Source organism: Macaca nemestrina, chromosome 19 (genome assembly GCF_043159975.1).
Source record: "Macaca nemestrina isolate mMacNem1 chromosome 19, mMacNem.hap1, whole genome shotgun sequence".
Lineage (NCBI taxonomy): Eukaryota > Metazoa > Chordata > Mammalia > Primates > Cercopithecidae > Macaca > Macaca nemestrina.
Window position 1 is genome coordinate 67,179,849 of NC_092143.1, and position 72,089 is coordinate 67,251,937.

General features: G+C 40.3%; 2 long non-coding RNA genes across 2 annotated transcripts; both read right to left on the bottom strand.

Annotated features, from left to right (window-relative positions):
- Positions 1-1,489: 1,489 nt before the first annotated feature.
- LOC112423719 (uncharacterized) lies at positions 1,490-42,601 on the bottom strand. Its single transcript, XR_003014269.2, has 3 exons — positions 42,375-42,601; positions 41,622-41,704; positions 1,490-1,714 (listed from the first exon to the last, which is right to left on the bottom strand). It is a non-coding gene; the product is annotated as an uncharacterized lncRNA (long non-coding RNA).
- Positions 42,602-67,544: 24,943 nt separating this feature from the next.
- On the bottom strand, positions 67,545-70,866 carry LOC105465248 (uncharacterized). The gene is made up of 3 exons (XR_977439.3): positions 70,786-70,866; positions 69,278-69,354; positions 67,545-67,649 (listed from the first exon to the last, which is right to left on the bottom strand). It is a non-coding gene; the product is annotated as an uncharacterized lncRNA (long non-coding RNA).
- Between the last annotated feature and the right edge of the window lie 1,223 nt (positions 70,867-72,089).

Consider the following 72,089-nt stretch of genomic DNA (forward strand, 5'->3'; position numbering starts at 1 on the left):
ACATCTCTTTATCTTCTACCACCCAATGCACACCTCTTCCTGCATTCTCTAATTCAAAAAAGCTATCATCTTTCTCCCGGTAAACTATCTTTAATCAGGGGAATATCTCTCAATCTACAAGCAGTTGCTAAATCTTGTCTGGCCTTCTTTTGAGATATTTCATATGATTCTAAAGTCACTTTCTATTATAGCTCGCCTATCCCTGTTCTCTCCTCCTGCAATTGACTACCCACCTGCCTCACACTGCCAGTGGGGCTATTTTTCTTTGACACCAATGATGGAAACCCTCAGTGATAAGTCAGTTAAGCCTACAGACTCTGGAATCAGATAACCAGGGTTCAAATCCAGGTTTCCATATTTACTAACAATGTGACCTTCAGCAGTAACTGAAATTTCCTTGGTTTCAGTTCCTAAACACATTAAATTAAGATAATGATAGTACCTATCTCATAAAGTCATTGGAAAAATTAAATGAGACACTTTCGCTTGAGACACAGGAGAAGGCCCCTATGAAATGTCATTAAGATCGTTGAAGTTAATGACAGGGTTTCTTCCCTGATCAAAAGCCTCTGTTGACTCCATTTTGCTTACAAAGTGAAGTTGGAAGAAACGTTCATCATGATATTCAAATCCCAAAAGAAAATTGCCTTAATCTACCTTTCTAGACTTCTCTTGTATCCAAGCTCTCCTCCCCAGCTATGCTGTGCTCTAACCAGAGACCATTCACACCACCAGCACAAGGTGTTCCTTGTGCCTGGAACAGCCTTCACCCATATCAGCGATCAAATCTGACCCTTGGGCCTAAATATCACCTTCTCTGTGAGGCATTCAAGTATCCTCTTCTTCCAGACACCCCAGTGGTCTCTCATAGGGCCCTATTCTACCTGTGCCTGCATCGCTAGATTGCAGGTAGCCTTGTTGACTGCACTCTATCTCCCATGACCAGTTTTGTTTTTTTTTTTGTTTTGTTTTGTTTTGTTTTTGCGGTGTTATACTGTACTGGCTGTAAAGGAAACCTTCATTCTGCACCTTTCCATCCTCAACTCTCGTGTGCCAGGCACCTCTTACTCTATACCCATAGTCACTCCCACCACTATACTTTTCCCTATGAACAGCAGCACTGGGAGTGATTCTCTCACTTCCCACTAATGCCAACCATCTTCCTTCTCAAATACACCTGGTCAACACTGACCCATGCCTTGGAAGTTGGCACAGCCAGTACTAGCATAGGATGACAAATGACTTGCACCAGCCCTAATCAAGACTAAATTATCTAATAACTTAGGAGATTTTCTCCATCCACACAGTAGGTTCTTAAGAAATGAAATTAAAATACAGCAGTGGTTCTCAACCCTGTCTGCACATTGAAATCACTTGGGAAGCTGTATTAGTTTCCTAGGCTTCCATAACAACATACTATGAACTGGATGGCTTGAAACAACAGAAATTCAGTGTCCCACCATTCTGGAGGATAGAAGTCTGAAATCAAAATGTCAGCAAGGCCATGGCTCCCTCTGAAACCTTTAGGGGAGGATCCTTCCTTGCCTGCTCCTAGCTTCTGGTGGTTTACCAGCAATCTTGTGCATTTCTTGGCTTGCAGATGCATGACTCCAATCTCTGTCTTCATCATCCCATGGCATTCTCCCATGAAGCTTTAAGGAATTCTAATGCTTCGAGGGCATGCATGATGTGGCAAAGAAGATTGAGATGGAGACTAGAAAAACAGGAGAAAGCAGGAAAAGATGGGAAATTGGAAGCCAAAGAAAATTGCCTTCACCTACCATTCTGGACTTCTTTTCTTTTGCATACACTCTCTTCGCCAGCTATACTGTGCTCTGATTAGAGGCCACTCACAACTCACCAGGCCCCAACTTCACACGGCCATCTGTTTATAAGGACACCAGCCATATTGATTAAGGGCACACTCTACTGCAATATGACTTCATTTAACTTTAGCAGTTACATCCTTCAATTACCTATTTAGGAATAAGGTCACATTCAGAAGTATCAAGGTTTAGGGCATCAGCATATCTTTTTGGGGGGACCCAACTCAACCCATAAATGAAGTTTTTAAAAATGCTATAATGTTCCAACTGTAATGTTTCACACCCAGAGACTGCAATTTAATTGGTCTGGGGTGCAGCCTGGTCTTCTGAAATTTTCTAAATTTTTTAAATTCTTTAAGCAATTCTAATATGCAAACAAGTTTTAAAACCAAATGTCAGGGGTTCATATCAAGGGGTTTTGGAAATGTCAGGGGTTCATATCAAGGGATTTTGTGGCCAGGCTGCCTGGCATTGAATCATGCCTACACCACCTACAAGATGAGTGACCCTGGGAAATTTGTATAACCTCTCTGTGCCTCAGTTTCCACCATTTAAAATGGAGATAATAATATTTAATAGTACTTGCCCCATAGAGAGGGTATAGGAATTAAATTAGGTTATAAAGGAGAGCATTTAGAAATATGCCTGAAATCATATTGCCCCTATTATTACTATAGTTCAGGCATACTTGCACCCTACCTTTAAAAGCCTCAATGGTAATATTCAATGAAGACTGTTTAGTCTCTATTTTAGAGATGGGACAAAGAGAGCACACAGATATTCAATAATGTACTCAGAAGTCTGTGAGGAGCCCTAGAAAGAAATTCAGGTCTCCTGTGTACAGTTCACAGCCCAGAACCCCAGGAAGCCAGAGGTTTTCCATCCAGGTCCCAGGGGCCACCATGATGCGGGGTGAGGGTGAAGGACTGGGGTGGAACAGCTCAGTTTTATCTGCTTCGCATGTTGATACCCTAAAGGATTTTGTTGGAAAAGGGACCAGGGCTTCCCATGGCGTAAAAAGAAAAATTTAAAAATTTAAAAAAATTAGAAAGCACTGTGCCTGATTATGTCACCATAAACCTTCTAAACTGACAGTTTATCCTGGCTTCTGCCTCCTCCCTTTTCCCCGTGGAGCAGAAAAGCCCCAGAGAATTTCAGGTGGCTGAGGGCATTCTAAAAGAGGAGGTGAGCGGATGTCTCCACGTTCTGTAAGAGGAGGAATGCAGACAAACTCTGCAGCATTTCAAAATGTCTGCCCTCTGCTCATTACTAAAATTTGTGTAAGGGCGACCAAGAATTAAGACCTCCCAAAGCTCCAATCAGAGTCATCTCCACTGAGAAATGCAAGATGAAATGGACGGAGCACTCTCTTACAGCTTCTAATCACCGGGAAGTTCAGGAAATTGGAAACGCCCCAGAAACAACATGACATATCAAATACCAGAGCCTGGGTGATCCATCACCATCGTCATCACTGTGGTCATTACCATTCACTTCCACTCCGCGGACAGCCCGTAAATCAGCTTGTAGAGCTCTTTGGGATCGCTGAGTGAGAAGCACTGAATAAATGTCAGCTGGGATCATTGGAGATACCTTTCACTTCAGACAGATAAATGTTAGTGAGTCCGTGGTCAAGGAAGCACCAATAGGGACCTTAGCTATTTCCAGGGGCCCCAAGATACTAATAATGGTTTGCATAGTCAGAAAATTAAGATAGAAAAGGAAAGGCCCTTCTTATCCCACAATATTAAAAATACTCCACAAGCATAAAAACTCAATTACTGTACTTGGCTTGTGAAGGGACATATTTCTTGTTCAGTGAAGTTCCTCCATGATGGTGATCTGAAAATAGGCAGAGAGCCAAATAATTTTTAATATGCCAGTGCATCAGGACAAAACTTTGAAATTTTGACTAAGGACATTGGGACCAAGCCAAGGATGCTTATAGGAAAGGCCACTGCCTGTGTGCTCCATTCTACCACCGTGAGCCCTCTGGTATCTTTTTGCTTAGCCTTCTCAAGTGTTGGCTCTATGCAGTGTGTCCATTGTGTACATAACAGGCAGCTCTCCAACAGCAGCTCCAGAAGCGAAGGTTGGGTCTAGGGATTATGACTGCTCTATGGAAGATTGCCCAAGACTTCCCAGCATTGGGACACTGTGTTTTCTAGACCCGAACTGATCAGTCTCTTTGTTCAGAAAGACAAACCTTCATCTTCTAACATATTCCCTTGTGTGTTTGCATCTGTGTGTTACTTTGGCCTAGGTTATTGGTTTCCATTGAACTAAGTACGAGGCCCACATGGAGGAGGGGACTGTCTTTTTAGTAGGTTTTCTATTGTTCATTGTTTGCTGAGTGCATTCTGAGTACAGTATTGGACAGATCTTCAAGGTCCCTTGAGGCAGAAAGTCCAAAATAAGGAGACAGAAGTGACTCATACAGAAACTGCTCTGCTGCGAAGAAAAGCCAAGTTGTTCATGGCCTGTACATGAGCCAGGTGGGTGGGAGTATGTTTATGCTAGAACTTCCAAAGACTAACTTCCAGTGAGGCCCTCTGGGGACACGAGACTCTAGTCAAGTCTGTCTTTGGGGGAATGCTTCTTCCTGCCTAATACAAGGCAAGGCCACATGGGGATTCTGGAATTTCCCTTTTAACAATTACATGGATTATATTTGTCACTGGGACACAAACACCTTTTTCAATGCTATATTTATTTTATGCTTAGAAATGAGATAGAATTAAAAAGGCCAGAATGGAAAAAGTTTAGAATTCAGAAAAGAATATATCAGCATATTGGGCTCAATTCTGTTCTTCAAGGTTTCTCTTTAGACGGGATGGGGCTTTAAGCATTAAGAACCATTCTATCTTTCAAATTGCCTTCCAAGAGCCCCCATACAGCCACCACGGAGAGCCTACTGGAACCTGAGCTTCAGTGATACAGTTGTTTACCCATTGGAAGCAGAAATAGCAAAACCTAGTGAATTATTTTAGAATATAGGTAATTCGATGACATTGTGTTTACTTTTGACACAAACACAATGCAGGCTGGCCTCTTAGTGGGAAGGGAGGATTGGATCCTTCTTTTCTTTTTTTCCCCGACTCTTGTCCACATTATCTATTTGTTGTTACTAATTCAGTATAGGTTGGAGTGTGGGAAAAGGGGATGAAAAAAAGGAATAAGAAAACTCTTCCCTTATGTAAATCAGGACTGCCCTAAGATGGTTTTTTGCTCTTTGGGCCAAGCAGATGTTCAAAGCTGATTCTTTCTTTCTCATGGGCATTTTTGTGAATTTACCTGAGGCTCGCTTCCCAGGCTTCATCTAGCTGAAACTTCTGTAATTTTAGAAATTTTTCCTCTATTTGCCACTCAATCCTCCCCATCATCCCTGGGTTTTCTTGCAATCTACTCTACATAAACTCTTTCCTGTGGGAGTTCCATTATATCTTCCAAATGTCCCTCGATCTTGAAAGACCAAAATGCTGGAAAGAAGAAAAACAGACAGAAGTGAACACTACACTAGTTTCTACTTGCCACCCTTAGGGCATTTGCCAATTTGCTTTGTGGAACATAGATGCTGAACAAAGATCAGCAGCCAAGAGTTTCTAACAGTCTCATTGGCAGGGGAGTTGAAAATTGGTGGATAGGGCTACCAAGGATGCTACAACTTGAGAACTCATGATCTGAAAGAAAAGCTAACTGCAGAGATGTAAAGTGAGTATTATATGTGCAATTTTTCCTTGAGGTATTTTCCAGCTTCTAGCTGCACATGTGTGAGGCAAGTTGCCAAGAAAACAAGTAAAAAGCAGCTGCTAAGAAGCTAAAAATCTAAGCAGACATTTCAGTAGTCTCATGGTGCTAGAAAAAATTGAAGTTCATAGCCTGCCAAGAAAGAGAATCTCTAATAAACATACTAGGCTCGCCCTTGAGCTCCTTGAAGTGATAGGCTCTAGGAATAAAGATGAACCTAAAATAGACCAGTTCTCACAAACCCTAACATTGAATCTGAAATCTAAATCCAATAGATCAAGATAATCTTCCTGTGGTCTATATGCCTGTCAGAAGAAAATTAAATCCTCTCTACAGGGAGATGTCATCCACAGCATCTACATCTACAGTTTTTTGGCAGACATTATAATGTCTGCCATTTGGTCACATTTACCAAGCATGCCAGAATACAAGATCAAATGACCAAAAACAACAGTTTAAAAAAAAAAAAAAAAAAAAAAAAACTGACTTTAGAAACAGACTCAAAGGCAAATATTTAAGTTCAAATTATTGGACATAAAGTTTCAAATAACTATAAATAACATAATCAAAATAGACAAAAAGATGGAAAATTTCATCCAACTACTGAAATCCATTAACATCATCAGAAAATGCAGAGTTTAATAATACAACACTGAAATTAAAACCAACTGGATTGAAATTCAGTTGGATTTAAGAGCACATTAGATATAGCAGAAGAAAAAATTAGTGATCTGGATTGTAGATCAGTAGAAAATATTCAGGTTGATACTTTTCAGAGAAATAGAAAGAATAAACAACACAGAAAAAGAGTTTAAGAGACATACAAAACATGATGAAAATAACTTTCATAAGTGTAGTTGTAGTCTATAAAGGAGAGAGATAATTGAACAGAAGAAACACTGTGAGAACTTTCCAAAACAAGCAAAAGATATTAGTAAATTGAAACTCTACAAATTCTGAGCAAAATAAATACAGATAAAGCTAACCCACAAACACTAAAAAGAATATCTTATAAACAGACAGAAAACAAACACATGATGTTCAGAGAGACACAATATAACTATGGCTGAGTTTTCAATAGAAACAGTGAACAAAAATGTCTTTAAAGAGCTGAAAGAAAATTATTGCCAACCTAGAATTGTGTACACAAGGAAAATGGCTTTCAAAAATAAAGACTAAGCAGACAATTTCAAACAATTGTCTTGTTGTTCCTTAACAAGCAGGAACAACAACAACAATGGCACAAGAAAAATGACCGTAGATGAAAACATGTTATTGCAAGTAAAGACAGGCTAGAGGGAATTTTGTAGTCTTAAATGCATAAACTAGAAATGAAAAGAAAACTTACCATCTCTAACACAAGTATTCACATCAAGTTAGCAAAACTGCATATTAACCCAAGAGAAAGAAGGAGGTAGGTGGGAGAAAAATAGAAATAAGAACAAAAATTATTGAAATAGAAAGGAATCATCTAATAGAAAAAAGGCAACAAGTATTTGAAAATATTATTAAAATTAATAAATGCTTAGCAAGACTAATCAAGAAAAAAGAGAATGAGGAACATGTTACTAATACTAAAAACAAGAAAGAGGCTATCACTGCAGATTCTGGAAATATTTAAAAAGAGGTTAATACAAACTTATGATCCTAAATTTGACTAAATTTGTTGACTACACTTATGACTGTCACTTTGCAGAACTGTTTGGCAATATAGGCTAATGCTAAACATAAGCATGTTCCATAACCCAGCGATTTCTCTTCTAGCAACTCAACAGAAATGTATGCATATATTCACTAAGATATGTAAAAATATGTTCTAGCATCAATATTTCTTTTTTTAACTTTTATTTTAGGTTCAGGAGTACATGTGCAGGTTTGTTATATAGGTAAACTTGTGTCACAGGCATTTGTTGTACAGATTATTTCATCACCCAGGTACTAAGCTTAGTACTGAATAGTTATGTCTTCCGATTCCTCCCTCCTTCCACCCTCCACCCTCAAGTAGGCCCCAGTTTGTGCTGTTCCCCTCTTTGGGTTCTCATCATTTAGCTCTCTCTTATAAGTGAGAACATGCAGTATTGGTTTTCTATTCCTGTGTTAGTTTGCTAAGGATAATGGCCTCCATCTCCATCCATGTTCCTGCAAAGGACACAATCTTGTTCTTTGTTATGGTTGCATAGTATTCCATGGTGTACATATACCACATTTTTTTATCCTATCTGCCATTGATGGCCATTTAGGTTGATTCCTTGCCTTTGCTATTGTGAATACTGCTGCAACGAACATATGCGTGCATGTGTCTTTATGGTAGAACAATTTATGTTCCTTTGGGTATATATCCAGTAAGGGGATTGCTGGGTTGAATAGTAGTTCTGTTGTTAGCTGTTTGAGGAATTGCCACATTGCTTTCCACAATGGTTGAACTAATTTACACTCTCACCAATAGTGTATAAGCATTCCCTTTTCTCTGCAACCTTACCAGCATCTGTTATTTTTTGACTTTTTAATAATAGCCTTTATGATTGGTGTGAGATGGTATCTATTGTGGTTTTGATTTAGCAGCAATATTTCCAACAGCCTTAAAAATACCCAAATTTCTTATGAAAACAGAATATATACATAAATTAGGGTGTATTATTAAAAATTAATACTATTGTCAGCAATGCAAAAAACAAACTATGCTACATGTAATAATTAGGATGAATTTCAGAGCTGTCTTATCTCACAGACATCCAAGAGAATATTTTGCATGATTCCATTTGTATAAATTTCAAAAATAGACAAATATAATCTTTGATGTAGAAGTCAGAATTAATGTTTTCTATGGACAGAGGTGGGTAGTGAGCAGTGGAGAGGTAATAACTTACTGAGGGTATGAAATAGACTTTTGGGATGCTGATAATACACAGTGTTGATCTGGATGTAATTACATGAGATTTTCACTTTTCCAAAAGTTAAGCAAACTGTACACCTATGATCCATGTACTTATATAAAAAAGCAAAGTGACTAGAATAGCTAAAATAATTTTGAAAAAGAAGATCAAAGTTGGAGTACTCACACTAATCTGTTTTAAGACTTACTCTAAAGTGACAATCATCAAGACAGTGTTGTATTGGTGAAGAGCTAGACACATAAATCAATGGACAACAATAGAAGGTCTAGAAATAGATCCACACAAACATGGCCACATGACTTTAGACAACGGTGCAAAGACAATTCATTAAAGAAAGCATAATAGCTTTCATCAAATGATGCTGAAACAGTTGGAATCCATATGTTAGAAAATGAACCTTGATCTGTACCTCACAATTTAAACAAAAATCTAGATCATAGATCTCCATGTAAAATATAAAACTACAGAACTTCCAAAAAGAAAATCTTAGTAACCCTCAGGCTATGCAAACTTATTAAATAAGACGCCAGAAACACAACCTATTTTAAAAAAGAGACAAACGTGGCCTTATCAAATACAAAAATGCTTGCTCTGTAAAAAACGTTGTTAAGAGAATGAAAAGACAAGCTACAGATAATATTTACAAGTCATGTACCTTACAAAGGACTTGTATTCAGCAAATACAAAGAACTCTCAAAACTCCACCAAAGAAACAACACCACTTACACATACACAAACGGGCAAAATATTTAAATAGGCATTTCACTACAGAAGATACGTAGATGACAAAGACATGCTGTTCAACATCATTAGTTAACAGAGAAATGCAAAGTAAAACCACACTAGGACACCATTACACACCTACTAAAAATGACTAGAATAAAAAACAAACAAACAAAAAGACAGGACCAAGTGCTGGTAAGGATATAGAGAAACCAGGAGTCTCATACATTGCTGGTAGGAATGCAAAACAATACAGCCACCCTGAAAAACTATTTGTCAGTTTCTTATAAAGTTAAAATACACTTGCCATATAACCCAGCAATCCCATACCTAGGTATTTACCCTAGAGAAATGAAAACTTATGCTCACACAAAAACTCTTACAGTCTATTAATAATTGTCAAAAACTAGAAACAATCCAAATGTCCCTCAACAGGTGACTGAATGAACTGTGTACATCTACACAATGGAACACTACCCAGCAATAAAAAGGAATGAATTCTTGATGTACACAACATGGATAAATCTCAAAAGCATTATGCTAAGAGAAAGAAGCCAAACATAAAAGATTGCATGCTGTGTGATTCCACTTATATGACATTCTGGAAAAGACAAAACTACAGGGGCTGCAGAAAAGACCAGTGGTTACCAGGGGTCAGGAGTCGAGGAGGATTTCGAGCGGCAGGAGGGACATTTTTTGGGGTGATGGAGCTGCTCTGTGTCCAGATTATAGTGGTGGCTACATTAATATGTACGTATCCAGGCACAGAGCTATACATTTTTTAAAAGTTAATTTTATATATGCTAAAATTTTTGAATGTTTAATAATGTTTAGGGTAGAACATTCTGCTTTTTATTTGCATTGTTCAAAGCAAACTGAACACATTAGTGGAGCTTCAATGGCTATTGCTTTTAGACAATGGATATTTAAGGATACTAATTTACTTCATCTCATAGTCATTAAGAAATTCAAAAAATAAACCCATGGAACAAAGAAATAAAATGTCAAACTTTAAGCTTCAGCTCTCTCTGAGAACTGTGTTTTGGCATTGACCATATCATTACCTACCTAGCTATGAGGTTACACTTCTGCCCAGTTCATTAGAATTTACCTTTAATTCTGTAGCAAACCATAACTGCAAAGCCAACATGTTCTAGTCAACATTTATTGCACTGGCATATTTCTTTTAAGGGCACATATTAAAGAAAATTAAAGAGACAGAGTCTCTGCAAAGTTCTTTGGATTAAGACTCTTGGTGATACTTTAAAATGTTTCATTCAGAGTATTATTTTGGGAACTTCCTATAGCATTCTAATGATTCACAGATTTTGAGACCATTAAAATATTTTTCTCAATTTTCCTTTCCTTACTTATGCCACTTTGTTGTTGTTGTTTTATTTTTACTTTAATTTTTAATTCTTGTGCGTACGTGGTAGGTGTTAAATATTTAATAATTTAAAATTCCTATGTGCTTCATTGTATGGGTGTATATATGTTTATATGTATATGAATCGAATTGAATTTGATTCATATATATATGAATTTAATTCACTAAGACTAATGCACATTAATATATATGAGTTTATATGCATATTAGTCCTCAATTAAAAGTTTACAAAGAAAAAAACAAAGCAAACAGACAGCAACAACAAAAGCAGCACCAGATAGGCTCTCTCTGCAATGGCTTTGGGAAATGTACAAACATCAGGCTAATGGAAAACATAGGAACTTTGCCCCAACAAACTGGGGAAGTGCTGGCCCATCCCAGTGTACCACCTGCTCTTCGCACTTGCTGTCAGGAAGATAATGCTGTATGCTGGGCCCTCCCAGGTGCAGCCATCTCTCCTGCTCCCCAGCAATCCATCCTTCAGGTTAGCCAACTTCAGGAAACAGGTTCCACGCTCTCTAGGTCTCAGCAATGTCTCCTCACTTTTCTCGGGGTCAGGAGGCAGATGCACTCACCCACCCTTTTGAGGGAGGTCATAAGATGCACAGCACACCAGCAGCTCCATGTAAATCTGCCTCACAAAATCCCCTTCCTTTTCATTGTCCTACTTCTTTTCCTATTTCAGACCTGCTCAGAGATTCCAGGTGAGCGTTCCAAGAGTCTGGAAAAAAGGACTTGGCCTTGTGATTTGAGATTTGCATTATCAATGGATTGCTGGTTTAGTAATTATCTGTGAACTCATGTTAACAACCTGTGACACATAGCAATCATTTAGCAATTCAATTTTTTAAGTACTCACAAAAAAAGAAAAGAAAACAGAGGGGCACATTCTTTGTTGATTTATTTTCTGTTATTCTATTTTACGTATTTTGTTAAACCTGTTTCTTTCTGTTCGTTAGATTAGATTACTGTTGTAGGTCCATTAGGAAAAATGCATACCACACTGCAATGTGAAGGGCTGGCACATAGAGAAAGCCAGCTGGTCACCCAGACAATTCACCACAGAGCAGAAGAATTCACCAAGCCCCAGGATTTTATTGTCAGAAACAATGTTAATACCTAGAGAACAAATGGATGGCTCAGGGGCACACTCACATTAATCAAGCTCGCAGAGCCTGAGATAGACAGGTAGATAGGTAGATCAGATAAGACATTCATATATAGTATAAAAGCACATTAGCCAAGCTCAAAGATAGATTTATATACATAGCATACTATCAACTTATGAGCCGGATGTTTACTGTAAGCTTCCCACTACCTTCTCTACTTGTAATCAAAACAGATGGGAAACTAAGCCATCCAAATGTAAACGGATATCAATGAAGACAGAAGGAATTGAAGGGACCTAAAAAGTTTCTCTTAGAATAGGTGGTTTGCAGCACCATCCTTTCAAATAGGCACACCCTGGATAAGAAAACACGAAAACAGCCCCCCACCCCACACACCCTTTTTTCTTTTCTTTTCTTTTTCTTTTTTTTTTTTTTTTTTTTTTTTGAGACAGGGTCTCCTTCTGTTGCCCAGGCTGGAGTGCAGTGGCGTGATCTCAGCTCACTACAGCCTTCGCCTCTCGAGTTCAGGGGATTCTCCTGCCTCAGCCTCCTGAGTAGCTGGGATTACGGGCACACGCCACCACACCCGGCTAATTTTTGTATTTTTAGTAGAGACGGGGTTTCACCATGTTGGCCAGGCTGGTCTTGAACTCCTGACCTCAAGTGATCTGCCCACCTCGGCCTCCCAATGTGCTGGGATTACAGGCGTGAGCCACTGTGCCCGACCAAAAAACCCATATTTTTGAGACTGCCTCACCAACATTCCCTCTCATCTGTATCAGGTCACTGCCTCTACAATTTCTTTTTGGGCTGAGTTCTGAAAGACAAGTAGAAAAGTTACAGAGCTACCTATGGGGAATGCAGCATTACGGGTAGACAGAAGAACATAAGCAAAGAACCAGGGGCATAAAACAAGGTAAGTAGCTGTGCAGACCTTTTGCAAAAGCAATGTGAATGGCAAAAGCAAGAAGGTGGTCAGAACTGAAAGAAGAAGCATGCATTGTGAGCCTCTTCTGTTGCAGTTGCCAGAATGCAAAGATGAGAGCTCTGGTCACGGCCCTCGAGGAGCCCACTGACTGGAAGGGGTTATACACCGGTAAAGAAACAAGACACAAAGAGGTGCTGTAACAGTGGTAGGTACAAAGTACTATTCTGAGCACAATCTCAACATAATTCTGCTGGCTTGGACCAATTCTAGCTCTCTTAGGTAGTAGCAAGTACGACAGAGTCTTCTATTCATTCTCTCTAGTTGGGGTTTAGGATTTCTCAGGACCTGCAAATTGAAATCGCTATGGGACGCGCGTGCCTTGCCTCTTCTTTTCTAGTTTTTGTTCCAGCCCAGTTAACAGTACTTATCTATAATAAAGTGCCTTTGTCCCAGCAGGGGCCATCGCCAAGTAAATGCAATGAGAGTTTTAAGGTTACTGAATCCACACCAAAAATCTTTCATATTTATCTAAAAAGCGTGTAATTATAAAGAAAATACATACCTTGGGAATGAATAATTGAATCATAAAATCCATCAAATGTCATTTTACTCATTTTGCCCAAGTGTCTGTTCGAAATGATTCTAAGCAGTGTGACGTCAATATCTATTGAATGCCAACGTTACACAGGGATGCATAAATTACCCTCCCAGAGAATTAATGGCATATAAATATATCTCCATTAAATATGTTTCAAATTTGGTTGTTATACATTCACTAAATGTATAGGCTTTTTAAAAAAATTTTTTATTATACTTTAAGTTCTAGGGTACATGTGCACAGCTTTTAAAAGTTACATTTTGGGCCAAGTTGCCTTTGAAACCACGAGACTTTTTTTTTCTTTCTTTCTTTTCTGAAGCTGTAGTGGAGTCCCAGGCCAGGACTGTTATATATGGTGATGATAGCAGGCAGCTCAGATTACCCCAAGAACAACACCCAGACAAGAGCACAGAGAGATGCCGCTTGTTCTAGGCGGCTATGAATTAGGGGCCTCATGGTTAGTTCTCTGAATATTTCTCAGGCAGTCTTTCAGGCTGCTCTCTCTGTGGGTTGGTTCATCTGGAGTTGATGAAGGAAGAAGTATTTCAGAGCCAGCATCTGCAGTTCTGTAGCCATTTCACAGACACCTGGGGGTCCAGGCACCATTGTGGGTGGCTCTTCCTCCTCAACCTGGAGAGGGCTGGGTTTAATTCCTTCATGCTAACCTCCCATCACCACACTGTACCCACTGTTCAGCCTTTCTCCCCTTTTGTTGGGGAGACATATTTTCCACCTTTCCTTGGTAAAGTAATAATCACCATTTCTAAAAAAGAAGATTCCAAGACACTGAGTCAGGGGTTGTTTGCTTTAATAAGCAACCATAGGAAGAAAGAGAAAGAAAGAATACCATCCTTTATTAAGCACATAATAATTCTTTCAATCCTCATACAACACCCCAGAGAGGCAGATACTGTTATTAGGACTCATGTAGGGAGCAGAGGATAGTACTTAAAACCACTGAAACTAGAGTGAACTATGTGGATTCAAATCCTGGCTTCAGGACTTACTAGTTGAGTGACATTGCTTGTCACTTTTGTCATTTATAAATGACATTCCTCATTTATAAAATGGAAAAAAATTCTTGTTTCTATTTCCTGAGTTATCATAAATAAGATAATATTCTAGGTGAAAAGCACTTAGATCAGTGTTTGGCATATAGTAAGCTCTCAGAAAAAAGCTTATTATTATTATTAATGTATTATTTTATGTATGAAGAAACTAAAATTCAGTCATTCCCAAGATTACAAAGATGTTAACAGTAGAGTTGAGATTGGAACCCAGGTCTGGATTGTTCAGTCACTAATTAATTCAAAAAGCTCTTTCCATTACCCATTATTAGTTGTTATTGGGATACAATTCACCCTGGGTCTCTTGCATTGTTGCACATCTTGCAAATGGGGCACTGACTGTCCTTTGTCCAGAGTTATTTGTTGAAGGGCATTTATAAAGCAAAGAGCCTTGGAAGAAAAAAGATACGGACTCCCTCTGGAGTAAGCTGTAGGCCTGCTTTTACTGTTCATTATGACAGATTTGGGCTTCTTAATCCCAGAGTCTTTTCCTGTAATACAAACTACTGTATGTACAGGCATCCATCTGGGGCCATCCCTATCATCTCTGGGAGACTTAGGGGCAAAGGGAACTGACACAAATATGCTGATGCTCTTGCTTCTTGCCACACCGTGAGATCCAGGAGTGTGTGTCTTCTGCCAGCATCTTTGAAACTGGTAGGCTGCCATGTCAGCTTGCAACTGCATGGATTCAAATCCTGGCTTCTGAGCTTAATTACTGTGTGACACTGACAAGCAACTTAACGTATCCATGCCTGCCCTATTTTCTGGTCCCTCACTTGTGAAATGGAGAAATATGGCAAAAATCTTAGACCTCGTCTCAGTTCTTGACAGTATTGGGGATGAGAGGAAAAAAGGACCCTGCTGGGCATGTTTGGGAGTATGTGAAGACCCCCTGAGATCTGACAGAATGCACTCATTAAAGTGGTAAGCAAGTGGAGAGTCATGAAGGTTGATGAATGTTTAGAAGATGAGCAGAAATAGGCAGGGTTGACCAAGCACCCAAATGGTGCATTTGTTGTTGCTCACTCTCCCTCAGAAAAGAGGAGGAAGAAATGTTGCCATGGGATTCAGGAATGAAAAACCAAATATGTTCTACATGTTCTCACTTACAAGTGGGAGCTAAGTTATGGGTATGCAAAGGCATGGGGGTGTTGTAATGCATATTGGTGACACAGAAGCAGGGCAGGGTAGGAAAGGAGTGGGGGATTAAAAAAAACTACATACTGGGTACAATATACATCACTTGGGTGGTGAATGCACCAAAATCTCAGACTTCACCATTACCTAATTCATCCACATAACCAAAAAATCACTTGTATCCCAAAAGCTATTGAAATTTATATATGTAAATATATAAATTTTACAAGAAATGTTATCATGGGGCAGCAAGCCCATGGCCCCAGCAAAAAGGCAATATGGCTGTCCCTGCTGAGCCCAAGAGTCCCTAAAGCTGAAACATAAGGTGCCACCAATGAGCACATAGAATTTCAAGTGTATCGAAGACATTACAAATTTGTTTGGTTGAGCTCAGAGCAAATGGCCACTAGATGAAAATAAATGCAAAGCCTTGTTGATTAACTCAAAGCCACTCTCTCCCTACATGCCCTGATCCCTCCCTCTCTCGCTGTCCTGACCTCAGCTTCTTTAAGGAAAAAGATGATTAGGGGTGAGGCTGCCGTCTCTCTGTCTCCAAGCAAAATCAAAGACCATATGCACCCATATGAGTGTGCAGGGGAACTTTGGTGAGAAGGAATAAAACTGTTATGACACCGTTAAGTACAGCTGCCCAGGTCACAATTACACATGGTCCCATAGGAGAAGGGAGCACCCAAATTCAATTGATGGGATTGGAGTGAGGTTCACCATAGATGGGAGAAGCTAAGGTGATGCTGAGAGGGGGGTCTTTGGGCAGGAGCTGTGGTTGCTTCTACCTCTGAATGTCTAACAGTAACACATACATTAAATATTTGTACTTCCCCATCCTATACGTGCCAAAGGGGATTCTCCCAGTCAGAAAGAGCCACATGTAAAGAACTGGTTGTACTTTTGGGGAGGTCTCGACCCTAATGAGGCCACTTTGAGCCATGAGTCCCTGTGACTGATGAACTTGTCTATTGGAGTTTCTGGCAAAGGGAGGCAGATTCTACTCAGAGATGCCCCTTGGGGTTTTGGACCTGTCACCTCCCTGACATGATTAACAGGTACATGCATTTTGGAAAGAAGCTATGAGATTGCTGTAGGGCTGTCGTCCAAACTGAACACCTGACACAAGGAGGCCTTGTAATTCTCTGATAGTTCTTTTTTTGGCATGGGAGAACTAGAACCCAATGACCAACAAGGTAAGAAGAGCCCAACAAGCCCCTCTTGTCAAAAATGTATGAAGCGAGCCTAGCCCCAGCAGCATCCTTGGCTTTATACAAAAAGTAGTAGCTATCCCTTGAGAAAAATTTTATTCCCCATTCTGCCACCTGAAGTAAAGCCACTGGCTCAGTGAGGCCCTTGATTCACAGAGTTCCCACTAAGTGCCTGGGCCTGGTTCACTGATGGTTCAGCTAAGCTAAAACCTGATGGTGTCCAACAGCTGTTCAACTCCCTGCCAGCTATGCAGAACCAGGATGTGGTTGCTCTGCTCGGTGAGCAGAACTCAAAGCCATACTCATAGCTCCAACCAATACTCCCTTTGATGAACCACAGTATATTTCTCCTAACTCTTGAACTGTGGCCAATGGCTTAGCTATTCAGTCTGCCATTTAGACAACTACAGACTGGCAGATTAAAGACACCCCACTTTGGGGTCATGAAATGTAGAAACATATCATGGCTGCTAATCAAACCATCTGGGTTGCTCCTACAGATGCCCACAGTAAGGGTCTGTGCTCTGATGAGAAGGGCTGCAATCAAGCTTTTAGTGGGGTCTGCAGTGTCCAGATTGCCACCATTGCCACCATGATCTCTCATCTTCCCAGACACGGCAACATGGCCACCATCACAGACTGTGGACAAAGCAAGGGTCTTTATGCTTCTGGTGCAGAAGGTCCCACTGCATGCCAGATTTGTGACTCCTGCCAAAAGAATTTGTGACTCCTGTCTTGATCCTTTTATCTCCCAGTGAGGAAGGCTACACATAACCCTTAAAGTTGATGCATCATGTTTTGGGCTTGCTGGACCATTTGTGGTCTGATAAGGGTAAACTTTTTCATCACAAAAACTACCCAATTACAGGCTAGTGGTCAAGGTATTCAATAGACAGTCAACACTCCTTGCCATCCACAGGTATATGGTATTATTTTGAGTTGGGAAAGGCTTTTTCATATTTTTGATTTTACCTCAATCACCTTCTTCTAGTATATATACCTTCCTAAGACAATTTAGCCATTGAATGTGGCTGTTCCCAGGAAGGGATTATGTTCTCTTTCACTTCCTGGATAATAATTAGGATGTAAGGGGTGAGGGTTTACATAAGCCTCTTTTGAAAATTCTGGATCTTTCTTGACCATTCCTGGGCATGATACTCTTTTCAGTCCCCTCAAAACAACCCTACGTAAGCCTGCTTGGATCACCCTCTGGGTGGAGGCACAGGCAGAAGGGGACCTGCAGGACTCAAATTTGATTTTAGGACTCAAATTTGGCCACCTGGGTGTTCTTGTTGGACTGACATGGTAAGGGGGCATAAGGATGATGACTGCCTGGTTGAGTACACTACTCACCGAGTCCCCTACAGTGGCCCACATGTGCCAAAGTAGGGGATATGGTGGGTCTCTGCCAGTTTCATAAAAATGCCCTTGTCCTTCTCACGTTTGATCTCTCTGAATGAAAGGCATGGGTGTGAATATAGGATGATGTTTTTAAGGTGATATTATAGCTCCTGGAACGGGACACACTAGTTTTGTGGCCATCGAAGAAGAATAACGACCTTGGCACTGGAGAAGAGAACACCTCAGAACTCAGGAGGGATGGAGCGGTGAGGGAGACTAATACTACTTGTCTTTCAGAAACTTCCCTGGACTCTTGATTCCGAAGGTGTCACTCTCTCAACCTGACGCAAGCACGTTAAATTTAACTGACTTCTGTGCCTGTCATTCTCCACCAGATGGTTCTAACAAAACAGCAGGGAAGAGCCCCAGTTCCTGCACCTCCCCTGCAAAATACCCTTTCAACACCTCTGGATATTTTCCTCATCACTCTTTTCCAGCTGTCACTCAGTCATCCCATGCAGCAGCTGAACGCCTCCAGTCTGGCAGCGTGGACCAACAGGACAGGTTGGACTGACTGTCCTCAGGTGAAAAACAAGGACATGGGAACTGAACTGGGAGCCTTAAGGTCCACCAGCCAAGTGGAATCCCAAGCTGACAGCATGGACAGCTGGGGCCCTCCAACTCCCGTAGGTCCCACCTGAAGGAGGAGGCAGAGGGGCATCTATTGTAAATAATGATTCATTCTTAGGGGAACCATGAACACTCCTGCAACTACACATGTTGTATGGAAGCCAGGTATGGAAATAGTGACAGCTATGGAAATCGTGGTGAGAAAAACATCCCGAGGTGTGAGCGTGTTTTGCAGGGAAGGTACAGGAACTGGGGCCATCCCCTGCTGTTTTGCTGGACTTGTTAGAGCTGTCTGGTGGAGAACGACAGACACAGAAGTCTGTTAAATTTCAGACAAATTGTGTGGAATCTGGCACCTCAGGGGTAGCCGTAAGAAACTTCAAGTCAGATGTTAAAGCAAATATCACCAGTAAATTATGTAGCTCTCAGATGACTGTGGAGAGCTCTCCAAAATGAGGTTACCCTTCTGTATTTGGGAGAGATTCCCAGAGAGATGGTAGATATGTTATTTGTGCCCACCCCAAGGCCGGCTTTTTCTACAATAGGAGTCATCCAATTAGAAATAGTACAGTGGCAAGGTGTGGTGGCTCACACCCATAATCCCAGCCCTTTGGGAGGCTGAGATGGGCAGATCACTTGAGCCCAGGAGTTCGAGACCAGCCTGGGCAACCTGGTAAAATTCTGTCTCTACCAAAAAAAAGAAAAAAAAAAAGATTAACCAGGCATGATGGGGCATGCCTGTAGTAGCTGAGATGGGAGGATCACTGGAGCCTGCAGTGAGCCATGATCATGCCACTGCACTCCAGCCTGGGCAACAGAATCAGACCCTGGCTCAAAAAAGAATGAGAAAAAAGAAAAAAAAGAAAGGAGGGAAGGAAGGAAGGAAAGGAAGGAAGGAAGGAAGGAAGGAAGGAAGGAAGGAAGGAAGGAAGGAAGGAAGGAAGGAAGGAAGGAAGGAAGGAAGGAAAGAAGGAAAAGAAAGGAAAGAAAAGAAAAGAAAAAAGAAAGGGAGGGAGGGAGGGAGGGAGGAAGGAAAGAAGGAAGGAAGGAAGGAAGGAAGGAAGGAAGGAAGGAAGGAAGGAAGGAAGGAAGGAAGGAAGGAAGGAAGGGAGGGAGGGAGGGAGGGAGGGAGGGGTACGAAATTTGTCTTAGCTGAAGAGATTAATGACACCACTTTGGGTCTTGAAGGCACTGAAATCATCCTTGGTTCATTGGCCAGGGCTGTTAGTGATGAGAGAACTGGCCTAGACTTCCTCATCTCTTGTCAAAGCAAAGTCTAAGCAATCACTAAAACATCCTGCTGTACCTAAATGAATTCCTCAGCCAAGTGAAAAGGTCAATACAGAAACAAAAGGAGAAAGTCACCTGACTTATAAAGTTAAGTCCCTTAGGTTTATGGAATTTGCTCAGCTGATTGGATCCAAGATACAGGGGCCATGGTTGAGGTCAATGCCACAAGCTACCCTCATTCTGCTGCTTGGAGTTGTCCTGTTGATAGTGGACATAATTAAATGTTACATGAAATCAATTGATTAGATTTGGCCCCGGTCTCTGTCAATCAGATTAATTAGAGTGGCCAGAGATTTGGCATACTCATGGAAAAATCACCAGAATCCAAGATGGTGTAAAAATCAGGGATGAATATTGGTGGGGGAAAATTCTAGACATATCTCTAATGTTTCTGCACATCCTGCGAATGATGCAATAATTGTCTTTCTCCAGGACTATCTTTTCAAGGACATTTATAAAGCAAATAGATAGAGATAGTGTTTTCCTTCAGAAAAAAAAGGAGATAATTTGCTTATAGTCTTAGAAGATTAAGACAGTATCTTTTTCTGGAGCAAAGGACAGGCATGCTTATTGTCCATTGTAAAAGATTTGGGTTCCCTAAACTCCGGAATGCTGTCCTGTAGCATATCCATCTGGGGCAATCCCCATCATTTCTATGGGACTTGAGAGGAAGGGAAACTTATGCAAAAACACTGATGCTCACGCTGCTTGCTGTTCTGTGAGTAATAGAATCCATTTTCTCTGACCCAGGAATCTCCTATCTTCTGTCAGCATCCGTGAAACTGTGACAGGCTAACTTGTAGCTTGCAAATAGATAAAATCTCAGAACTTTTTAAATTCCTAACAGTCATGGAGTGTGATTTTGGACAAGCCATTCTCTCAAAAATAAAAAACATTAAAAATTAAAGAATTCTGTAAAAATCTAAATACTTCTAAGATAGATCCACAAAGCTATTTTTAGTTCATTTGTCCTGTTCACTTTTTGAAATTCCTTCATTAATTCATTCATTCTTCAATTTTTACCAAACACTACTTAAGAATGATGTAACAAAATACAAAACACAGCATATTCTTACCTGCCAGAGCATGCAGGCTGGTGGGGAAGGCAGAGACACCAATCATCATATAGTATAGGGATCGTGGAGCATATCCTATGGTAAGTGTCATGAAATAAAAGGGCAGGGTGCTAAGAGAAAGAATATCTGAAGGGACCCTCATTAGTTGAGGGTGGAGGGGGGACTGGCCAGACAAGACATCACTGAGGAAAGGGCAGTGAACTGAGATATGAAAGGCATGTGGCAGTAAAGTAGGTGACAGGATAGGGAAGAGCCAACAGCCTGTGCAGAGGTTCTGAGGGAGAAGATCTTGGCATACCCCAGTGTGGTGGAAGTAAAAAAGCTGGGGATAGAGGTTCCAAATGAAGCTGGGGAGTAGGGCAGAGGCCAGATCAGGCATAGCCTTGTATTCAATCATTTTAAGGCTTGGGACTTTATCCTACGACCCGTGGGGGCTGTTAAAATGTCAGTCTCATAAGGAGACAGAGTAAATCTTCATCTCTCTCATTTACCACAATATTCCTAGCACCTGGAACAGTGCCTGGCACATAGTAGGTGCTCAATAACTATGTCTTCAATTACTTGAAAGAAAAGATACAACTTGCATTTTTGAAAGATCACTTTGGCTGCTATGTGAGAATGGATTGAAGCAGATGAAATCAGAGCAGGAAGACAAGTTAGGAGACTATTGCACATCCTAGTGATAAATTAAGTAGCTTGGACTAGGGGGCAGCAGGAGAGATGACGCATGTATTCCCTTACACACACCCTTTTGGTTTCATTAATCCTTAAGGATCTAGTCAACTTGGAAAATCATGAAAGATCATCAAATACAATGTTACTAATAAAGATAGTATATTACATGATGCTTGGAGTCTCTGGGGTTAATGGCTAGTTATACGTGGTTCCTGGTGCCAGCAAAGACAGTGAAAGAGGAAACTTGCTTGTGAAGACAAAGCAAAAATTGATAACTGAAGACACATGCAGTAAAACTTCCAGGCTCAGCAGAATAAACCCCAGAGCCTTTCCTCTTCCAGACTTCACCAACTGTCTCCCCAGCCTGATGGCCCCTTACTCCCATAGGTCACAGCGAGTTGGAGCCTGACCTTGCCATTGTGGGGAGCCCTTTTGCTCCTGTGAGGATGGTAAGCATTTTCAGTGTATGTATGTGTGCGTGTGTGTGTGTGTGTGTGTGTGTGTGTGTGTGTGTCTGTGTGTGCGCATGCGTGCTCAGCCCAGCTCACATCCTGGTAAGAAAGAGCGCCTTCCATCAGTTTATGAGAGAGAATGTTAAGTGAGTATGTGAGAAAGAGGGGCATTAGAGGTGAGAGAATAGGACACTGCCCCTCCAGGTCACATGGCATCCGTGCCCCCTGTGTCACATGCCACAGCATTGGGCATGGCAATTCCTGAAGCAGAAGCTGCAAAAGAACTGGCCAAGGTTATTCTGGTGCCACAGTGGTCTCCATCTCCCAGCCCAGATGGCCAGGAATGCTACGAGGCAGAGAACTTTGCTCCCAGTGGAGAGCTGAGCACTTGGCACCGCTTAATTCATGACCACTCACGCCTACTGGACAGGTTCGCTTTCCCTTTTGAAGGGCAGGGGGTAGGCAAGGGCCCCAGAGGGAGTTCTTATTGAGAGACAGTGGAAAGGCTGTTCTGGTTCTGTCTCAGCCCTGCTAGGCATGCCCACAGCCCAGGTGGGGGCTGAGCAGGCAGGAACACTGAGCAAAAGCCAATGGGGCAGAGATTTAAGATAGGTGTCAAATGACAGAATAATACTGATGGAAATCAGCCACCAAGTGGTCATTCATTTTAAATATTTCTTATAAAAGGAAGAAAAAGAAACTGTCAATGGTTATATCTAAACAAAAGTCCACAAAAAGAACTAAACTAAAATATGTTATTATTCTGATGTCTTATGAGGTAGACAGCATGTTGTATGTGGCTACCTCTTTTTAAAGCTTTCCATGAAAAGTAATTACTTTAACTGGTGCATCTGCTCCCAACTCATTCACAGTGAGTGGAGACTGGGGCTGCTACCTGTGACCTTAAATTTGCCTTTGAGTTAAAATTGTTTTCACCATCTTTAAGATGTTGGAACAATATTCTGACCGTGATTTTCACTGTTTTTAAGTACCAGCTGGTATGCTTTGCTCCTTCGTAACTACCAACACCCAAGGGGCATCAGCCAATATGGATAATGACATGTCCCAAAAGGGCAGCCTTGCACTTTCACCGGGGTTTGCATGGGAAGTTTCTGGGTGGTGCTACCTTCAGAATCTGCACCCAGATCTTGAGCAAGCCTCCCACATCCAGTTAATTAATTACCCAGGATCCCATTGAGTATAGAATTACAAGCTTCTGAAATAACCATTCTCACTGTGTGGACATCCCAATTTCACAGTTATAGGTAGATTTTCACACCTATTTTATAGCTATTTATGACATCAAAAGGGAAGAGAACTTTGAGAAATAAATTGTTTTAGTCTGTTTTGTGCTGCTATAATAGAATGCTACAGACTGGGTAATATACAAACAGTAGAAGTTTATTTGACTCACAGTTCTAGAGCCTGGGAAGTCCCAGCTCAAGGGGCTGCATCTTGTTAGGACCTTCTTGCTCCCTCATAACATGGCAAAAGGTAGCACATGGCAAGAGGGCTTGAGAGAGAGAGCAAGAGAGAGCCAACTCACTTTAATAACAAACCCACTTTTGAGATAATGGACCCTCTCCCACAAAAATGACATCAATCCATTTGTGAGAGTAGAACCCTCACGATCTAATCACCTCGTAAAGGTGCCACTTCCCAACACTGTTGCAATAAGGATTACATTTCAAACACATGAATTCTGTGGGACATATTCAAACCATCAGAGAAATTAATAGTTGTTTCTTTTCTCTGGGATCCGCCTTACTGTTTGAAACTTTTTCTCCAGCTCTCTTGCTTCATACCAGATGCCTGTGACTTGAGAGGCATTCCTAACCAAGTGGTCTTGTCAGGGTTTTAGGTAAAAGACATGTAGGAGGCCTAGCCTGCACTCATTTAAGCTAAGCAGTTATTAGGTGAATGTGATGGTTAATTTTATGTCAACTAGACTGGGTCATGGGATACCCAGACATTTGGCTAAATGGGGGTGTGTCTGTGAGAGTGTCCGGATGAGATTAATGTTTGAGTTAGTGGACTGAGTAAAACGGACTGTCCCCTCTAATGTGGTGGGTTCATCAAATCCGTTCAAGACTTGAGTTGAACGAAATGCTAAGAAATAATTCTTTGGCTGGGCGCAGTGGCTCACACCTGTAATCCCAGAACTTTGGGAGGCCAAGGCAGACAGATCACGAGGTCAAGAGATTGAGACAATCCTGCCCAACATGGTGAAACCCCGTTTCTACTAAAAATACAAAAATCAGTGGGGCATGGTGGTGCGCACCTGTAATTCCAGCTACTCAGGAGTCTGAGGCAGGAGAATTGTTTGAACCCAGGAGGCAGAGGCTGCCGTAAGCCAATATCGTGCCACTGCACTCCAGCCTGGGTGACAGAGCAAGACTCTGTCAAAAAAAAAAAAAAAAGAATTCTTTTTCTCTAAGTAACTGTCATAGAGCCAGGAGATCAATCTTCTGCCTTCAGATTGGACAGAATTTAGACCATTGGCTCTCATGACTATCAGGCCTTCAGACTTGGGTTGGAACTATATCATGGGCTCTTCCAGATCTAGATTTCTAAGCTTCCATAATTGCATGAACCAATTCCTTATAATACATATTTATTTTTATATATAAGGATTATATATATACATACAAAATACATGCATATGTATTTTATATGTGTATATATGTTATATATAGGTTCTGTTTAATGTCATATATATACATATATTTGTTCTGTTTCCCTGGAGGACCCTGACTAATACAGTGTGCTACTCAAAGTTTTGGAAAAACATCTTCAGTGACTTCCTATAAACTCAAATGCCTACAAACAAATGTAAATGAGTGTCACAGCAAGAGAGAGCATGCCATGTCCTCCAGTCTCCACTCCAACTGTCTCTTGCTGTGTCAAATTGTGGGTACCATCATTGCCATATTTTTCCAGTTTTTAAAAGAAATCAAAAGTCTGGATATTTTTGTCCATGTTGGTAAATCCTTCAAAATGTTTAAAACCTTGTGTGAGCCAACAGTTCTAGTCTGTGAGCTAGATCTGGGCCCTGGCTGCCAGGGTGCACTCTCTGCTCTAAGGAGGTAGTGGGAAATCTTTTCGGATGGTAGGAAAGGACATGTTTAGAAATATGTCCCTATTTCTAAACTTGGAGTGGCTGCTCCAACTGCTGCATGACAACATTAATTCTTGCATTGATCATTTGTCCCAGGCTTCTCTACAAAGCAACTCCACAGCATATTTACATTTTCCCATGAGACTGTGGAGAGGAGCAAAAGAGAATAAATATTATAATCTCCACGCTTATATTTTTTACATTGAGTTAAACATTCTTCAGAGGGTGTGCCCCATGGAAAGGTGACAGAAAAAGTTGCACCATTTCAACTACATGTCAGGCCTATATTCTCCCCCCAATATGAACTTCACAGTAGTTATTCCTGATGCACGTTGTTTTTCCTACACTTTCACGAACACACTGACATTTGGCTAAAAATGCTATCAATGCTGGGTGAGGGAGAGACATAAATATTAATTTCAGTCAACACCCCCATGAATCATTTAAAACCTATTTTTCCTATGAATAGCTTGATTTTTTTCATTCTGATTATTATATTTTTTTAACTTACTACTGCTCTTGAAAGACGTCTTCACTGTTCTTCAACCTCCAGAGATTTTCTTCTCCCATTAAGCTGTGCCTCCAATGCCCCCAAGGAGCGGTGCAAGGTGTATGGGAACACCCAGATGGCTCTGAAGGTGTTTGTTATAGGCCCTCCATTGTATTCAAATTAATGGCACCACATTAGCATGGGCTGCCCTTTGGTGCTCATTTGTTCCTGCACTCCAGGGGTTAAAGAAGCCGCATGCTTTCCAGATGTTCAGTAGCTCTTATAAATGAAAGATTAGCGATTTTTCGCTGCTGCTGCTACTTCCTTGAGTCCCTGTTAAAGCTGATATTTTCTTTAGGTACTTGCTTAGTGTCTGAGTCAGAAGAATCTTCTCCCTGAGGTACATCAATCAATAGCATGCACAAGAAGAACAAAATGTAGAGGAGGTAGACATGGTCTGTATTAATTTGTTGACTACGATAGTCTTCCAATGACTGATAAATGCAAACTGTGGTTGCACTCCACCTTTTGAAATGCGGATCAAATACATGTAACATTTTTCTCAGTCTAAAAAACTAAAAAAAAAAACCAAAAAACTCCTTTTTTTGGTGAGAATGTCTTTTGTTAGGGCTATGACAGGAATATCAACTTTATTTTCAAATCCAGCCTTTCTTCCAAGCAAGAGACGTAAGTGTCTGCAATATGACTGTATCTAACTCAAAGATGCCACCAACAATGTCTTCGCAGGAGAGAAATAGGAAAAGTACCCAAAATGGATTCCAATAAATGAATGCCAGTTTAGCATCTACCATGCTTGCCTTTTGTATACAGAGACACTCCCAGGTTCCTGCTGTTCTAAGAGCTGTTCAAGCATTGAATAAGTAGAGTTCCAATGAGACGAAACCTTCTGCCTCAGCTGGTGTTTAACAAGCTGTTTTCTTGCTACAACTCAGTCAGGATTTCTCTAGCCTTAGCAGAATTACATTTCACATCTCCTCCTAATACATTTCCAACACTCCTTTTACCGAGCCGGAATAAAGACACAGACCAACTTAAATAGAAAAGAAAAGCCTGGCGAATGCCATTAGTCTTGTTACTACCTTTTTGACAATGGAGAAGAAAGTGGCTGATAGGCTAAGAGGGAGCTACTGGCCTTTAAGGGCTGTGGTATCTAGGATGGAATCTTTATGGAAGCTTGAGCTCCTCCAATGGGATGCTCACTATGACCCCCTTTTGAGGTAGAGATAGCATGGAAGGAGACTTGAGATGACAGTAACACTTGAAGTCTTAATGCAAACCTAGGTCAGTTTCAAGGATGGGAGTCCCAGTCACATACACATGAAATAAAGTGTTTGAAAGACAGCTAGAGACAAAATATTTATAATATACTTATAAGATTGACATCTTCAAGAATGCCAGCTCAGAATGAATTGCCATGGCCACTGTAGGGGAGAAAAAACCTTTTTCCTTCTAGTCTCCTAGTTTCAATGGCTTGGTTCCAAGAATCAAACTGATAAGAGACATTAACAAGAGGAAAAACAGTTTAATTATGTACATGAGCAAGCAAGCGTGGGAATTTCACGAAGAAATAGGACTCAAGGAGACGGCCAGTTGATTGAAGCTTATAGATGTTTGAAGCTGACATACCATCATAAGTTGAACAAAGAAAAGGGATTTGGGGCTTCTGGGCAGGGAGACAAGTTTCGGGAAGGGGAGAGGAGGAAATGGTAAGTAAGAGTCATCTTGTCATGCAGATAAGAATCTCCCAGGTGACGAGAGAGGTCTTGGAAGTAGCACTCTTCCCCATACAGAGACATTGTTACTCATGGAAATTTTCTTTATAAATATAAATTTCCTTTAAAAAACGGGTGGGGGGAAATCTTTATTTTTAGACAGGTGGAGGTAAAGAACTTTTCCTGGGTCTGCAGGTTCTCAATTTTCTTTAACTCAAAATAATCCTTATACCAAAGTGGCACATTTCAAGATGACATATTCTAGTACCATTCATCCCTAATACCACCAGCATGGTCAGGCTGGTGCCCAGAGAGAGCCTTTTAAGGGGGAAGTTTTGTGGTTTTCTCACAGGCACACAGAATGCTGGCCTGTGAGAAGCAAACCTGCAAAACAGAGGTAAACATGAAGGATGACCAAGGTTGGGGAGAGGGACTACTGTAGGGGGTGAGAGTCCAGGGGAAAATAATGCCAAGCCATGCAGGAGAAAGCAGGAAACACCTGCAGGAGACTGGCGGCCTCGGCTTCTCCCTTATCTGCCAGGGTTCTCCAGGGAAGTCTTGTTACAGGAGGAATTTCCCAAATGACATCAGCCCTATCTGGCACGGCGAAGGCTTGGAGCAGACACCTGAAGGAGAGGCATTCAGTTGATTGACTCAATATCTGAGTTGTGGAGGTGAAGATGATCGAGAAGATTTCAAGGGGATCCAAGAAGAAGTGATACAATGGAAACCAGAAAGGAAAAACGCAGTGGTCAAGGACAGGCAGGAAAGTCAAAAATAAGGTGCACCTTAAAAAGATCTTAGAAGATCGCCTTCGGCTATTTCGACTGTGAAAACGATCAGGCACAGGCACATATAAGAGCAGAGATAGGCAAACTCACCTTAAGGAAACAGACTTGCATCAGGTTAGCACAAGTCAGTCAATATATTAATATAGCTGCAGAAGCCATGTGTAAAACAAAGAGAGGTTGTTTGGCAAGAGAAATTTTCTAAGTGTTAAGTCACTTGAGCGGGTAACCCAAGCATTTGAAGAACAAATCAGTACATCAAGAACTAAGAGGCCCAGACCCAAGTGAACCTGCTTCTTTAAGGAGAAGGAGCGAATGAATTATTCTTCACTTGTAAGATGTGAGCAAGTCTGGCATCCCTCCGGCCCCCAGGACCCCAGTTACCTGCTCTGCACTAGATCATAAGCCCTGGTGCTCCTAGAAGTTGCATGAAGAGGACTTGAACCTGCAGCAGTGGTGACCACTGCTCTCCCCAAGGTCTCTTCTTGCTCTGCAGGTGGAAAAGCTCGTGCTCAGGTCTTGCTTCTCATCTCAATTTTCATTAGTGCAGAAAATTTAAAATGATGATCATAATTCAATGATAGCCATTTCAAACTTTTTCACTGCTAGGGAATGCTAGAATATCTTAAAGCAGCAGGTAGGAGCTGTTGTCCACCTCCCCATCAGAAAACCAAGCAGTTAACATCATTAGCATTTGACAAACCATTACCACCACTGCCACGTGACAGTGGGAATTTAACCTGACACTTCTCACTTGCTTCATTAGTAAACCAGTGTAAGCACTTAATAATGAGAATCTGTGTTTTATTTTTGCTTTGGTCCTAGAATTCTTCTCATCCTCTGTGCTTTCCATCAGGAAGTAGATACAGTCCCTGGTTCACTTGTAAGTTTCACAACCAAACCTATTTAAACACAGATGTGCTAGTGGATTGATTTTCTTCTCTTTCCTGGTACAAAATAAAGTACCGGAAGGGGAAGGAGAGAAAGGAACTGATAAAATATCCATTTCAACCCAGAGAAGCACACTGTCTAAAGAGGCAGCTTTGCTCTGCCAATGGTCCATATCTCAAGCAGATACTCCAGAACAGAATAAATTTCTCTAACTCAAACTTCCAACACTTGGCATATATACCTTTATCAACCTACCAGATTCCAATAAGCTTCACTCTTAGGGTGTCAGTTCTGTTCCAGGAAAATGTTACCAGTTAGGTGAAAAAGAAAAGCACTATCTTTGATCCTTCGCTAAGTTACTGAGACCCTACCCATAGACAGTACCAAAGATGTCCAGGCACACAACTGCCCTGAATGGAGACAGTTGTGGAGGCTCTGTGGATACAATTCAAATAACCAACAATACAGGTTACTGATTTCATAAAGCCAATACCTGCCTATCCTAGTATTATGTACATGACAGATCAATGGGTTATCACACTGGATCATGAAGATGAAGTAGAGTTTATTTAGAAAGAATAAGAACAAGTAATGGGCATCTCTTGCATGCTGAGTAGAAGCGTGTTATTTGAGTTACCTCTGCTTTCTCCTCCAGCTCCAGGGGTAGGTCTTGTGGGCATAAGCCAATTAGCACCCGACACTCCCTAGACATCCAATTTAGCAATTAGTTGAGATATAGAACTTAGGTTAATTCAACAAAAAAATGCCTGAGGTTTATTTTCATGGTCTTGAGACATCTCTTCCCGCCCCCAACCCCCTCCCCAAAAAAAGAAACAAAACTCACTTCACTTGTGTTTTCTCTCTCTCTCTGTCTCTTCATGGAAAATGAGTTACATTGCCACACCAATGGCATTGGCAGCTCTTCTGTGACTATGAGGGGATCCAGTCCTAAGATGAAGCTGATAACGTAAAAGGTGGAACAGAGAGAAAGAAAGAGACTGGATCCTGGTTTATGCTATTGGAGCATTGGAGACATCCTAAAGACACCCTACTTATAGACTATGCAAATACGGGAGCCAAAAATTGTGTTTCATTGTTTAATCCAGTAGGAATGGGGGTTTCTGTCCCTTGGAACCAAAAGCACCCCGGCTGACACTCAGGAGACAAGTCAGAACACAACGCACTTGGACCCAGCAGGAGAAGGGGATACTTTGATCACCTTTAATGTCGGCTCCATCTTTGCAGAGACAAAGACACAAGAAGGAGGGGATGGCATGTCTTAAGAGTCACCTACCCATCAGTGCCTCTTCAGCCGCCTCTCTTTTTATTAAACTGGGAAGAAGTAGTGTGGGAAGGAGCAGGGAAAGAAGAGAGTGGGAAGCAAGATACAGAGGAAAGACGCCAACTGGAATGTGCCCGCATCATCCCTGGGCTGCCCTGGAGCTTTCCATATGGGCATTAACTGATTACACAAAGCACTTGCTGGAACTGCTCTACTCTTCCGGGCCGTATACTTAAAGGTGCAACTATTAGTGTATAAAACTGAGTTTAATGTGTTTTCATACATAATTTGAAGTGTAATTAGCTTTGTTATTCATATTATCAGGAACCTCAAGCTTTGGTTTCCCAAGAGAAATCTGTGTCCTGCACCCATCATAGGAACTAACTGGCCCGTTCTAATACTTTCCCTGCCCGAATGCAGAGAAGCATCGAGGGGCAGTTAAAATCATTGGAATTGCTGGCTCAGGCTTCACATGATCAGGATAAACAAACCTCCAGCCAAGCAAGTGAAAAACTTGGTTTGCTTTATTTCTCTGCTTTCCCAAGTCACAGCAGTCAAGTCTTCAAGCCAAAATGCCTCTCAATACCTTCTAAAGATTTAAACTCTTGGTTTTTCTTTTCCCTAGGGATCCCAAGTATAGTAATTTCATAGTCTGTCTCCAATAGGTACTATGACATTTTCCTGTTATTATTATTATTGACACCCAAAAGAACCTATCTTCAAACATATTCATTATCTTTTCCAGCCAAGGAAAAGATGGTGAGAAATCCATCTGCCACAAGCACAAGTAGAAACTTGTAAAACAGGGCGTCTGCCATAAGGCATAAAGAAACTTATGACAGAATTGGAAGGCAAGAAAGGTTTTGAGACAAAGTCAGTAAACGCCATCTGTGTAGGCCAAGAGTCATCCCAAGATTTGGGAGCCGCTAAGAAAGACAGAGGGAGAGGAGGACAAGAGCAGAAGAGAAACTTAGGAAACAGGCTGTGTGCTCTTAAGGGAGACTGAAAAATCATCACATTTCTTCCACACAGTTGGCTGATCAACTAGAAGGAGAGTAGGTCAGCTGCAAGCCATCCCTTTAATACTCTCACTTAAGTCACCCAAGAACTCAAAACGCAAAATGTGTGCCCTGTGGAAGGAATCTTTTGCCTTGTCCTTTTTTCTGCCATTAGACAAAAAGTGTGTGAAACCCTTATTGACACAAGAATTAAGTTATCATGATTTTGGAGAACTTTAAAATGGCTTGGGAGAATTCTCAATGCTGAAAGCCTTATTTCCATGAATCCCCTACATTTCCTTCCTTTATTGGCATTTTCCTGGCTACCTTACTCCTATTCCTTACCTCTTTTATGTCTTCTTTTCCTATCCGAAGTGTTTTAGATCATCTCTGGGCAGCCCTTACATCTGACCCTCCTGTGGCAACATGCTCATGCTGAACTTCAGCAAGAATGGGCCAATAAGTACACACACAGCACATACACAACACACACACACAAACACACACACAAAACACACAAACACACAAAAAAACACACACAACACACACAAACACAACACACAAAAAACACACAACACACACAACACAAACACAACACACAAAACCACAACACAAACACACACATGCAACACACACAAACACACAACACACACAAACACACAAAACACACAAACACATGCAACACACACAAACACACATACAACACACACAACACACACAAAAACACACATACAACACACACAAACACACACACATAAACACATACCACAAACACACACATACAACACACACACGTACAACACACAACACACAAAAACACGCATGCAACACACACACATAGCCACAACACAAAAAAAGCACACGAACACACATAGAACACACAAACACACATACACAACACACACAACACACACAAACACAAAAACACATACAACACACACACACATACAACACATACACAACACACAAATATACAACACAAACAACACACAAACACACACGTACAACACACAAACACACACATACAACACACAAACACAAAAACACAACACACAAACACACACAACACACAAACATACAACACACATACAACACACAAAAACACATGCAACACACACAAACACACATACAACACACAAATACACATACAACACAACACAAAAAAACACATACAACACAAAAAACACATGCAACACACACATAGCCACAAAACAAGAAAACATACAACACAAAACACACAAACACACACATACAACACACACAAACACACACACCACACATACCCACAATACAAAAAAATACAAACACACAAAATACACACATACTACACACACAACAAACACAACACAAAACACACAACACACACAAAACATACACACAAACACACGACACACAAACAACACACACGATGCACAAAAAAACACAACACACACACAACACACACACAAACCACAAAACATACAACACACAAAAAACACATACAACACAACACACACACAAAACACACACACAACACAACACACATGTACTTCTGCCTTCTCTTATGCCCTCAACCCAAACCTGCTTCAACAGGCAACTACAGAGATCTTATTGCTGATTGTCAATGAAGAGGGGACAGAGAGGCTTCCTCCCACCTAGCCTTCAGCCCTGGACACCAGCCTGTCCACAACAGTAGCAGTAGCAGAAGCTCAGCTGTGTGAGTTCCAGCTGGGCCCCAGGCAAGGTACCCTGCATTGTTGCATGTATTTAAAAGGCATTACAACATCCCAAGAAAAAAGCACTTATCATGGACCCCGTCCTGCAGTTGACGAAAGTGAAACTCCAAGCAGTTAATGCATTTGCCCAAGGTCACAGAGCTAGCAAGCAGTGAGGTGGAATAGAACCCAAGTGTGTGTAACTCCCTAGCATGAATCCTTTACTTCCAAGCTGCCTTTGCGTTTATTCCCTAAGCAGCAGCCCTGGGAACACCCAGGAATGAGCCAGGTTGAGGCATGTTTTGGGGGCAATGGCATCTTTTTGATAGAAACAAGAAGATTCAGGGTGTGGTGCTCGATGTCCCCACGGAGAACAGGCCTGAGAGGGTTCATTCATCACGGCCAAGCCAGGTGACAGTGGCGTTCCACCTCACCTCCATTTAACACTATGGGAGGTTACACATTAGGGATTTGGAATCACAAAACTCCCCAGCCCCTGATAAGCCCGGCCAAGCACATAGTTTGCAGGTTATGTAAGCATGTAGAACAACTTCAGACCAGTTGTTTTCTTCTCCAACCCCTCCCTCCTCTGCTTTAAATAAGGTCAAAATGAAGTTATTTAATCCAAAAATTGTAAAAATAAAATGCTAAATGTCAAGCAACTTAGGCATTTTAAAGTAACAGATTATATTCTGCATTAATCCACAGGGATGTCTTACAAAGAGAAGTGCTTCTCTTCCCTATCACTATTTTCTCACACTGTTCTCCCGGTTATTATTATGGCTCACTCCACACTCAAATGGTAACATTTAAATTGATCAGTCCCAAGAATCTCCCCCACCTAAGTCAGAGACAGCTGCTGAAAACGAGCTGCTGGAAGGCTCGGGTGGCGATTCTGCACTGCCTCTTTCTTTTGTGCATTGTCTAAAGGAGGAGCCAGTGCATGCACACCTTTCAGTGCAGACAAAACGGTCTTCTTTATCTATAAAGCAGCCACTTAGATCAACCAGACTGGCCACAGGATGTCACTGTTACTCCACACACACACACAATAGCAAGTGCGCGTTTCCACCAGGGGTTGGATCTGGTCCGGGACCTGGGCTCCCCTCAGCCCTGCCTGTCACAGAATTGTCATCCCTTCAGGTGGCACACCGCAAGCCAGCAGCGCGTGCCCTGTAAAAGCCATATAGCCTGACCCATTGTCTCAATATTCGCATTGTTCTGTATCAAAGGGGACGGGAAGAGAAAGGGAAGTGAAAAGAAGAAAAGGATCAGCGTGGTCCCTCACATCACGGGTTCTCCAAGAGTTGGACTTTGAACATTTGATGACCTTGGATACAGCCCGGGTCCTTTTCATATATTTTATAGTGTTATATAAGGATAAGAACATCTTTCGCTTATCTTTATTTTCTAGAATTTCTGGAAAGGATATGGAATACTTAAGCTGTCCTTAAGCTGTCTTCACTCTTCACGTGGATGCTGCTTTGCATTGGAGCCTGAGATGAGGCCAACGCTAGTTAAATGCTTTCCTTTTATCCCAACAAAGCACCTGCCTCCCCCCACCACCCATTCCTCAAATGTCTCCTAGACTCAGGGGCAAGCCGAAGTCCAGGAAGAATGCATGCTCTGCAGCTGGCAAGCAAATGCCACTTCGCAGTTGGCATCATGGAACTCTTATCAGGGAACACGCCAGTAGCCCCTGCTGGAGCAGGAAAGTCACCTTCTATTCATGGCTGGCAGCTATTCTTCTTTCCTTGCTAGAGCCCCCTCAGAGGGATGGTTTTCTTTTTATTTTATTTTATTTCATTTCATTTCATTTCATTTCATTTTTGAGACAGAGTCTCACTCTGTCCCCCAGGCTAGAGTGCAGTGGCGCAATCTCGGCTCACTGCAACCTCCGCCTCCCAGGTTCAAGTGATTATCCTGCCTCGGCCTCCTGAGTAGCTGGGATTACAGGCGTGTGCCACCACGCCTGGCTAATTTTTTGTATTTTTAGTAGAGATGGGGTTTCACCGTGTTAGCCAGGATGGTCTCAATCTCCTGACCTTGTGATCCACCTGCCTCGGCCTCCCAAAGTGCTGGGATTACAGGCATGAGCCACCGCGCCTGGCCAGAGGGATGGTTTTCTATCCATGGCTCCTCCATAGTCCAATTCCCCTTTGCCCCCATTTTCTACCATTATCCTCAGTGTATACTCTACACATCATTGGCATGAAATGGTTGAAGCTAGAATCATAGACTACCATAGCCAGTGGGAAGGGGTATTTTGGGTAGCCAGGGAGACATTTAACAATACAGCATAAAAGATAATCACAGAACAAAGGTACTTTGACTCATAAAGATGGGGAAAACCTTTTGCCTTAGAAAAGTGACTATAATGTAGCCTGGAAGTAGCTTTCATTTCAGTGGAAGTTACAGCAGTTGAAACCTCCTGCCACATGTCACCCTACTTTAGCTATACCATAGCAGCAAAAAGAATTAAAACAAATAAAGCAAAGAGCTTCTTGTAGAGTGAGCATTTAAGAAAGGAAACTGATTGTTCCAGCCTTTGCAAGGATCTGTGCAGTAGCTAAGAGCTAGAGCTACGTAAATACAGTTGATGGAGATTTTGTTAATCTCCACACTAACAGTCTTTCTGCATGTTGATATCAGTATAAGAAAACAGTTAGTTATTTTGACTGGAAGTGGCTTGGATCAGTGTGAGGAGTGGACCACCTCAAGATCTGGGAGAAAATCAGTAGGCTAAAGAGAACCAAATAAGACACAAAGAAAATCCAGACCAGGACAATTGCCTTAACTATACTTGCCTTAGGATTTGAGCAATTCCCTAATGGTAATGGTTTAAAATAAATGCCAGAATAAAATCTAATAATTGCTTTTCTTTCACATTCATATGACTATTTTCTGTATCTACATTGTGTTAAATACAAAGACTATGATGAACAAGGTAGCACATTCCCTGCCCTCAAGAGGTTAATTAGAGAGACAGATAAAAATGCAGCTAATACAGTGTGAGAGGGACTGCGTGTAATAAAGAGTCTGGCTGGACTGTGACCTCAGATACTGGGGGCTAACCTCTAAACCCTTGGGATTCCTGAGTGATTGGAATGTTTGTTATTCATGGTGCACCCCTCAGACCACACCTGCAGCTGACGCTAAAAAGATGACTCAGGACTAGGGCTGGCCATGCCAAAAAGGCCAACAGTATGATTAGAAGGTTGGTGCCTGAGTCTTAGGATATCAGCCTGACCTTCAGGGAGAGGATGAGGCCTGGAGACCAAGTTCAGCTGCCTGCCGATGATTGAATCAATCAGTGTATGTAATGAAGCTTCAGTTAACACTCTGGAAGCTGAGCTTGGGAGATCTTCCCTGCTTGGCAATACTCTCTGTGCGTTGTCACTCATTGCTGGGAAGGTAACACATCCCTGAGGACCCTGGAAGCTTTGAGTTTGGAAACCTCCCAGACTTCTTCCTGGCTAAATACAGTGTTTTCAGAGAGTTCTGTGAGTCTCTCCAGTGAATCATCAAACCTGGGGGTGCCTTAAGGGATGGAGACCCCTAAATTTGTACCCAGCTGGTCTAAAGTGGGGGTACCCCCCAAAACCCCCAAACTTATGGCTGATGTCAGAAGCCTTGGGCAGACTTCTATCTGTACTGAGGACTGTGCTCCACCTGAAAGTTTGGTGTGACACTGGAGGGGCTAGAATAAAGGCAATTGGGGGTGCCAGAGGCACACAAAGGAGAGAATTTGATCCAGACTGTGGCGGGTGGGGAAGAAATGTCAGGAAAGCCTTCCTAGAAACATTCTCTCTGGCACCTGGAGGAAGGATGGTTAAGCATTTGAGCTCAAAGTAACCCTTGAGAAAAGCAGACTCAATCCCAAAGAGGATGTTTCATTCTCAACAAAGCACTGTCTTGATTTCAAACACCCAAGTCACAGAAATACTTCTGGTTTTGCTCAGGAAGTTTCCCTGTCCACAGCGTGCCCAGCCAACCACTAAAGAAGGAATTCAGGCTCCCAGAGAGGACAGAATCGACAAATTACTAACCACACCCCAAAATGATGCTGCGACAGAGCAGGGGCGAGCTGCGGGTTAGCCACGGGAATCAAGGTGAAGACAGGCTCACCCAGTCACACCCTAAACTGCTCCTCTCATGGAAGGAAGCGTGTATTAATTTCCCTTTGCAGAGACAAGTTACTAGGCACTGAAAGTTTCTAAAATTTATTCAAAGTAAACACAAAGTAAACAGTAAGTTCTTAATACAGGGGATCAGGCCATCAAAGTATTATATGGCAATGATTGTCCTCGATTATGTTTCCTAAGGGTTCTTATCCATGAGGTGCTTCTTGAGTAAATGCATACGGTTTCTCCCTTCCATCCCTGCCAATTCAGATATACTCCCCTCCACAAGCTGGTACACATTCAAAGGAGAAAGTGATTGAAGAGACCAGGAGGAAGTGTTGACCCTGGATGGAGTGCTTCGGCACTGCACACGCTGCTCTACGCTGAAGGATCTATTTATAGGTGAATTTATTACCTCAGTCTTACTCTACACAAGAACGGAGCCCAATGTACCCTCAGCCTCCAGCACTCCGGCAAGGCGGTTACTCAATAAATGTCTGTTCAATCAAATGAAGTTAAATAATAACTCTAAGCAGAAAATAAACCTCTAGTAATATCATTTCTGATTTCTGAACATGGTCCTGTTTTGAGTTAACTCCCATTGGAGCAGGACACTCCAGTGAGTCTCCTTCCTCCTCCCCAACCCCGTCACAAGCCCACCTGCCATTGCTGAAATGAGTGACTGCCTGCTCAATCTCCAGATGCCTACGTGAGGGGAAACACTTACATCATCCCTTTTCTCCTCCTCATCTGCCATTCGTCCCTCACCTTCATTCAATTATTCAACAAATGTTCACTGAGCACCTGGATCTACTTGCTGGAAACATAGCTGGGAACAACCCCATCCTAACAGAGCTTGCCTTCTTCTGGGTAAAACAGTATAAGTAAGTAGCATACAGAGTATATTAAACAGTAATAAATGCAAAGGGTATAAAGCAGAGATAGTGGCAAGGACACAACTGGTGGCGAGGGGCGCGATTTTAGAAGAACAACCAGAGGAGGGCCACGCATTGGAGCAAAGAGCTACAGGAGGTGGAGGGTGAGCCACATGGACTCCAGGGAAAGAGCTTCCATGCAGAGGACCCAGTCAGTGCACAGCTGCGGGGCGAGAAAAGAGGAGATTAATGCAGCAGAAACAGAATGAGGAGATGAGAGCAGAGAGGAAATAGAGGCAGCTAAGAGTGCAATGTAGTAGATGTTACTCTGAATGACATAGACAGCCATCAGAAAGGTTTTCAGCAGAGTGCTATCATCTGATGTGTTTTAACAGGATGATGTAAGCTGCTGGGCTGAGAGGGATTGGAAGGAGCAAGGGAGGCTGGCTAGGGGCTACTGTGGATGTCCACGCAAGAGATGTGGACAGCTGAGACCAATGTAGCGGCAGGGAAAGTAAATGATCAAAACCTGTGTATAATTGGAAGGTGGAGATGACCGGATTTGGTGACAGATCAGACAAGGGATGTGAGAGAGAGCAGTCAAAGACGGCTCCAAGGTTTGGCCCATGCTGCCAGAAAGAAGCCGCTTTTTGAGATGAAAGATGAAGGCTAGGAAAGAGCAGACCTGGGAGGGAAATATCTGGAGCTTAGTTTGGGGCTTACTAACCTTGAGATTCCTGTCGGACATCCAAATGTTTCCTCCTCCTGATGAGGAGGCAATAATTATATGCATATATATTTATAAATATATTGTGTGCATATATGTATAGCGTTTGTATGTGTGTGTGTATTTGCAACTTGGAGGACATGTCCAGGATGGAGATACCAGTTTTGGAATTAACAGCATATAGATGGCATTAACCAGAGAGGAGAAATGAATTTACCAAAGAAAAAAGAAGAAGGAAAAAAGGAGACAATATCTGTCAATTGTCTAGAATGGCATCAAAACCAACATGCATCCCATTAATCATATTCCACTCCAATTCTTCCCTTGCCCGTAAGTCCAGGACAGAGCCCACTCTTGAACCAAAAGAGGTGGACTTGAACTTGGGGTGAAAATACAGTGGTGGCCAATCAGAATGTAGATTGTATCTGGTATCAGTAGTGTTTAGTGTATCAAGGTCTTAGGAAGCAAGTAACTATTTCAAGGGAAATGATACTTAAAATGGTGCTAAAATATCTTAAAACTAGAGTGAGGTTGAGGTGAAGAGTGAGGCTACAGTTGGGAGGGGACAAACTGCATCCCTTTCTCATTTCCTATTCTTGCCTGTCTGCAAAACAGAGGCCATGGACCTTCTGCCTCTTCTACTTTCCTCTAGGTGACTTTAAGCTCCACAGTTTTGCCACAATCCACATTATGTCATTCTTTTCAATAAAGCCAAATTAGTAAATGCATACCTCAATGTGATTCAAAGTGGGTAACTTTAGAACAAATTTACAAATCAAAAAAGAAAATAACTTGTTAATCCAAATACCCCAATTTTGGGCTCCAAAAAAAAAAAAAAATCTAACATCGTGGCAGCTCCATGCTCAGGGTGAACAACAACAAATAAAGAAGGCCTGAGGCTTGCTCTTAACTGTGATAGAGGCTGGGGGCAGGGCAAGGGTAGCGGGGAGTCCTAGACAAATGCTCCATGTATTTGCTGTCTCTGGAAAAAGCATTAACTTTGCCAAAAAGGGAAAAGTTAAACAAGCAGTAGCTCATTTCAAGTGGATGAAGGACTTAAAAAGTGAGCGTCACCTTTCTTGGTACCTCTAAATGGCCATCTCTTGATCCTGGAATCGCAGAAGCTGTGATGGGGAAACCGAGGCCTAGAGCAGGTTCTCATTCAAAGTTGCAAAGCTGGAAAGCTCCAAGCCCTGTGCAGAGCCCGTACCTTCTGATCGCCAGCCAGAACATTCTCGACACCACAGCAAATTGGTTCTGAACTAAAAAAGAAGAAAAAAAAAAAAAAAAAACTCTCATTTGGGGTTGAATCATCTGAAGTTAGAATTTCTGCTCTGTATTAGAAAAAACAAAAAAATGCTTTCCTAAGTGTTAAGAGTTCAAGGTGTCCCAGTAAAGAACACACCACAGGTCTGTAGCAAGAGAGGTGGGAGATGAAAAATACCTTCATTACTGACAGGGTTGATGGTGGAGGTCATGGTTTCTAATTGTGGGGTGGGCTTCCCTACCCGAGTCTCCGGATTGGACAGCCTCCCCCACCCATTCCTCCGCAGCACAGGGACGGAGTGGCCGTGTGAAATGTACAGATGGGAAGAAGGAACAGGTGCACCAGATGCAGGCTCTCTACGGGTGGCCTCGCTCCTGTAGCGGGCAGGGCATTGGGGACTGCGCTGCACAAAACCCTGTTATCTCTAGGAACTTACCATGTGATGAAATCATTCCTTTCCTCTTCTAAGAGGAGCCAGAGGGGCATCAGGTGGTCAGGAGTGTAATTGCTAGTGAAGCTCCCTCGGTGGCAGGAACTTCAGGAGACTGCAAGCGGCATGAGGAGAGCAGAGCACTCCTCTCCCCTGATTGTGTTCGACTGCAGGAGCCACAGTCTCCTAAGCTGCGAGACAGACACAGAAAAATCTCAAGTAGCAAATGATGTGCAAAGCGATGGCAGGTGCCGCAAATGATAGTCATTATGACAGAGTAGAAGGAAAGGCGGCGGGAAGAGGGAGGTAGAATAGGGGAGAGAAGACGGGTAGAGAGAGGTGCAAACCAGCTAGGGATGTAGGAGGTGGAGACCCCGCCAGAGAGCCTGCAGGTGTGAGAATGGCTCATGTGTGCAAGAGCAGGCAGCGCGGCTGGGACCCACATGGGACCGTGAAGACATGATGCTGCAGGGAACAATGTGCGTCTGCAATGTGCTGCAGCCAGAGTCGCTGTAACTTGGTGCTGTGCTGAATGAAGTGGAAGAAATGCTATTAAACTCGTGACTCCATGAGGTCATAATATTCCCAGTGAGCCCACGCCTACAGAAATACACCCAGCAAGCAGGCTTTCCAGGAGCCCCCTCTAAGTTATAACAAGCTGCCTGTATCCTGCTGCCAGGATGCAGAGAAAAAATGAAAGCCAGTAACCAACTACATTATAAACTTAGTGACCTGCTTCACCTCCCCTGGTTTAGTGACGAGCTCGGCTGCCTTTTGGGCACGGAGAAAGAAACATAAGGCTAGGATTAAGTTTCCTGGCTTTTGAAGTCATCAACACTCAAAAACGCTTTCAGCTGGCATTTCTCTCTTATCCAGTCAGCTTTGATGGATTTATTTTCTTTGCCCTATTTCATGGAAGTTGCTGGGGCCCATTTCCGCAAAGATGATGGCCGGGGAGTTTTTTTAGGTGGACACGAGGTGGCGCTGTCTCTCCAGCTGTTTCGGTACTCTTTTAGGACGTGCAGAGATTGGTTTCATTAAAGTCCTTAGAGCTTTCTAACTTGCAATGAGAGTGAGGAATTCAATGGTCAGAAATGCACTCACTTTCTCCAATCTGTGGGTCTCCGAGCCCCGGGAGAGCGGTAGAATCCTTTATACACTTCACAGTCTCACGGTTTTATTTCTCTCTGTAGCAAGTGAAGCAATTAGAAAGTAGTGCTGTATTCAGATATTCATAGTCAGCAATTGGAATTCTCGCTCGTTTTGGACTCTGGCATTTTGATTTGTAAAACAAGTCTTTTTCCTTACTACAAAGTACCAATGACTTTCCAATTTATTTTTAAAAATTATCTAACAGCGTGCCCCACTTGAGGACATTTCTATTTCTGCTAAAAGACCAGGATATCTTATATGGATTAGAGCCTAAAATTCCTGACCAGGAGATTGTAAGTCTTGCAGCTCTGGAATAGACTGAGTATTATTTTCCTTTGGGATTTATGGAGATAGCAGCAATGATCGGGGGTGGTCTGCCATGAAGAGAAGACAGTACCTCCGTGCAGTTAAGCCCCCTTGCTAAAATCACATTAGTGTCAAAGATACAATTAGGCCCCAGGCCTCCTGATTCCTGATGCAATGCTTTTTTCGTGACACTCCTCTGTCTCCGTGAGTCCAAATATCTACACGTGCCTGGACTGATAATACATGTTACATGATGTTTGAAAATTTTTACTGGGATATCTGTAATTCTAAATAGACATGCCAAGAAACCCAGTGGCTTCTAAGCAGCATGTATAGATTCAAGAGAAAAGCAATATTCTAACTTCTGGCAAAACGTCAAGTATCAAGAATATCACTCACCACAGCTGACTTGATAAGGATGCTGCTGAGGGACCAGCATGCTGCCTCAGCCCAAATATCTGCAATGGCCCCTCCCGGGGGACAGGGAGCTGGGTGGCAGAGTCCCAGGATTTTCTCTCAGATCTTTTCTCTGAAGTGCTCCCAATCCTCTCCACCCCCCACCCCTCTCTCTCTCTCTCCTCTCTCTCACGAGAGCCTCGCCTCCCAGAGCAGAGTTAATTAGAGCACAGACTTCCAGCTTCTGACCACAATATGTATAAGCTGTGAGTGGAGGAATAAATCTGATCCGAAATTTTAAATCTGTGTTTTCCTTGATATTGACAGATCTTACTGTTATTTGGGCTTGTGACCCTGGAATTTGTGTTAGTTGATTTTATATTGATGCATATTTTGCATGCTCTCTAGTCCCAATTACTAAGAGATGAACATGTTTCTCAGGCAAAGGGTCCACTCGGGTTTCTAATATTACTGTCCCTAGTTTCATTCAGAAACTGGAAGGTTGAAGTCTTCTTCATGATAATAAGCTGCTTGCTTCCACAAGTTTGGGTTTTTTCTGTTTTATGAGAACTAGACCGTTCAGACCTAATTACAGGTAAAACGTCTAATATTTCAGGTTGGTTTTTTTAAATTCTTTTTTTTTCATTAACGAAGTGTGAAAATTTTTACTAATACCCTAGATACAAATTTTAAATCAATTAAAAGAGACATTTGAGGGCTGCTGGGAGGGGGAAAATTGAGGAAGTAAGTTATCTCATTTTCTAGAGCAATGAAATAATATGGATGCCATTCATTCATTCATTTATCCACAGAATGTATATGGAAGAGTTAGTTTATAAGGTATAGAACACTTATTATATTAGGCTTATTATACATGAGGAACTAGGGAGAGATGATGGTGAACCAGAAACACTCAATCCATAAATATTTTGTGAATCAATAAACAATGAATGAATAAATACATTGCATTTATATTATTTCAATTTAATTATTTTAGATACAGCAATGCTATTTTCCCCTACCCCCATTTTGGCTTTTTAGATTTTTTTAAATTGTTTTAATTGACATAATGATTGTACACATTTATGGAGTACATAGTGGTGTTTCGATACATATACTGTATATTGATCAGATCAGGGTAATTAACATATCCATTATCTCAAACATCATTTCTTTGTGCTGGGAACATTCAATATCCTTCTTCTAGCTATTGGAAACTATTTAATATATTATTGTTAACTATAGTCATCTACACTGGCATAGAACACTAGAACTTAGTCCTCCTATCTATCCAAATTCAGTTTTAAATGATTTCACTGATATATACTCTGGATGCAAAATATTATTCTCTAATCTGGCTCAAATACTTCTTATTTGATCCAAGTTCCTTTATGATAAATACATGCGGCTTACTCCTCCACTGATGATCAATTTATCCCCCTAGTAGCCACCTGGCCTTAGAGAAATTCACAGTCCCAAAAAATCATGAAATCAAATGTCTACAGGGCCAGGTGCTCATTCAAAAGTGAATCAGGTGGGGCTAGGCCAGGACTGAGGCGAGCTGGATAGCAAAGCTCCAGGACCTTCTAAAGGGCTGATGGCCAACTGTTGCCTCAGGGAAGCAAAGCTGTATTGTGAGATCTTCAAGTTAGAAAATCTATATCGCTGCACAAAATCTCTGATTTCTGAATGATAACAAGAGATTTTGTTAGAACACTGCACAGGCCAAATTAAACATGTTTGTGGGCTGGATCCAGGCTGTCAATCTGAAACCTCTGATATATAGTTTCAGATTAAATGAAGCCTTTAGTGAGATAATAAACCCAATCTACCAACCTAATTCAGAACCACGTGGCTTTATGAAGACAGCTTCCTTCACAGCTAGAATTTGTTTAATCCCTAAATGGAAACATGTATTAATTAAACACAGCACCATCCTATTGACAAATTCCGTGACTATCACCGGAACTTCCAACACGCTGGTGCAGAAGTTTGATCTAGAAGAGGGTAAGAACCTTTACAGGGAAAGGTTACCTACATTGTAGTTGCTCAGCTTTTTTTACGTAAACGAAAATTAAGAGATATTGAAGCTCTGCAAAAGTCTTCTTAAGATGTAGAAGAGTACGGAATTTTTATTATCTTAGCAGAATCTAATATAATGGCTCAAATAAATCAATAGATTTATTATCAAAACAAAGCTTCAGGCCAGGCATGGTGGCTCACGCCTATAATCCCAGCACTTTGGGAGGCCAAGGCTGGAGGATCATGAGGTCAGGAGACTGAAACATGGTGAAACCCCGTCTCTACTAAAAATACAAAAAACTAGCCGGGCATGGTGGCAGGTGCCTGTAGTCCCAGCTACTGGGGAGGCTGAGGCAGGACAATTGCTTGAATCCAGGAGGCGGAGGTTGCAGTGAGCTGAGATTGTACCATTGCACTCCAGCCTGGGCGACAGAGGGAGACTCCGTCTGAAAACAAAAAAAAAAAAACAACAACAAAAAAAAAAAAAAAACAAGCTTCAAAAGAGTTTCTAGGTTATTATTCCTCAATTTCTCATAAAAGCAAAGAAAAAGTTGGCTGATGCTTTAGATCATGTATTCACTCAACAAACATTTATTTTTGTTCCTAGAATAACTTGGCATCTTGAGATACTTAGTTTATTGTGCTCTGAAGGCTTTTCAGTACAGAGTCTGACTTTCAACAAATCATGTTCAACACATATTTATTAAATACTACTTTCTAGCAAATTTATTATAGAAGCAGATTTGACCTTTTGGTATTGGCAACATGAAGAGGTCAGGTGTGTATTAAAATATCTCACGTACCACATAAATATATACACTTACTACGTACCTATAAAATTTAAAAATAAAAATAATGACCAGGCATGGTGGCTCATGCCTGTAATCCCCATATTTTGGGAGGTCAAAGAGGGAGAATCGCTTGAAGCCAGGAGTTGAAGACAAGTCAAGGCAACATAGCAAGACCCTGTCTCTACAAAATAAAAATTAAAAAAAAAAAAAAATAGCCAGGTGTGGGTGTGCCTGTAGTCTCAGCTACTCAAGAGGCTGAAGTGGGAGATCACTTGAGCCCAGGAGTTTGAGGTTGTAGTTAACTATGATCATGCCATTGCATTCCAGCCTGGGTGACGGAGCAAGACCTTGTCTCAAAAATAGAAATAATGAAGAGGTCAGGTGATTCTCCTTTAGAGAAAACAAGCATAAAATGGACAAAATTGTCTTTTAAAAAATTTGTTTTAGCATGCAGAAACCTACCAAAGCCAAAAAATAAATTAAGCAGAATTTATTCTAATACACAAAAACTGATAGAGTTTTTGGGCAGGAATGATGGAAGTCTGTGGTCTCTTGCCTGGGCTATTCCTATGCTCCCCTTTCTCAGTTCAATTGGCAAGAATATGGCCATGCCAACTTAGGCAGGCTGTAATTAGAAAGGGACTTTGCTGCCAAAGAAGGCAGACTTGCCTTGGGGTATAGGGGAAGGAACAAATTTCTATTACATTCACAGCTAAATATGGCAACTTTGGTTTGGAATAGACTGTAAAAAGCTGCAGCTTTTCTAGACTTAGGTCGTGTTTCTCAGTTTAAGGTGAGTGACCAACCAGAAATTTAATAAGGCAATCTTGGAATTTAGAACATCATGAAAGGGCTGAGATAAGCTCTCCACACATCCCTGGCTGACAGCTAAACTACCTGTGTGTAGGAGAGATCCAAAGGACCCTTAGGAAATGTGATAAACCAAGGGAGACATGAGAACTGGCTGCAACTTTGAATATGTTCCTCACATAACTCAGTTGGCACAGGATGGAAGTCTAATAGGTTCAAGGTGTTTGAACAAAACTTGAGCCATCATTAGTTGACCATTAAACTATACAGACAGAGGAGTGACCCTAGAGAGCCAGGTTAAAAATTAGAAATAGAAAAAACAGATGGGCCGAGGCATCAGCAGTTGCGCATTGTGTGGGAGAGGTTTTCCACAATGTAAATTAATAGACGTGTAAAAAATCAGGAAAGTGTGACCCATACTTGGAGGATTTGGGAGGAAACAATTTTTAGAAACTGACTCTGAGTGATCCTAGATGTTAGGCTTAGCAGACAAGACTTTAGACAGCTGTTATAGATATGTTCAAATAATTAAACTGAAACAATAAACAAAAAAGAGTTAGAGAAAATTATCCTCAAAGGTTAAAAGAAAAATATGCTAACAACTGGTCAAGAAGTAAGAAGTCCACACAGAGAAATAGAAACTATATGAAAGAACCAAATGGAAATTCTAGAGTGTAAGAGTATAACTGAAAGAAAAATATTTACTAGCTAGGAACAACTGCAAACTTGAAATGGCAAAAGAAATAAGAGGAAACTTGAAGATAGATAAATGGAAACTGTTAAATCTGAAGAACAGAGAGAAATAAAGGGAGAAAAATAAACAGATTCTCAAAGGCTTGCCAGATAACATCAAGCATTTCAACATATGTGTAGTGGGAGTTCCAGCAGAAGACAAGAGAAAGGTCCAGAAAATTCGCTGAAGAAATAATGGCTGAAATCTCCCAAAACTTGATGAAAATCATTAACTTACAGATCCAAGAAGCTCAACAAGCATCAGATAAAATAAACACAAAGAGAACCACATAGACATACATCATTGTCAAACTGCCAAAAGATAAAAACAAAGAGAAAATCTCTAAAGCAGCAAAAGAAAATGACTAATCCTTGACAAAAGAATAACATGATAAGCAGCTGACTTTCATCAGAATCAGTGTGACCCAGTAGGCAGTGGAATACCATATTCAAAGCACTGAAAGAAAAAAAAAGTCAATCTGAAATCCTATATTCAGTAAAATCATTGTTCAAAAAGAAATTAAAGTAAAGAAACATCCAGGTGGAAAAAATGAGAAAATTCCTTTATAGCAGAACTTTGCTACAATACATACTAAAATTTAAGTTCTTCAGGATGAAAGGAAATATCAGAGTAACTGGAATCTCCAGAAAGAGAGAGAATTTGAAATGGCAAGTAAATTGGTAAATATTAAAGATTGAAGATCATATATGTTTTTCCCTTTTCTTATACTAATTTTTTATAGACATAAGGTTGTTTAGGGCATTAATTACAACACCGTATTTTTTTATTTATACCTGACATTGATATAACATATATAATAATAGCAGTAGAAGGAACAAGAAAATTGAGTTGTGTTAGTTACTATACTTTTCTCAGGTTAAACCAGTATTAACCTGAGATTGTCATAAATTAAAATTGAATATTGTAATCTCTAAAGCAGCCACATTTTTAAGTTTTCAAAAGCTACAACAATAAAATAAACAGAGGATTTAAAATGGTACGCTAAAAATTATTTATTTAACACAAAATAGTCAACCACAGAGGAACAGAGGAACAAGAAAAAGGACATGAGCCTTATAGGGAAAAAATAGCAAAATGGGAGGCATAATTCAATGACATCAACAATTACATTAAATATTAATCAACTCAATGCTCCAATCAAAAAGCAGAAAGTATCAGACAATAACAAACAAGATTCAATTTATATGCAGTCTACAAGAGAAACACCTTAAATTCACACAGATTAAATTCACATATTCACATGTTAAATTTACATATTCACTATATTCCATGAATATAGTAACTGTAGGAGAATTAGAGTGACTATGATAATATTGGACAAAGCAGACTTTAAGAAAAGACCTATTACTAGAGACAAAGAGGGACATTTCATAATGATAAAAGTATTGACATGACCAGAAGATACAATAATCATAAATATGCATATACCTTATCACTAGGGCCAAAAATATTACATAAAACAGATTGAAAGGAGAAATGGACAATTTAATAATTATATAGAGAGACTTTAATACTCCTTTCTCAGTAATTGAAAGATCATAACAGAAAAATCTGTAAGGATATACAAGTCTTGAACAACTTGATCAAACTGACAAATACAGACCATTTAACCCAAAAACAACAGAATATACATTATTTTCAACAGCAGGCAGAAATCTTAGAAATCTCCAAATATTTCAAAATGAAACAACATACTTCTGAATATCTCATGATTCATATAACAAATTATAAGGGAAATTCAAAAATATCATAAACTGAATGTAAATGAGAACCAGTATATCAAAATCTATGTGTCACAGCTAAAATGTTGCGTAGAGAGAAATTTGAGCTTTATACACTTCTATTAGAAAGGGGGAAATACCTTACATCAATAATGTAAGTCTTCATATTGAGAAGTTAGAAAAAGAAAGCAAATTAAGCACAAAGTACTAGGAAGGAAATAATAAAAATCAGAGCAGGATGCCATGAACTAGAAAATAGAAAAAAGCAATCGAAGAAAATCAATGAAATCAAAAGTTGGTTCTTTGATATGATCAACAAAATTGAAACAGTAGGCTAGCTAGATGTCAGTCAAGAAACAAAGAGAGATGAAAATTTTTCCAAATTTGGGAACGAAAGAGGGAACGAGACTACAGACACTACAGAAATTAACAGGCTTATAAAAGCATATCATGAACAACTGTATGCCAATGAATTTGTTAACTTAGATGAAATAGACAAATTCCTAGAAAGACACAAATTATCAAAATTGACTCAAGAGTAAATAGAAATTTTGAATATACTTATGCCAAGTAAAGAAATTGAATTAGTAATTTAAAGTCTCTCCACAAAGTTCAGGCACAGATGGCATCACTGATGAATTCTTTGAAACATCTAAGAAAGAAATAATACTAATTCTACAAAACCTGTTTCAGAAAATAGAAAAGGAGAGAATACGTTCCACTGTATTCTATGAAACCGCTATTAGCCTGATACTAATGCTAGACAAAGGAATTAAAAGAAAAGAAAGATATAGCTCAATATCCTTCATGGACACAGATTTTTAAGTCCTTGAGAAATATTAACAAATAAAATCTAAAAGCATATGAAAAAGATTATACTCAATGGTCAAATGAAGTTTATCCCAGAACTGCAAAGTTGTTTTAATATCTTAAAATCAATTAACATAAAATTCCATAGTAATAGAATAAACAAATTAATCACCTTAATAGATATAGAAAAAAATTACTTGATGATTTGATTCATTATACAAATTCTCACAAAATTAGGAATGAAGGGAACTTCCTCAACTGGATAAAGAACATCTACAGAAAACTTGGGCAACTAACATCACTCTTCATGGTTAAAGGCTGAAAGTTATCCTCCTAAGATCAGGAACAAGGGAGAAATGCATGCTCTCACCATTTCTATTTAACACTGTGGTACAAAACGAGACAAATAAATAAAAGGCATGCACGTTGTAAAGAAAGATGTAAAACTATCTTTATACAGAGACATAATCTTTGATATAGAAAAGCTTAAGGAATTTACCAAAAAATCTACTAAAGTAAACAAATTTGGTAATGTCACAGTTATAAGGCCAATACACAAAATTCAATGAGTGGCATTTTTATATATTAGCACCAATCAATTCAAAACCTCAATTAAGAAATCATTCACAAAAGCATCAACAATAGTAATAAGTTTACTGAAAGAATGGCAAAACTTAAAGGGGATCTAAAATAGTGGAAAAATAAACCACATTCATGTGTTGAAACAGTCAATATTACTAAGATGGGAATTCTCTCCAAATTGATCTTCGCATTCAAGACAATTCTTATTAAAATCCCAGGAAGTGTGAGTGCAGTGGCTCACGCTTGCAATTCCAGCACTTTGGTAGGTCCATGCAGGAGGATCACTTGAGCCCAGGTTGTGAGCCTGGGCAACATAGTGAGACTTTGTCTCTACAAAAAATTAAAAAATGAGGCAGGAGGATATTTTGAGTCCGGGAGACTAAGGCTGCAATGAGCCGTGATTGTGCCACCACACTCCTGCCTGGGTGACAGAGAGAGACCCTGCTTCAAAAGAAGCATTTTTTTTTTTTTTAGAAATTGATGACAAGTTGATATAAAATTAATATGGAGATACAAGGATCTTAAATAGCTGAAACAATTTTGAAAACAAATGAATACAAAACTTCTTAGGATTTGTACTCACTGATTTCAAAACCTACTGTAAAGCTATACAGTAAGCAAGACAATGTGGTACTGGTTGTAAGAATAGTCATATAGATAAAAAATGGAACAGAGAGTTCGGAAATAAACCAAAACATATATGGTCAACTGATTTCAACATAGTGCCAAGGCGATTCAACAGAGAAAGAATAGGCTTTTCCAGAAAGTATGTTGAACAATTGGACATTCATATACAAAGTAAACTAAGAAGCTTGATCCTTAACTCTCTTCACAGAAAAAAATTAATGCAAATGGATGCCTGAACTAACTATAAGAGTGAGCTAAACTATAAAACTCCTAGGAGAAAATTTTTGTCACTTAGGCTAGGCAATTTTTTTTAGAAATGAAATCAAAAGCATCATTAGAAAAAAAAAATTGATAAATTATACTCCATCAAATATAAAAATTTTGCTCTTCAAAAGACATCATTAGAAAATTAATAGAGGCCACAGACTGGGAGAGAAGATTTGCAAAACATACATTTCATAAAAGACTTCTATTCAGAATATATAAAGCACTCTTACGACTCAATAATAAGACAACATTTTAAAATCACAAAAGATTTGAATGGTACTTCCCCAAAGATGACATACACATGGCAGAAAAGCACATTTTAAAATGCTCAAAATCATTAGTCATTAGGGAAATGCAAACTTAAAACACAATGAAAGACATCACTACAAAATTATTGAAATGGCTAAAATCAAACAGACTGACACTACCAAGTGTTGACAAGGAAGCAGAGAAACTGGAAACTGCACACATTGTTGGTGAGAGTAAAATGTCATGGTCTGTTTAGAAAACAGTTTAGCAGTTTAGCAAAATGTTTCCGTATGACTCAGCAATTTCACCCTGAGCAATTTCACTCTGGGTTATCTGCTAAAAAGAAATGAAAATATGTCTGCAAGAAGATTGTTTGTACTAGCATTATTCACAATAGCTAGACACTGAAAACCATCCAAACTGCTATCAATTAATGAAAGGATTAACCAAATCTGGTATTCATACAATGGAATAAATAAAAGGAACAAACTACTGATAACACGCAACAACATGGCTAGACCTCAAAACACTTGTGCTACTTGAAAGAAGCCAGAGAGTAATGGCTATGTATTATATAATTTCATTTATAGAAAATGTCTAGAAAAGGGAAACTACAAAACAGAAGAAAAGATTGATGGATGCATGAGACTGGGTAGAAACAGATATTGACTGCAAAAATCCACACAGGAACTTTCAGGATGATGAAAATATTTTAAACTGGATCATGGTAATGACTGCGTAATTGTGTGAATTTACCTACACTTGTAGAACTTCTATCCACTTATAGTGGGTGCATTTCATGGTATTTAAATCATTCCTCAATAAAAGTTCTTAAAAACAGATTTGATCCCTGCCTCTTGGAATTTGTAATCTGTGCCACGTTCTTTCTGGATCATCCCATTTCTTAATCATAACAATATTGAAACTATCCAGGTAAACAAGTTTCACACAGAATCCCTGATATCCTTTATGTCCTATAAAAGGAGAAAGTTTTCACTTTATCTTCTCCATCCATGCTAGTTTCCATACTTCCTCAATACATGCATGTTGCTTTGGGAGGCCGAAGCAGGCGGATCACTTAAGGTCAGGAGTTCGAGACCAGCCTGGCCAACGTGGTGAAACCCTGTCTCTACTAAAAATACAAAAATTAGCCAGGCTTGGTGACGCATGCCTGTAGTCCTAGCTACTTGGGAGGCTGAGGCAGAAGAATCCCTTGAACGTGGAGGCAGAGGCTGCAGTGAGCCAAGATCGCACCACTCCAGCCTGGGCAACAGAGTGAGACTCCATCTCAAAAAAGAAAAGAAAAAAGGAAAGAAAGAGAGAAAGAAAAAAAATGCATATTGGCTGAATGGAAAAAAAATGGCTGAAATAATAGTGATAATTTTAAAATAAATCTATAGAAGTCTTTCTCACTTCTGAAATATAAGTAGATTCTCTAGAGAAGTCCTTCTAAACTACAGGCCATTTTGACCCCCAGCACTCCAAATACTCAGCAATACCTGGAGACATTTTTGGTGGAGACATTTTGGTACGGGAGAGTGCTGCTGGCAACTAGTGGGTAGGGGCCAGAACTGTCACTAAACCCACAGTGTACAGGACAGCCACCCACTAAAGAATTACCTGGCCCAAAATGTCAGTAGTGTGAAGATTGAAAACCCTGCTCTAGACTGATCTAATGGCCCTTTCAGAGCTTGCTCCTTAATCTACATATCACATTTCAGCTGTTTACATTGTTCTCTCCCGCAGATTGCGACTCTCCTAAGACTTTACCTGTATGTCTTTTCTTTGGGGTGCTCGGCATGATGCCCAAAACATAATAGGTGCTATATAAGTGGTTAATGAAAAAATAGGTAAAAGAATTTTTTAAAAGTGTGATCAAATATAAGGACGCTATTTTTAGAAGAGATGTGCTATTTCAATCATTATTTGTTAAACACCTGTTACGGCTTTATGTTATGATATTAAAACAAAAATAATTCCTCAAATAAATATGGTATTCTACACCTTTTTTTAAGATGGAAAAAATTACAAAATATTTTAAGAAGTATATGTCACATCTCTAAAAGAATTGTGAAATACTGAGCTAATTTCTGAGTTCACCTTCCACAGCTAGAAATATCAATCTCTGTTTTTACATAGGAAAAACTAATTTTGTATATCTCCCTTCCCAATTGTGTGTTCACAAGTTAATACTATTTTTATCAATAATAGTCATTCTCATTACCCAGTATATGGCGTTCTCATCTTTAAAGGTATTTTGAGAATCTATTAGTTACCATTAATTATTAAAGCTACACCACTTAAATATAGGCATTTCATTTTAAAGTGACACTTTCCATTCTCATACTGTAATAAAACGAATGAACCAGCTTTTTTTTTTTTTTTTTTTTTTTTTTTTTTTTTTTTTTTGACAGAGTCTCACTTCCTAGAGTGCAGTGGGCCATTCTCCTGCCTCAGCCTCCCAAGTAGCTGGGACTACAGGTGCCCGCCACCATGCCTGGCTAATTTTGTTTTTGTATTTTTAGTAGAGACGGGGTTTCACCATGTTAGCCAGGATGGCCTCGATCTCCTGACCTCGTGATCTCCTGGCCTCCCAAAGTACTGGGATTACAGGCATGAGCCACCGAGCCCAGCCCACCAGCTAATATTTTTATAACTTTTCTTCAACACTCTGCCTCCCACCCCCATCCCAATCCTGGATAAGTCAGAGTATTCTAAAGAGGATATATAGTTGTAGTGATAATTATAGACATAAATAATGATAGATAACAGACACATACTTATAGATGTAAGATATATATGCGTATGTATTTATGTATAGCTGTATATAAGGGTATGTACCTATTTCTATTAATCTATCTGTCCTTATCCTGTTTCCCTACATGCATGCATGCATTAGTAGCACTCTAACGTCTCTGACACAGTCTCACCTCTTCACACTTACATTTAAGCACTGCCACAGTCTGATCAATATCTGGTTCCAATCTAACATAACTCTGTTTCAGAAATTACCTGCTTAATACGTACTGAACTAGTCATGTCCCTCAAAGAGGAGGGCCTTCTGAAAGACTTGCTTTCATAACCCCATATCTTTATGCCCTCTCAGAATAAAAAAAAAGTGACAGATAAAAAAAATAGAATAGGGCCGGGTGAGGTGACTCATGCCTGTAATCCCAGCACTTTGGGAGGCTGAGGCAAGTGGATCACAAGGTCAGGAGTTCAAGACCAGCCTGGCCAACATGGTGAAACCCCATCTCTACTAAAAATACAAAAATTAGCCGAGTATGATGGCGGGCACCTGTAATCCCAGCTACTTGGGAGGCTGAGACAGGAGAATTGCTTCAACCCAGGAAGCAGAGGTTGCAGTGAGCCGAGATCACGCTACTGCACTCCAATCTGGGCAACAGAACAAGACTCTGTCTTGGAAAAAAAAAAATGGAATGGGGATCATCTCCCTTTTTGAACTTATTTTCTAAAGAAAATAGCAACTTAATATCTACTGTCACAGAAGAAAATACAGGAAAAAAATTCTAAACCCATTTATGTCTTGCAATCTCCACCTCCCCTCCAGCAGTTTTCTTCTACCTCTTGAACAGAATCTGGCACCCTTGGACTTTGCTTTTAGTATTACTGATTTGTCTATTCATTTATTAAATAATATTAAAGATGTGCAAAAGAGTATAAATAATATTCAAGCAAGCATCATTATCCTACTTTTATGTATACTTTTACTGCATTTATACTTATCCTTGGATGATTTTATGTATTGTGTTGCAGGTTTGGTAACTTACATGAATTGTATCATAATGTATATAACATTCTGCAATTTACTTTGTAAAAGCATCATTATTCTTATAAATGCCTTCAGGATAGATAACATTTAGCTATAGTTTATTTACTTTCACTGTTGTGTAGTACTCCTTGTGAGAACATATGATTTTAGGTCATTTCCAGTTTGGGCTATTACAAATAATGCTGCTGTGAAAACACTTACACCTGTCTTCTTGGGTATGCAAGTGTTATTTGAGGGCATGTGCCAATTTTTAAAATTATAAGTTAGGAAATCTCCAGCTTTCTTTAGATAATTCCAGCTGTTCTCCAAAATGGTAGTACATTCCTATGAACAGTATATAAGATTACCTGATATTCTATCTCCAGCACTTAATAATGTCAAACTTATTCCCATGAAATGATTCCCATAATGAATCATTTTGGTCACCTCTGTCTACTTTGTGTATAATAAATAAATTAAGCACATCCTATTATTTTTATTTAAATTTTTCATAATTAGAAGCTATTCCTGATCACAAGGTTGTCTCTTATTTTTACATAGACTCAACACTTACAGTTAAGCATTAGTTGGTTGTAGACTATTCATTTGTATTTTAGAACATGGCTTAATTCTGACCACAAAGCTATGAAACATAATTTTGTATATGACTTGTCAAATGTATATCATTATTTTTGCATTTTCTGAGGATAATTAAATTAGTGATGATGAGCTGATATAGGTGAAACTAAATCTTTTCAACTAGAACATGCCAAAATGCAGCTACTTTAATAATGGCTTCTTAGGCAATCATCTCTGTCCTACTATCTATAGGTTAAAGCCCAGCTACTTCAAACCATGTCAGTCTGTTCTAGTGTGGAAAAATCACAGAGGGCAACAATTTCATAGCTTAACCCTTTAATCCATTACAAAGTGTTCTAGAATCCAAGATGTCTACATATTTAACTACATGTCACATTGCAGTTCATCCTCCTTTTCTTTTTAATGCCCCTTGTAAACAATGAAGAATGGTTTGTATCTGGTTATTAAAAGTTACTCAACTGCTAACATGAGAGTTTTGTAGTTTCGTTTTTAGTTGCCAACCCGGTGATGATGATGACTATGATAATAAAGAAGAATGTTTACTTGTAGAAGTGTGTTTGTGTGCTATGCACACACAGAGAAGGAGATTGCCCTTTGTATTTGGAAACTAGAATGCTCCTTCTTCTACAAATATATTTTTAGGTAAAGCTAAAATCCAGGTAAGGGCTGTTCATCCTTCCTGCAGTGTATTCATGGGGAGATGCCTCTGTGCTTTGTGGCTACAAACTGAAGAACAACAGTCTCCTTCAATAGTCTTAGCTACAGGACAATCTTAGAGTGAGGTGGCTGGAGATGTAAAGCATCAGTTCTTGCTTGCAGCCTTCTACTCCTCTAAAACTCCTCCATCTCCCTTGGTTTTGAAGTTATGTCATCCAAGATCTAGAAAAAGAAGAACCACATTTTGAAGAATGCCTAACACCTATAATGCCAGGAACCACAACATAATTCCCAAATGGTCTCATATAAACAGAAACCCGCTGCATGTCCATTGGATTCTAAACTCCTTGAAGTCGATAAGCCTGTCTTCATCCCTGCATTTGTGCAGCACCTTGCCAAGTATGTGACACATAGCAAGCAGTCAATAAATATTTGAAAAGGATGAAGGCTGCTTACAGGGCCTGTTGCTATTTACAGGCTTGGTATGGGTCTGGATTTTTGTCTCTCCCTGAGCCACCCAGGACTTTTTGCTATAAATGAGCTGCTTCTCCCTGCCTGCTGCATGCCAGGTTTTTGTCCATCTGCTGCCATTGTTTCCCCACGTTTCACAGCTATGTTGTATTGCATGTGGGTATTCTTTCGTGGGTCATTATGGCATCTGTCTGCCCACCTTGTGAATGCCCCGTTTTGGTTCACTAGACAGCAGCTGCCTGCACCTCCTGCTCCCCTCCATCATCTGCCCAGGTCCAGCCCAGTCAAGCCTGGTTGCAGAAATCATCATTTCATTGCTTGGGGGTTGGCTGCACTCCAGAACCTGGTTACTGAGATCCTTGCTTACCATTTAATATTCCTATAGGTAATTTTTTAAAAGCCAGGTGTGTTACCCACAAGAAATTTCAGTTTCACAGATGTGAACAAGGATGTATACAATCATCACTACATACATCTTTATTAGTAGTAATTTTTTAGTAGAAAGAGACCCTAGGAGCCACATTTATAGTAATAGAGGAAAGCTCTCATTATACAAAGAATGGACTTCCAGAAACCCTAACCCTCATTCAAAATGAATGTGAAAAGCAGAGAGCTTGCACTGCCACAAAGTCTATCACTTTGTTCCGCCTCCTTACATAGAAGCTTCCCATTGATTTGTAGCCATTGACGTGCAGCTCAGTTACATGCAGTTACACACAGTTCCATGCTAAAATCCAAAATTTGTACATTAAATTGATTGTTTGGAATTCAGGCTTCTGTTTCTATTGACAGCTTTACTTGTCATAAAATTTAAGGCAGTAAAACTCTGGTGGTATCCATACTGATACAGTGTATCCAAAAAATGAAAGTGTCCATCTCCTTTCCTATGAAGTAAAGTTCATGGCCTTTGTTACAGCCATTTTCCTTTCAATTTTTTTTTTTTTTTTTTTTTAGATAGTGTCGCTCTGTCACCCAGGCTGGAATGCAGTGGCACAATCTCAGCTCACTGCAACCTCCGCCTCCCGGGTTCAAGCAATTCTTCTGCCTCAGCCTCCTGAGTAGCTGGGACTACAGGCATCTACCACCACGCCCAGCTAATTTTTGTATTTTTAGTAGACATGGCATTTCACTGTATTGGCCAGGCTGGTCTCGAACTCCTGAACTCATGATCCGCCCACCTTGGCCTCCCAAAGTGCTGGGATTCCAGGCGTGAGCCACCATGCCCTGCCAGCCATTTTCCTTTATTTCCTCACTTACTTTTATATAAATCATATAACAAAAAGATTAGATTTCTAAGCCAATTGCAAAAGTATGTTTCATCTCCAATGTACCCAAATATTAGAATTATAAAATCTCATCAGAAGGAAGAACATTGTTACTTAGTGAAATTAGTGAAATTCATTCTAAGTACCATATCAAGGAGGCAAGAGCTGTGCTTCTTCTCCCCATCTTCCCTCCCTCAATCTCCCCGCAGGTCATTGCAGAAGGTTCTTGAGAGAAAGAAGAGAGAAGAAAGAAGGCCAGGCAACCTTAGCGATGGAGAGAAGGTGAAGGGGTCCTGTCAGAGGAAGAAACAGAATTTCACCATTTCCTGGGAGCTCCTCTGGGCCAGATATTGTGCCAAGTCATTTTGCATATGGCATCTCACCAATCACCACCATACCTCATGAAGCAGATTTTATTATTTCCATTTTGCAAATGATAAGAACTGAGACTCAAAGAGGACAACATGCCCAAGATCAAGTAAGTCCTAAATGGTTGGAGTGGGACTGGAGAGAAGATCTTTTGAATCTCTGTTTGATGGTGACACAGTTGGCTCCTTGGAGTATTACAGGACTGCCAGGTTGTTATGTCTGCTGTGCAGCAACAGACTAATACACTGAGACAGCAAGGTTTGCAGCAGAGAAAGAGTTTAATCATTGCAAGGCTGCCAAAGGAGGTAACAGGAGCAATTCTCAAGCCTCAAATCCATTTCATCGAAGGGTTCTGGGCAAGGATCTCATGGAGGGCAAGGGACTAGAAAATTGGGGTCATTGATTAGTCATGGTAAGGGGATGAAATCAACAGGATGTAGAAACTACATTCTTTCATAAGTCAGCGTCCTACTGTGCCCTTCAGACCAGATGGCATGGGTAGTTTTGTTGGAATACAGAACCTAAAGGAGAAACTCAAATGGAAAGTTTACCATCTCACAATGTCTTAGATTTTATCTATAGAACAACCAATCTTGTGACAAGGGCTACATTATGCTGGAGGTCTTCCTGGAGTAGTAAGCAGTAACCAGCTACAAGGAAGCGAGACAAAGGGCAAGCTGGCTTAATAATTACTGCTGATTGACCTGCAAGCCTAGCTGAATTTTATTTTTTCCCTTTATCTATTTTATAAAGTTTTCTTGGGGACGGTTTCAGGAGCACTGCCTTCCAAGAGCCTGGAGCATGGGGTGTGCAGATCACCTGCATCAGAATTAGAAGTCAATAGAAAAGACTTGGAGATTTCACTCAAGGCAATGCAGGAAATGGAGATCCACCAACTTTTTTCCTTATAAAGTATAAATAGTTAATTAAACCCTAGCTATTGTGAATAAGTAGGGAATGAGTAGGTTGAGTTTGAACTGGAGTTCTATGCCTTCTTTGACCTAGTTAAATAAGGCGACAGGATAAATTACCTTCTAAAATCACACACAGGAATAAAATGTGCTTTCTTATGCCATTTTAAAACAATTTCAGAGAATACACTTTTTAATTCTGCATTTGGTTTCTTTACAAATATTATGACAACTGGCATTACATTTGGGAACTGAGACACTTTCCCCTTCCTCCACAACTTTGCTAAATTTTCATGCATTTTTCTACTTCTGTGGCCACCATCCCTACAACTCATTTCTACCCAGCCCAGTCCTTTTTCATTCCTGTACTCACCATATTATTCCTTGGTTTGAATATAGTAATTTTAGTCCAAGAGAAAAAAAGCACTATATAAATAAATCTTTATTACTGTCATAGCATTGTTAAAGGATTTCCTAGTTTGAGCTGCTCTTCGTTTGAAATCACCACCTTACCAGGGCAGAGAGGATCCTGCTAGGCATTTTAAATTAGAGAAGACAGTTTTACTGTCAAGGCAGGTCAATCAAATTATAATTGGCTCTAATTTGCACTCCCACCAGCTGTTAAATTCTTCACCTGCAGCACTCAAAATGGTGTGAAATTCTTTGCAGCTTTGTGAAAGCTTCAAAGAGAATCACTCTCATTCTGGTCCCTAAAACCAAAAGTCTTTGTTACTTTTCATCAGAAGCGAGGAAAATGCACTTTTGACTCTGACTGTGGAAAACAAGGTTTGGTCTGAAGTGGTCTGAGCCTGTCAGGGACGGATAAATCCATCTTCTATGAAAGACTGTCCTGGACAAGCCAGCATTTCTACCACAAACCAGCGAAGGGAGACTTGGCTTTGTTGTGGCCATAATGCCATTGAGTTGTATTTTCTATCTTATTGCTAATTGAATTTGCGACTCTCAGGAGAATCATAAATTTAACACTAAGAAGAAAATGGCAGACAAGAATAGAATTTTGAGATGGGACATACACATATGCTAGTTATGTTGTGAGGATCCATTATGCTTTGAGATATTGTCTGGTCCTGCCTCAGGTTTGGAAGTCTGGATAACTAAAACAACTACAGGAATCTCCTTTCTAGCAGTGCCCACAAACGCATGCATATTACACACTACCCGTGGACACACGTATGTACACACATCCTTGCCCCTCCAGGAAAAAGTGAAAAGCAACAACCAAATAACAGATGGTGAAGACCCATCTTGCTACTCTGCCAAGGCCCTTTATAACATTGTTGAAGACAATTCTGAGCAAAACAGTAGACCCACTGATAGCAACAAAAGTAGGGAATGGCCAGATATGAAAACAATATCAGAACCAAATAATCAACATAACTTTGATTTTGGATGAATTTTGAGAGTATCAGTTTGGCTGCAGCTAAGGAAATTCTTTAATTTAAATGACTTCATGTAAGTTGTCCTACTCTTGCCAATGGTACAAACGATTCTCAACAATCTCAAAATGAGAGTCTTTGGGGATAATTGGTGGAGAGAAAATGTAATGAAGGACTAAAGGCTGTTTGAAAAAATTGTTTCGGGTTTAGCGTGGGTTTAAGAAAACGCAGGAAGAGGTTTTTAAAAATAAAATGAGGCCAGGAGTGGTGTCTCACATATGTAATCCCAGCACTTTGGGAGGCTAAGGTGGGTAGATTGCTTGAGCTCAGGATTCAAGACCAGCCTAGGTAAGATGGTAAAACCCTGTCTCTACAAAAAATACAAAAATTAGCCAGGCATGGTGGGGTGCACCTGTAGTCACTGCTACGAGGGAGGCTGAGCTGGGAGGATCACTTGAACCCAGGAGGCAGAGTTTGCAATGAGCCAAGATTGCACCACTGCAATCCAGCCTGGGTGACAGAGGGAGACTCTGTCTCAAAAATAAAATCTAATAAAATATCACACAATAAATAAGAGAGATAACAACTTCCAGGTAAACTTTCTCAGAAAACGAGACTGGAACATAAATTTATGTCAGGATAATCATAACAATATTATTTAACAGAGCAAAAAACTGGAAACCCAACTTTCTAATAATAAAGGATTAAATTATCTAAGGATTAATCTAGTTAGTTAAATAATCTTTTAATCATCTATTTTGTTCCTTAAAATTGAATGACATTCAGCGTTTAAACGGTCTTCATGAAGAACTGTATTATATTACATGAGAAAGTCTTTATAATACTGTTAAATGAAAATAGGATAGACTGTGCACAGTATAATCTCACTGATGTAATGATACAAGTAGTATATACACATAGTAAAACTCCAAAACATATTCAGTGAGGGTGGTTGTTTCCAAGTGGTGAGTTTACAGACAATTTTTATTTTTATTTTTATTTGTTTTTCCCTACTTTCCAAGTTTTACATACTGAATTTTTTGAGATTTTTTTATAAACAACAATGAAAACCAATAAATACTTGCAATCAATATAAACCTGGGATGCAATGCTTAGGTGCAAAAAGTACCATGTTTTTATTTCTCTAAATCAAGTGAAATCTCTGCAGCCCAGTGTCTCAGAACAGGCAAGGTCCCCAACAATGGTCGTTACTGGGGCTTTCTTGTCCTTCAATGGAGTCAGGAATTGAAAACGGATATAGAAAATCTGGGAAGGACCCAGACCTTCAGTGCATAGTTTCCCATCTTTCCCATCATCCTTTTAGTACCAGACATGCTTATGCAGAGGTGCTGTGCTCTGGCACTAAAGCCACAAGGCTGTCCCCCCATGATCCCCTCTATGACCGCAGGATGAACCACACAAATCCTGTGACTCCACTCAAGGCTCCATCATCACTTGGTGGCTGTAGTCCTCCTGCCCCAAGCAAGGACGTGGCTTTGAGCAGAGCACAGTTCGCCACAACTTGTGGAACTCCCTCCCTTCCCCTACCTCCATCCTCACCCAAAAAAAAAGTCTCTTAATCTCCAGAAATCTGCCCCACTCTAATAAGCACTCCTTCATCCACCTAAATGCTTCCTGCAATTTCTCCCTAATCATTGGCCTGGTCTTCCAAGCAAGTTATGGTCAGTATGGACCCCAAAAACAACACCCGAGGAAGGGTTATTACATATATATGCACATATACGTAGACCCTCCCAAGCATTACCTTTTTTTTCCCTCCTAACAAACCTATGAGATAGCATCATAATTATTCCTATTTTCCAGATGAGAGAGAGATCAACTCAGTCTCCAAGTCACACCACTTTCATGTACAACTTCTCCTTTTGGTTCTGGCACAAAAGCCCTTAACAACCCCCTAAGGCTAGTGGCTCAAAACTCAGAAGAAAAATTGGCTTCCTTCTTAGGAGGAAAGCATGAGAAACACTGATAATTCCATCAAGCTCCTACTAGCACTGAAGGCAAAGGCATAAATAATATCTCAGCACTCTAGACTGCTATCCATTGTTAAGACCAAGAACAAAAGGAAGATAAAGGAAAAGAATGGAAAGCTGTAATATGCTGATTGATAACAACTGCTTCACGCAGAGGACGTGAACAAGGAGACTCAGTGTGCACCGGCCAGGAAGAAATCCACAGAGACTGTGGGGAGAAGAAACTTTGGAACTTTTATTTTGGACAATTTATCATCAGGGTCCAGCACTGTAGTGGACACATAATAGGTGGGCAGTGAGTATTTATTGGATGAGCAAGTAACTGTGCTCTAAAAAATTGGTGTGAGACTGTCACAGAAACTCCATCCTTTACTGTTCCCAATCCCAGTTCATATCCTCCTCTCTGGCCATTCCCAGCAGAAAGAGTACCTGCAGAATCATCATGCGTATGCCCCAAACTGCAGCCCTATGCCCATCAAATCCCTTTACCACAAGTAAAAAGAGGCAGCCTCTTATCTTTTTGCCCAAATGGTGTCTATATCAGTTTTTCAGGGCTGCCATCACCAAATACCAGAGACCAAGTAGCTTAAACAATAGAAATTTATTCCCCAGGGTGTTGGCAAGGCGGATTTCTCATGAGGCCTCTCTTCTCCTTGGCTTGCAGATGGCCACTTTCTCCCTGTCTTTACACAGTCTTCCCTCTGTGGCTGTCCGTGTCTTAATCTCTTCTTATAAGGACATCGTCATATTGGATTAAGGCTCAGCCTAATGAACTTTTTACCTTAATTGCCTCCTTAAAGACCCTCTGTCCAAATACAGTCACATTCTGAGGTATGGGGGCAGGGGGTTAGAACTTCAACATATTTATATGAGGGAAGGGGAAAACACAATGGAGCCCATAACATTATTTAATGTTAGTTTAGTTTCTCTAAGACAAAGTCTGGTTTCCCTTTTAATATACTCTGAGGATCAACACGACACTTGGAATATGCTACTTCCCTCTGCCTTCACAAGTAGGTAACTGGACATTAGTGTTTCATGTAGTAAAAGTCAACCCTGTTCACTAAACACTTGCTGTTTGCTCAGAACTGCTCTGTACTATGGGAGCTACATGGAAAGCTGAACACTTGATTCCTGGACCAGAACTTTGCAACCAGAGACAGGAAATCAGATGTGTACGCAGCACATACCTATGAACTCATTGTCATGAGAATTCACCCAAGTTTGCTCAGAAAGACAACACAAAGCCCTGGGGATGGAATGACAATGGGTTGTAGTCTACTATGGCCTTATTTCAGCTGCGTAACCGTGGACAAATGGCTGGGTCTTCCTATGCCTCTGTTTTCTCATCTATAAAATGGCATTAATAGTAGGAACTACAGAGGGTTGTGGTGAGGATTAAATGAAATAATACATATAAAGCAGTTAACACAGTGCCTGGCCCACTGTAGTCACTCAGGAAATGTTAGCATTTGTATTGGTGTTACTGTGGTAGCCCATACCTGTGCTCAATTTCAAGGACTCGAGAGTCTAACTATTGAGTTAGAGAGGTCAGTTCTAGAAAGAGAGAGAGAGAGTGAAAAACAGTCTCTGCGCAAGTTTTTAAGGCAAACTAGTTTTCCAGGAAGAAGCTGACACTGAACAATGGTGCCAATGATGGAGGAAAGTGGATATAACTAAGGGAGGAAGGGGTGTAGGGAGCAGGAAATTCTGTCTTGGAGAACTGGATTTGAGGCCACACGTGATTTGGCAAATGCCAGTCTGGGAAGCTCCGTTTTCTCAGCCCAAGACCCGGGTTTGCTGTTTCCTGCATTCTCCCTCCCTCTTCCATAGCCAGACATATGGGAAATGATATGCACTTGGAAATCAGGACCAGGAATCAAATCTTGCTCCAGTTCCTTCTGTGCTTTTAGTCAAATTACTGAAGTTTTCTGAACCTCAGTTTCCCCCCTGCACAATGGGAAAAGAATGCCAGCAATCCGCCCGGTGTGTATTAAGTGTCTGCAGCATAATAAACTCTGATGTTTGGCTCCCTTTCCCCATCTGCTTTAAATACAATTAGCAGGATTGTGATGAAGTGTTTCCGTTCCCAACACATATAACCTGAGCACCGTGTACTGCTTCCATGTATCTCTTTGCAGACAGCACCATTATCAGATGGAATCAGTTAAACCTCTAATACTCCAAAAGAAGGTTTTCAAGAAGCCCCCTTTTGAATCATTATTTCAAACGCTTTGCCAAATGGCCAGGAAATCATGAAGGGTTTATCAGTATCATCTGTCAATGTGGTAAGTAGTCAGATGAAGTTTGCCTCTGAAGTACTGGATGACAGCTGATCAATACTCTAATGAAAAAGACCAAGGCGACAAAATTTTAAAAGGGAAATATATCAAAAGACTGTGTATGTCTTACATAGTCTTTGAGGAAGAAATGAAAGAGGTAGAAAAAATTAACTACATACATTTGCAATGCTTTATAACTTGCAAAATATTTTCATATATAACATTTTATTAATTCTTGTAACAATACAATGAAATACTTAAATTACTGCATGATGAGAACTATTAGTAAATCAAGTATTGTTAAACCAAAATGCATGTGCCTGGGCATCTTTAAAAAAGCATTTCTCAAGCCTGGCTCAGGGATCCTGAGAACATGTAACAATCTTTGTAGTCCCATTTCTGCTTTTTTAAATTTTATGTTTTCATTCTGATGATTATCTAAAAAAAATTAACCCATGTAAAATCTGGATCATGTGAATAAGTAATTTATAATCAAGTACAACTGTGAGATTTCAGAATCTCACTGGCATTGAGGAATTCTTGGTAAATTAATTCTTGTTGATAAGCTAATGAGAAAAAAATTGAGGTGTCCTTGGTAAGCGTATGTATTAGTCCATTTTCATGCTGCTGACAAAGACATTCCTGAGACTGGGAAGAGAAAGAGGTTTAATGGACTTATGTTCCACATGGCTTGATAGGCCTCACAATCATGGTGGAAGGCAAGGAGGAGCAAGTCACATCTTACATGGATGGCAGCAGGTAAAGAGAGAGAGTTTGTGCAGGTGAACTCTTCTTTTTAAAACCATCAGATCTCATGAGGCTTTTTCACTATCACAAGAACAGCATGGGAAAGACCTGCCCCCACGATTCAATTACCTCCCACCAGGTCCCTCCCACAATACATGGGAATTCAAGATAAGATTTTGGTGGGGACACAGCCAAACCATAACAGCATATGATGTGTTCATGCCACTCAAAGACCAACAGCCATGCAAAGGAAGTTTATTCAGGTGTGCCACTAGAGAAAATGATAATGAAACTGAGCCATCACACAGCACTCACTGGTAAATACTTGCCAGATACAGATACCTATGCTATGGCAGTCAGCACCGTATTTATTTTTACAAAGCGTACATCCTTCCACTTAAAAAAAAGTTACCCACTATATTAAGGTAAAGAATGTACTTTGAATTTCATTATTGGAAAGATTTTTTGGGGGGTATATAATTTGAAATTTTCTATTTGTTCTAGGCTTCTGAAAGGATTATAAGCATAAAAATGTATAGCAATTTTGACTTTATAGGTTTAAAACTACTTTATTATATACTTATATTTATTATATAATTATTTTATATTTTAAGTTATCTTATTGTAATCTCACATAAAAATTGAGTAAGAAATGGGTATCAGCAAGTTTGAAGACATTGCTTTTTGAAATAGAAATGTTTCTCAAACTTGTTTGTAAATTTTTTAAATTAAATCTCTTGTGGTGACCTAGAAGAGATGATTAAAAGAATTTTGTGAATTCTTTTTTAAGTGAGTAATCTTTTTACACGTGAACCATCACCAGGTGGCCTTGTCTACTTTCTGTGTTTAGATTGTCATATAACCATATTTTCCTGAAGTGGTACATCTGACATAGTGAAAATAGTGAAAGGAGAATTAGGAGAAAGACAGCCAAATCCAGAGGAAAATGCCCATGACATATTGTGGAAGCAGAATATATGATCAGTCTATAGGTTAAATAACCACAACTGAAACCCAATACCAAGGCATGCAGGAATGGAAAAACAGAAGAATGTTACCAGGGTAACATGTTACCTGGCTCTGTATCTGGCACTCTTCGTGACTTCCTCCATGACTCTGAATAATGTCCTTATTATTGCCTACCTCCTTTTTTTGCCAGTTACAAAATGGGGACCAAGAATATTAGTTTGTAAAGTGTTTTGTGGATCACAGATGCCCAGTATTCTCAAGCATAAAGATCTTCAAGATGTGCAATTTATGAGTCTTTGAAAGTTATTTGTGCAGCATGTCTTGCCATTTTCTTTCTTTTCATTTCACTTCCAATCACTTTACTGCTCTTATGTGAAACAGATGGAATAGAATAAATAGTACTCCAGTTAGGGGGTGTGTTTGATTTCCTACTAAAAGGAATAGTACTTAGGGGCACTGAAGGATGTCTTCTCATTTTGCCCCAGGATAAAATGCAGGAGGGAAGGGCGTGTCGGCTGTCAGCTTCTAACTAGAATCGAAAGGAAAAAAAGTGAAGCTTCATAGGAAAAAAGAAGTGAATTTAGGTGACTTCCATAGCCCAAGAACTTTAAAAGATTTCATTTTGGTTTAATAAAAATTGTGCACACGTTGCAACTGCTCTGTGAACTGGATCCTCTTTGCTTTTTGTTTAGGAACAAATAAAAATAGCTAAATTATTAATGTGAAGTAAATTGGTTACTATGTATTTAGCATCACTTTTTAATTCACGCATACATCTGTATTAGCATCTTAGTGGTGCTTTACTACAGATTACGCCATAGTCATAATGGCAGCGAAGGAACCATTTAAAGGATAATGTTTGTAGCAGAAACATATTTGAAGAAGGGGATGATGTTGTTGGGGAGAGGAAAGAATGGTCCAAATAAAGTCGGAAAATGCACCTGTGAGGTCAGGGAGTATAGTCCACAAGACTTCCCTCACTCCTGACACCAACAATAGAGTTCAGGGGTTCCCAAGACCACCCTCAGTTTTGACAATTCAATAGAAGAAATTGCTGACAGCTGTAATAATCATGGTTATGGTTTATCACAGTGAAAGGATACAGATTCAAATCAGCCAAGGGAAGAGATACGTGGGGCAGAGTCTAGGAGGTTTGTCCACACGGAGCTTCCAGTTGTCTTCTCCCCATAGCGTTGTGAACGGTGTTAATATTCCTGAAAATAACATGTGACATTGTGCATGGAATACCACCAGCCAGGGAAGCTCCCCTGAGCTCTGGTGTCCAGAGATTTTATTAAAAAGACATGACTAACTGCACACATAGTTGACCTTCAATTTCTATCTCCTTCAGAGGTCGAGCTGATACCTTTAGTCTCCAGCCCTTCTGGAACCTTTCCTGTGGTAGAGCAGATACCATGTAAGCCAAAGTCCCTATCATAAATTACATTATTAGACTGTCTGCTGTGGTCCAACGCCTCCTGTCATAAATTCTGAGGAGTTTCTAAGTAAATCTCCCAATACAGTTGATCATCAATATCAGTGTTATCATAAGACCTATTTACATAAGGTAATTGAATGTTACCAGCAGTGCCAATGTTATGCTATATCCCAGTATGACCATGGTATAGTTCAGCTTTATTACAGAACAAATCACTAAGAATTACAGACATATTTGCTATCCCTTCACAAGATAATCAACCTTGCCCATATACCATATATTACTATGAATAGGCACCGTGACAACTGGTCATGATTGGTTATTCTACGGTCCAGGTCAGTTACAGACAAAGCCATTCACCCTGTCTCGGTTCAGAGGCTTGTACTAAGACAAGATTTTATTGTGTGCTGTCACATAGCAGGGCTCACCTCCCTGCTACAGGGAGGACATGGTAATATTCAGAACAGTTCCTCCCTCTGAAAACAGTACTTCAGGATATGTCTTATTTTGATCTATCCTAGAGCAAGGGCAGTCACATTGCATCAGCGTAAATTGCAAGTATTCCTAGAGGACTCCCACGGGTGAAGAGCCATAAGATTCCCATACGTGTGCCTCCCGGGTCTCAACAGCTAGAATGGAGGGCCACTGCTCCATGGCTACTTCGGTCTCTGTCTGTATTAAAATAATCAAGAGACCCTGTTGTGTCTGGGTACAAGACTTTCCCAACACTGGGTCCTAGCATTATCCAGCATTATTTGTGAGTTGGCCTGTCCTACTTCACTAAAGCCTCATCACCTGTCCAGGCTGACTCTCATTTCTTGCATTCCTCCTGGAAGGGAATTCCCTTTAATCTGCTCATACTAGTTAATAAGTCTTTTTCTCCAAATGCCACTCCTCACTAAAAGCAAAGTCAGTTCATTCCATGAAGCCTCAACTAGAAGATATCTCCCCTAAAGCACCTTTCTGTCTCATAGGCCAGTGCTGTGTTCTACCATTCATGTTGTCGCCATTGGGTACTAACAGCCTGAGTGCAACTAAAATACACGTTTTGTACCCAAAATGCTGAGTCCACCATACAAGACACAGGTAGACATAATTTAGTTTCTGTATACCAGGCCTGCTATAGCCTTCTTCACCTCAGGGTGGGGCTATTCCCAGAGGAATTCAGAATCACTACGTGGTACCTACTGTTCTACTCCCATCAGGAATCCACCGTTCTTTCCTATTCTGTTTAATAGTTTGCCATCCACAAAAACAAGGGTGATGTATATTTGTGCATAGCACACTATGGTATACTGGGCATGCCACCGCTACGTCTTATTCATTATAATCAGGAACCTTTCTAAGCACGGGATCATCCAGGTTTATCTTTACCCAATAATCTATCAGCTAGGAGTTGTTTACCACATGGTCCAATGGCTCTCTTGGGAGCAGTTCCCAGAAATTCCTTCCCAAATGATATCCTTTGTAGTAGATAAAACCTGAAAAATAAGACTCAGAGATATTGACTTATTACTAGAGTTCTACTCACTCATTAACCACTAGTCCAGTTCATCATATCGTATGACCAGAATGTTTCCCAGAGCAGCACTACTCAGGTTTGCAGGCTTCTATTCCACCTTGTCAGGTTCCAGAAGCAAGATGAATGTGAGAAACATATAGCTTCACCCGTCTGGGTATCTAGTATAATTGTGCTAAGATATAATATTATTCTTTTCCTCTGAGCCTCTCTTAAGGCATGAATGTAAAATTGGATTCCCCTTACTGCAAGATTAGCAAGAAGTTCACCACTATTAACTGCAGTAACTCTCCTACCTTTAATTTGTGTTTATCCTAGTTAACAAACCATTGCTTCTGTACTGGGAAGAGCAGCCTCACGCCCAGTTTGACTGCATACTCTGTCTTTATATTCTCATTTGCTACAATTATTTGAATTCTACACTTCCTTTATCTCCCTCCAATTCTATCTGGACAACAAAGTTAAATTTGTAATTATAAGATAAAAACAGACCTCAAAACCTTTAAAAGTTTCCTCATGCTCTGGATTTTCCGATCTTTTTATAGAGATATTATTCAATCCAACCCTTGTTAGTGAATCTTGTTGACACAAAGCCACATTCTTATTTAAACTAATAAATAAAATATGCCAAAGAGATCCCTAAAAGGGTGTCATGATTTCCAAAACGTATTTGATATAAACAAAAACTAACATTTCCTGACTCAGAAGCTTCCCAAATCAGATGAAGAAATAGGCAAACTATGTTTTCTCTCCCTCCCTTCTCTCTCTCTCTCTTTGTGTGTGTTACGTTTGTTAATTTTGATCAAAACTTTTATCTTATTTGACTCTACAGAGGATATTTCTTGGTTTCCTCCCCAGCAAACCCTCCCCTTCTCATAGCCCTGATTTCTATAGGCTCTAGAAATTTCACTCCAGCTTTGCTCCACTTGTAGTTAAACAAATCAATTTATTTCATCTGTACAATCAAAATGAATCTTAGCAATTTTGTTGGTAATACTGGAGACAAATTTTCTGCTGTTCACACCCAAGGAAGTATGAACCAAAGCCTCAGGGACTGCAGGCAGTCATCTTGGTCCCGTGAGGAAAGCCAGCCCAAAGGTGAAGCCAACTTTACAGAACACAGGAAGAAGTTAAAAAAAACAGCACTTTCATGACATTATTGAACAACTGTTACAAGCCTTATTTGAAGTCAATACTTTTCCTGAGTCTTCAAATTAAACGAGCTAACATTTTCTTTATTGTTAAAGCCCTCACCACTGAAAGTGTGATCTGTAGGCCAGCATCATCAGAAATGCACACATGAGATCATACTCCGGATGCTCCTGAGCCAGAAGCTGCAGCTTAACGAAATCCCCAGGTGATCTGCGTACATGGACATTTAAGAAGAACTCACCATGCCTTGTTGAATCAGCTTTGTTTGTAACTGCATCCTGAGCCAGACGCGTCTAATACTCCTGTCCTGATCAGTGTTCAGACTCCTCTTCAGAGATACAGAAACAGAGTCAGGGAGTTCACATGCCAATCAAAGATTGCGCACACCCAGAGAGACAGAAGCAGCAGTTCTATCCTGACTCCCAGCAGCTCCATTCCAATTCTCTCCTGTGATGGGAGGGCCCTGATCAACAGTCTCTGTGGGCCTGGTGGCCAGGGTCTAGGACTGCTTGTTCAGCAACCTTGCATTAGTCTTTATTTTAAAAGACTATAGGTTTTAAAGACATTCATCCTTCCCTGTGTTTATAATCATGGAAAACTCCTTAATCTAGGTAATTTATTTAATGAGTAGCTCCAAATATTGGTTCCCAACTACCAGCAGTTTAATACAGAAATTACAGGCTAGCTTAATTCCACTTAACCAAGTAAACCCTCTGAACAATTTTCCCTCATTATTTCTCACTGAAGCATGCACTCTTGGCACAGTTCTCTCTTTATTAATAAAATCAAGGAGCAAGTGTTGAAAAATCCTTATGTTCTTTGATATTTTAAAATCCTTACCTATTTCTAAAATCCAGAGAAAAGGGAATGCTTATACACTGTGGGAGTGTAAATTAGTTCAGCCATCGTGGTAAGCAATGTGGCCATTCCTCAAAGAACTAAAAACAGAACTGCCATTAGACCCAGCAATCCTTTTATTGGGTATGTATCCAAAGGAATATAAATTGTTCTACCATAAAGACACATGCATGTGTATGTTCACTGCAGCACTATTCACAATAACAAAGACATGGAATCAACCTAAATGCCCATCAACACTAGACTGGATAAAGAAAATGTGGTACATATATACCATGGAATTCTATGCAGCCATGAAAAAGAAGGAGATCATGTCTTTTGCTGCAACATGTATGGAGCTGGAGACCTTAGCAAACTAACACAGGAAAAGAAAACCAAATACTGCATGTTCTCACTTATAAGTGGGAGCTAAACGATGAGAACACATGGACACTTAGAGGGGAACAGCAGATACTGAGGCCTACTTGAAGGTGGAGGGTGGGAAGAGGGGGAGGGTGACAAAAAAAAATCTATCAGGTACTATGCTTAGTACCTGGGTAACAAAATAATCTGTACAACAAACCCCCATGGCACAAGTTTGCCTGTGTAACAAACCTATGTATGTACCCCTCAACCTAAAATAAAAGTTAAAAGAAAAATAAAATAAAATAAAATCCAGCCAATGGGATAAGGAAATATTACTATGTA